Below are 51,666 nucleotides of genomic sequence, written 5' to 3' on the forward strand. Positions count from 1 at the left end.
GCGAATTGTGACACGTGACGCCCAGTCAGCAAAGGGGGCGAATTTGTTTTTGGGGTGTAATGGTGTAGAGGCTACAAGTTTGGTCCACAATATCTTTTTTTAATATTTTCTTTTTATAATTAAATTAATCAAATAAAAACCAATTTATTTAAATAATTAAATAAAAGTGCATTAAAATTAAAAATAAATACAAAAAAATAACTAAAAAAATACATAACTAAAAATATAAAAAACATATAGCTCGGTTGGTGTACATGTTTAGGTTCGAGTCGGGAAATTGAAACAATTAGCTCGGTTGGTTTAGGTTCATCGGGTTCCATTGTAAGTTCACGTTCGGTTGGTTTTATGAACCATGGTGTTGACCGAAAGGAGGGAATGGGTGGTTCGGTTGGTTCGGGTTGTTTCTAGGATTCATTTTGCATATACATATATACACACACACACAACATATATACATATACATACACACACAACATATATACATATACATATACATATACATATACATATACATATATATACACACACACAACATATATACATATACATATACATATACATATATATACACACACATACATATATGCACACACACAATCCATACATGTTGGCCCCATCAAGAAGAACAATTCGCCGGACAAGTTAATGTCGCCCCCCCGCCCCACATTTCTCCCCACAATTCGCCTAGGAGGGCGGTGTTCGCGCCCCAAATCCCCCACTTTTCGTCCCTTCTCTCGCCCACTACACATGACCTTATCTCTTACAACCATCACCACTCCACTGCCCACCGCCATCATCTCGTCGGAAAAGTTGTCAGGAAATTTCAACGAAATTTTTCTCCACAAAAAATGTTGTAAAATTTCCCCAAAAATTTTTGGAGGAAAAGTTATCAGAATTTTTGCTGGAAAAATAGTCGGAATTTTTTAACTGGAAAATTCACCGTGAAATTTTGCGAAAATTTCGCCTGAAAATAATCGTCGAAAAAGTTGCCGGAAAAACACAATTATATACCACAGTTTTATAAAACACAATTTTGTAACACACAATTATTATAAAACATAATTTGTAAAAACCCATTTTTTTATTTTTACATAATAATACGGTACTCATATAAAATATTAGAAATAAACACACGTTATTATGGTGATTTTATTTTTTATAAGCATATTGTATAAAAAAGTTATTGACGTTTTAATATGATGATGAAATTAACATGTGCGTTGCATGTGAGGTGAAAAGTCAACAAATGTGTTATCTCTATAATGTTTTTTCCTCTTATGTAACATTTGATTTCACCAGTATAATCTCAACTATCGATGTCCAAAATCAATGGGCTTGATTATTTCTAATTATTCCTAAAAATACCGTAATTATTATATCCTTTGATTACTTTAGTATCTTAAAATAACATTTTGGTATATTGAATACTAGCTTTAGAAACCCGTGTATTACACGGGATAAATTAATTTATAAATAACAATGAATAATTTAATACAAATAAAAAAAAGATAATTAAGTCTATTTATATTATGTAAAAAAATGTGTTACAAATATAGTTGTTTTATATCATTAAATATATTTGAATTTTAAATCGAAAATGGGTTGTTCTATCATCGGTATACAGTAATTAAGCAATGTCACTGGAAGCAACATATAAAATAATGAGGCATTTCGATGTGAAAGATGTAGCTAAAGTTTTTCACAAAAATGTTATATATTCCATCTCCGGCCATAGACAAAAAAAGACAACAGATATTTTTGAACAACTTTCATATTGTTATTATAAACACACTATTGTTCAACTATCACAATAGTCTTATAATAAATATAAATAATGGCAAATTTGTCTATGATTTTTAAGACTAAATATTTATAAAAAAATTTAAAAAATTTGTTATAGTTTACTTTAATATGAAGATGTCTAAAAAAATTGAATGTTAATGTACTCTTTAGACAAAAACTCTTTTATATATACATTTAAATTTTAAAGGAAATATATTTAGACACGTAATTATTATATTAATAATTTTTTATATTAAATATGTTTAGAATATAATTTATAGCATTAATAAATCAATCAATAGAGATTGACCAGTTAATACGGTATGTTGAATTTATAATCAATATTATATTTAGAACAAAGACATATTTTTTTCCATCAATAGAAGAGAAGTGAGTTTGAAAGGAATTTGATAGTGAGAGTTAATATCAGAATATCATGCGTCAGAATTAATTATATTTATTAGTATAGGTAGATTTTAAATTTAAATAAACATGTCTCCATAGTTATTTAAAGAGAAAGAGTAAATTACAATTTTTGTTTGTTGTTATTTATTACTTAAATTATGGAATTTACCCTTTAGTTTGAAAAACTATTAATCAGTTTGGAAGGTTGTTCAAAAAGTCAATTTGGAAAGCTATCACGTTTTATATCTTTCATCTAACAAAAGTAGGGTTGTAAGCAAACCGAATATTGATTTGGAAAGCTATCCCATTTCGTATTATCCTTTCGATAAAAATCTTAGAACATAGTTTGAAATTCAGAAAAAACTTACCAGTTCGGTCAGGTAGTTTTGGGTTCACTGGGGAACAATAAAACAGCTAATTCGGGTTTGCCATTACGTCAATAGCGAACCCATAAATTTTTCTCACATGAGTAATAAATTTGTTGAGTTAGTACTATATATATAAATTCGTTCCAGGTCAAGCGTTAGGGTCGGGTCAGATCAAATCGGTATATAATTATTTATATGGGTCTGGTTCAGCTGTTCTGATTAGGCGGATCATATAAAGAATATATAAACATAATTCCTACTTGCCTAAATGTATATAAATATAATTTTTTTTGGTCGATATACAACCACTTGACTAATTTTAAGTTACTAACTTTAAGCTAGACATTTATACAAATCAATATTCACATGAAAGGTTTTTGTATGGAAGTAAGTTATAAAAATTACATACTATCTATCAAATAGAAAGACTGTAAGTGAAATTAAATAAAATGCAAACAATAAAGAAAACAAGAGAGTTTATATCTTTTAATACTAAATTACATAATAATATAAACTTTAGTTAGAGATTTCTTACTTTATTTCTTTTGATAGATACAAATAAGATGGATGTTGATTTCTCGAATAATACCATTATGGAACACTTTCAAGCACAACGAACACTTTGAATAAATTCAAGTATTTTCTATTAGCTTTTTAACTAGGCCATCAATAAATTCAAGTATTTTCTATAGTTTTTTAACTAGGCCATAAAGTAAATTTAAGATGCTTACTATTAATCAAACTAGTTTTATCTCACCGTGTCACGTGGGTTATTATGAATATATAATTTGTCATCTATGGTAGTTTTAAGATCCGTATCAAAAGGGTTTATTTACGTTTTTGTTTTTAATCGTTTTAATATTTTATATTGTGTGGTGAGTTGTTGAAGAAACACTAAGTGACCCCGGGCAGATTATAGGTAATCTGGGGGCTAAGTAATGTTTCCCACGAAGGTGAGGTCCAGCAGAGTAAGTTGTACTTCAGGGAACCTGCAAAACAGACACCGTAAGCTCGTCACTGAGAAGGGGGGGGTTCCTCCTTGTGACCACCCTCCGGCGTGAGAATCAGTCTATATTGCTCTTTGAATATAAAAGTATGTGAATACTATTAGAGCAGTTATCAAGTAAGTTATACGAGATAGTAGATGATGAAATGATAATACCATTTGCTGTCTTTTATAGCCGAAGGTGGGTTTCCAAGGGGTTTAGCCGGCCCAACACGCTACCAACTGTAACCTATGCACGTGCCCTACCTGTGAGTGGTGGATAGGTAGCGGCTGACACAGAGCAGGCGTGCCGTGCACTCTTCGTCTTCTACCAACTGCAGGCTAGGCACGTGGTCTGGCAGGAGTTGGTGGGTAGGCGGCGGCTATTGGTCACAGTGCTGTGGCGTGCTGTCTGCCACGCTGCTGTCAGTGAGCTGTCGCATTCTTGGTCAGATCTTTTGTCTTTACCTCGTCAGGTATCACGCAAAAGATCCTCCATCATACGGACTGGCCCATTTTGGCGGGAGTTTTCCCCCTCCCGCCTTTGCTCATTCTTTCAGGTGACACTGAATATTTGTAAGTGTTAAGCCTTATGCGTGTAGCTATGCTGTGCGGGTAGCCTTCCCTGATGGCTTGTATCCGCAACTGCGGGAACAGGCGGGTTACTTTACCATTGGGAGGCTTTTCCCTGCGTATGCAGCTTGCATACTGCGCGTAGGCTTCTCTGAGCATGGTGGGTCCTGCGGGAGTAGATGGTCTTTGCGCAGACATCCCTGTTCAAGGTGAGTCATGCGGGACCAACTGAGCCCTGCTGGGACCTACCTCTTCAAGTCCCCCCAGTCCAATGTTCTTCTCACGAATGTCTAATAAAGTGAGGTGAACTTTTGGACTTAAGCAAAGGGTTTTGAAAAGGGGTTTTTGTAAGGTTTTCCATGGGGGTTCTTCCCGCGGAAGTCCTTGTCACTTGCAGAAATTCCCGAGTTTCCTGCTTGGTCTTTGGGTATGATGCGGGTAGGTCTGTAACCTCCTCGCAAGTCAGGAGCATTGAGTCTTAGTTGTGCGGATTCTCCCTGTGGTTCTGGTAGTTTTTGAACATAGTGATCAATTATGTTTAAACCACCAATTCCATCTTGGAGCCTCAAACAACGTAGTACTCGATGTTCCCGCAATGCGGGGATATTACTTCCGTTTTCACAAGCATTGCCCAGAAGATCCTTCCTGGTTTCAATTCTCAGCGGGTGCTAGGTATGTGAAGGGTTTTGCCTTTACACTGTACCTGCGTCCGTCTTACGGTTACTTTACTTCCAAGGTATTCCTGGCGTCCATTCCCTGCGGGTGCTAGGTATGTGAAGGGTTTTGCCTTTACACTGTACCCGCACCCGTCTTATGGTTACTTGGTTGCCAAATATTTTAGCTTCAATTCCCTGCGGGTGTTAGGTATGTGAAGGGTTTTGCCTTTACACTGTACCCACACCCGGCTTATGGTTACTTGTTTGCCAAGGTAAGGGATATTTTCCCGCTTACTTTTTTGAACCTTGGTCTTCAAATTTTTAAATTTTGAAATTTGAAGAGTTGGATGGATAACAACCCAATACCTCAAACGTCGTGCGACGGTTTCTTCTGACTGTGTCAGGACGTGCCAGAAGTTATGGCGACATGACATTATGTGGTCATTCCAGTTGCTTTTTCAGGCGCGTGGGCACGGGATTTCGGGCGCGTAGCCGCGAAATCTCTGGCACACGTCCTTTTTGACAGCTGTTGCCAGTTTGCTTTTGCCACGCGTCATAGTTTCATTGCACCTTTGATTTCTCTCTCTTCCGTATTAAATTCATCGCATTAATTGCGATTGCTATATAAAGGGGGAGAAGGTTATTTGCAATTCACACTTTCCACTTTCATCTCTTCTTCTCCAGTAATTTCCGGCGAATTTCTCTTTTTCAGTAAAGCATTGCTCTGAAATCTCTTCTTTCTTCCACCATGTCTTCTCACGATGCTGATGATCAGAAGACTGCTGGCGAATGCCAGTGTTATCTTCCTGTCGAGCTGTACCAGTATATCGTCAGGAAGTTCATGCTCGAGTCTCTCGAGCCTGAGTTTCCTGAGCCCCACCATACTGTGTACGATGCCCCTAGTGGCAAAATCGGGGTTTATGCTGCATTCTTTGTCTACGGGAACCTTAGGTTTCCGTTGACAAAGTTTGTGTACCGTGTCCTAGAGAGGCACGGTGTGCACCTGACAGAGGTGCACCCCATGGCCATTGCCAAGGTCCGGCACTTTGAGTGGGTGTGCCGGATACTGGGCCTTGAGCCCCTTGTTGACCGCCTGATGACCTTCTATACTTGGAGGTGCATCCAAGGGTGGTACACTCTTACAACCCGTATCAAGGGTTTAAAGATTTGTACCACCGAGCGGAGTCTTCGCTCATGGAGAAGAGAGTTCTTCTTTATATCCGCTCGAGCCATCCCTATTGCCATGAAGTTCAAGAATGGCCAGCCGCTTCCGAACCTTCCCGCCATCAACTACGAGGAGGCGGAATGGTTCGCGAAGATATCCCGGGTCCAGTCCCCGGTTTTCCGTTTTCCGGAGTCGGCGATGGTGATGCTGGGGATGAGCCGGGTGTGGAAGGCGGCGAATGCGGATAAGGTTCCGATCGTCCTTGAATATGGTTCGAACTCTACCCCTTATGGTATGTCTTGTTTCTTTTTTGCTGACTACGATTTTTTCTAACTTTCTTGTTGATTTCAGAGGGTAACGATCTTCAGTCGCTCCTGAATCCGCGGGAGGAAGATGGTCCTGCGCGGATGGGTACTCGTGCTCTGGACGAGAACGAGTTGCCCATCTTAGAGCAGACTGCGGGTCGGTTCGTGGAGGTTTACCCGCCAGGCCAAGAGATCCTGAGCCACCGACGGCCAGGTAAGCCTATCTTCTACCCTGAACCTCTCAATGCTGTGCCTGCTGCTGGAGTTCATGACATTTCTTCTTCTGAGGAATCCGCAGAAGGTCCTCCACTGGTGCGGAAGAAAAAGGCTGCCGTCGGGAGAGGCAAGGAGAAAGTGGCCTCTACGGCCGACCCGGTAGTCCTATCTGACTCGGAGTCAGATAACGCAGAGGTGGCGGGGAAGCCCGGTGGTGAGGAGACCACCGCTCCGGAGGCTGCAGGTGTTACCTCCGGGGAGGCAGCGACGACGACGGTTACCGGTGTCAAGAGGCCGGCTCCATCGGGTTCGCCCCCGCTCGTCCGTGCGTTCAAGCTCAAGAAACCCCGTAAGTACCCCCATAATTCCTGTCTATATTTGTTGTTTCAAATAAATTTTTCTAACACTTTTGCTTGTGCAGGTGTGGATGTTGACGCATTCCAGGGTGGAGTTGGAGTAAGTATTCCCCCGCCAATGACGGTAGGCTCGGTCAGCCTTCCCGAGGCGTCGACCCAGGCGTCTACGCTTGCTTCCGCTGGTTCCAGCCTTCCTGAGGCTGTTCCAGCTGAGAAGGTGTCTCCGCCGGCCGTGAGTGCAATTTTTACAGCATCTTTCACGGAGCCGGCGGTTACTGTTGCTGAGGAGACGGCGCCAACAATGGCTACCACGGCGGCTGCCACTATACCTGCGCCACCGGCGCCGACGGCCGGACCATCAGGTACGCGCCGGGCTTCCCGCCGATCTACGCCACCTTCCCGTCTGCCTGACCTGTTGGATGGATTTCCTTTAGGTTCAGGTGATGGGTTTGGCGGCTATCGGCCTGTTATTGACCCTACAGGTACGTAGGGTTCTTTTTTCTTTGTATATTTTTGTCATCTTTTCCTAACTGCCTTTGTTTCTTTTGCAGTGTCGGATTCCAATGAAGTGTATGTTCCAAGATGGAACATACGCCGAGGAACAACCCTTCGCACCCCTGTGGAGTGCGTGGACTGGGCTCGCCACGCTGCTCCTCATGGTGCGTTGGGGGAAGCCATGGCTAGCTACCAAGAGGGTAGGCTAACCAATGAGCTTCGGGTTCTCCAGGCCCGAACGCAGCCCCGCGTCGAGCTGCTTTGTCGTGAAAACGACAAGTTAAAAGCAGCTCGCGCCAAAGATGTATCTGAAGCGCGGGCTCTTCGGGAGGAGAACCGGCAGTTGGCCGCTGCCGCAGCCGAGAAGGAGAAGGCATTCAAGGCCCTCGAGGTTGAAGTCCAGGCGCGACTCGAGGCCCGCTCCAAGGCTGCCCAAGCTGTGAATGAACAGCTTCGGCTGGCCAAGGAGACTGCGCGAAACTCAACTGAGAGGGCTGCCAAGGCTGAAGCTGTTGCTGAGCCACTTCGCGAAGAGAATGAGCAGCTTAAATGCAAATTAAAGGCTCTTCAACATGCTCATGACGCCTTGGCAATGGAAGATGCCAAGAAGCTGCAGGAGATCCTTGACCAGAGGGGGATGCTTGACCGTACTGAAAGGAAACTCAAAAGCGTCGAAGAAGCTGCCGCCAAGGAAGTTCAACTTGCCAACCTTGATAAAAGCGGAGCCGAACGTGCTTACAAAGAAAGTCAAGCTACCCTCCAATGGCTGCTTCGAGAAGCGTTGCCTGAGGTATCTTTATCTTTTTCTTTACGCTTTCCGCTCGTAATTAGAAAATGTTCTAACTTGTAATATTCTTTTGTAGGTTGTGCGTCGGGTCCTTTCAGAGACCTCTTACGACGATGCAATGAGCGCAGCCCTCAACGCTTCTCATGAGGATGGGCAGAAGACTGGCTTCCTGCTTGGTCTAGGGTTTGCTGAGAGAGGCTTTCCGCCCTCCAACTTCCCTTTATTCAATGTTAATACTGAAGCTGCTTATGACCAAGCTGTGAATCAGTACGCTGCCTTCCCGCATCCAGTGGTGGAGAAGGTGAATGAAGCTGCTGCTGCTGATGATGGGCTAAGCATCCTTAAGGCTTTCCTTGGGCAGCCGCGCTCTGACGGTGCTGGTCCAAGCGGAGGTGGCCCTGAAGCCTGATCTCGAAGATCCCTTCCCCCTGCTAGGATAGACAGCCTTGTATAGATTTCTTTTAGGCGGGTAGTTACCCAGCCATTCTTGTAATCGATTGTGAAATATTAATCTCTTTGCGTATAAGATTGTTATTTCCCTGGGTTCTTTGCTTTATAAACTTATGACTTGCATACTTAGTTTAAATTAGCAATTTCCCAAGTGTTTAGAATAAGAACCTTTGAACGTGGTTGATGATGGGTTAAAGTTTCGCCTCCTCCTTCGTGATTGTGCGGGTAAAACCGTCACTTGCACTTGGTAGGATGGCTATTCTTTACCCTCTATCTGACCTGCGTGTAGGTTTTCCTTTTCGAAATTTCTAAGGCATTAAGTTAAACCTTTGAACGTGGTTGATAATGGACTAAAGTTTTCGCTTCCTCTTTCGTGATTGTGCGGCTGTAACCGTCACTTGCACTTAGTAGGATGGCTTTAACTTTAGACCTATATCTGACCTGCGTGTAGGTTTTTCTTATCCTTTTAAGTGTTCATAAGTTAACCTTTTAACGTGGTAGACGGTAAGTTAAGTTTGGCTTCCTTGTTCGTGATTGTGCGGGTAAGACCGTCACTTGCACTTACAAGGATGGCTAAACTTTACCTACATCTGACCTGCGTGTAGGTTTTCCTTAGAACTTTTTAACATTTTGGCGTTGTGTTTATGCGGGTATTGCCGCCTTCCACACGCAACTACTTCTTCCCGTAAGGGAAGTTCATAGGTTACAAGCTATTAATACATCATGAAAGGAGAATCATTTCCATTAGAAGTGGCTCTAGGCCTTTTCTTTACAAGTTGGAATTGATCTACATATAACATTTGCGTAATTGAGCTCCATTCCATGTTCTAGGGATGGGAGTACCATCGAGCCTTTCGAGCCGGTACGCGCCCTTTCCCAGAACTTCTTTGATAATGTATGGCCCTTCCCAAATCGGGGCCAACTTTCCTGGGCGTTATTGGTTCGAAGCCTCGTTGTTACGCAGTATGTAGTCTCCTTCCTTGAAGTTGCAGAGTTTTACCCGCGTGTTGTAGTATTTTTGCATTTGTCGTTTGTAGTTTTCTTCACGCACGGCGGCTAAGTCTCTGCGCTCTTCGGTTAGCATAAGGTCTAACCGTCTTTCCGCATCATTGTCTTCTGGTTGGATTAAGACCCTTGGTGAGGGTAAACCGATTTCAACTGGGATCATGGCTTCAGTGCCATAGGTGAGACTGAACGGGGTTTCTCCCGTACTGGTCTTCTTCAGCGTTCTGTTTGCCCAAAGGACGTGTGGAAGCTCGTCTACCCAACCGGATCTATGTTCCAAGAGTCTTCTCTTTATGCCTTCGACGATGCTCTTATTTGCTCTTTCCACCTCACCGTTACCTTGTGGGTGTGCCACTGAGGTAAAGGTGTGGGTGATTTGAAGTTCTTTCAGCCACTGCTGTAGCTTCTTGTCAGCAAAGTTGGTGCCATTGTCGCTTACCAAATTCTGTGGAAATCCAAAACGACAAATAATAAATTCCCAAATAAATTTTTTGATATGCTTTGCGGTTGTTTGGGCTAAAGGTTTCGCTTCTATCCATTTGGTGAAGTAGTCAATGGCTACCACTAGGAACTGAACATTCCCAGCTGCTGTTGGAAATGGGTATATATTTGTTTGTAGTTTTGTTTTGATTTAATACGTATATATTTGTTTGTTACGTTCATTATATTTTTTATCATTTGAGCTCTTTCAATTAAGACGTGTATGTTTTTTAGATTTTTAACGAATGAACATAAACGAGCACGAACATGTTGATTTTAAACGAACATGAACACAAATATTTCTCTTATGAAATATGGGCGGTTAATGTAGGTGTCAATGGTGGATGATGCATAAGAGTGGAGGTTGATGATGGGGGTGGTAATTTGAAGTTAACCGATGATGGAGAAGATAGATCGATGACAAATAATATGTAAAGGTTAGAAATTAAATTAAGGTTTGATGATAAAAGAGTTTCATAAATAAATAAGATGTTATATCTCGTTTATGGCCTAATCGGGTTTTGGTGATACTCATGACCCTTTAAAATTATTGTTTGATGATTAAAAGATTATTTCAGAAATAAATGAGATGCTACAACCCGCTTAAGGGATATTTGGGTTTAGTAAGACCCATGACTAGCGCAAATGAAAATTATTGTTTGATGATTAAAAAATTTCACAAATAGATTAGATGTTATAACCTAATTAATGATTATCCAGGTTTGATGAGACTCATACTCGTGAAATTGATAAATAATATAAATTAGTATGATGGCTCCAGGGGAGTGTCACGTAGGATTATGATAAACAATTATATAGATTGATAGATAGGCACCTACCACTTGTCTTACATTAGTCCGGTCAGAGAAATTTTTTCTGGTCGTCTAAAATATTTTGAGAATACCATGTTTGGGATGCTTCTTAAAAATGTTTTTTGCTTTTTGTACATTTTGCCTCTCCAAAAAACAAAAACATTTTTAAGAAGCAATCCAAAACATCCCTTAATTTCGACTTTTGACCACACTTATTCTACAATGGTTGTCGCGACATTTTTTTTTCCTAAAACAGTGGTCGCTTCTAAAGAATCATAACATTTATCATACCCTATTATCTAAGTTTGAATGTACAATAATGATGTCCATATTTCAAAACGCAAACATAAATCAGAATTCAAACCTAAAAGCCTAGAAGGAAATCTCAAAAGAAAACCTTCTCACCACTCGTGAGAATGGTGAATGGTGTTGGTGTATTGTATGATTTGGGGGGGGGGGGGGTGCGTGATGGAGCTCCCATCACGCGTGGTGGGATTTTTCACACCGCCGCCGCTACCTTGTCACGCGAAATCTAGGAGGTTTGCGTGATGGCCATCACGCGTGAGATGGGGTGGAAACCAAGAAATCAATCCGTTGGGAGGGGGGTGGTTATGACCGTTGGGGGGAGTCATCGCTTGAAATGATGGATCGTCGGAGGTGATGGGTCACCGGAAAATAACAGGGAAGAAGGAGTGGGTCACCGGAAGTGATGGATCAAAGGAATCGATGTCGGAGGTGGGTGTGGGGCGTTTGTTGGTGGATTGAATTGGGGTTTTGGATCTGGGTTTGGTGGGAGTCGGGTCGGGTTGATCGGAAGGTGGTGGTGGAGGTGGTGGGTCGGATTCGGATCCGTCGGATGAGTGTTTGGCTTCGTCGCCGGATGATGAATTGGCGGCCATTTGTGGTGGTGGTGGTGAGATTAGGGTTTGTGAGAATTTGGGGGAATTGGTAGAAGATGGGGATGGTGAGTGTATGTATATGTATATATATATATGTGGGTGTATATATGTATATGTGTGTGTGAGTGTTGAAGGCTAAAAGTAAACACGATAAACACAAGACATCGGACAAAAACAAAGCAAAAAAAAACAAAAAAATTCCATCACACACCATCACACCACACCACCACCCCTAGTAAAAAACCATCACATGTGATGGATTTGAAGTTGGTGATGTGACAACATTTGATTGGGTAGGGTGTGTGATGAGTGATGCCACCGCATCCACCACCCCTCCCCCTTAAAAAGAAAGAAAGAAAAGGCAGGTGGAAGGAGAAGGCCACGTGTGGAAAATCTTTGGGGAAAAGTGTAAAGACTGACACCACAGTCCTTGTCTTCGTTTTAAACTCAAATTAAAATAATAGTCATGCATTCCGACATTTCTCAACTTAATTACACTTTTGACCTATATCTTTCGTCTTTTTCCAACCTTTTTCTATTTAAGGAAAATAACAAATCACATTATTTCCTTCTTTTACATTTAGTTTTTCGTATTTTATTTCATTTTAAAATTTTTATATGACAACCAATTTTGTTTGGTTTACCCGTTTATGTTTATTATTCCCACTCTAGTGAGGTGTTAAGATATTTTTAAAGTGTAAAATTAAATTCAATCCTGTATATAGCATACTGTCTAGCTGTTAAAAAACACTATTCATGTTTTCTATCGGTTTCTTATTATTATTACTATTACCACCTCACCATAGTATGAATGATAATTAATTATTATTATTATTATTATTATTATTATTAATTATGCATTCGAAAATGTCGGTTTATCAGTGCTTATTTGATTAGCTCATAACGAAACAAACAGTACCAATGTTTCTAATTTAACTGTTTAACATGCCATCTGATTTCGAAACAATGTTGACATATTATGCTATTATACAAATCAAATTCCCTTTTCCCTAATTCTAATCCCTTGCACTGTATACTTACATAATTCAAACATTATTAAGTTCTCATATTCCAATATCTTGGATCCCAATTGGGTTTTGTATTTGCATGCTTGTTTTTACTTTTGTTTTTTCACTCGTATATGATATTATTTATAATACCCAGATTATTATATTAACCACATAATTTACACTTATTACAATTTTGATTGATTTTATGTAACCAATAAAGAATAACAAACAATAATAAAAACTAAGATCAAAGTAATGTTACAAAACCAAGGAAAACATCTTATCTTTTGAAACAAATCGGATCACTTTTTAAACAATCCTGATAGCATCATCAACATGGATTTTTACTACAATTTATATTTGATTTATACTCGATATGTTTCCCTAATTCGTTCAATCGTTCATAGTCATTTGGAGATAAATCGAGTAAAAATCAAGTATAATTCTTTTATGATTATGCTATTAGGATCAATTTGACAACAAAAGTGAAACTTATGATTATAATCGGTGAAAGTGTTAGTATGAATTATTATTAACCAAACATAGTCATTTATTGGTTTACTAGTTTGAGACCGTGTATTACACGGGCAATTAATGAAAATTTTAATATTTAAACATTAAGCAAAAAAAAGTCAATAACACAGTTATCATATATTGTTAATACAATTACAAATTACACTAAAAAAAACATTACACAAGTATTTTATAAATAAGAAAAATTTTCTTGTACACAACATTTGTTGTTGTATTGGTCATATTACCTTGTTTATCAAGAATCAGAATCTTTAGCCCACACCTGCTTGTAACTCTTGACAATGCGACGTAAAGTTGTCCATGTGAGAACACGGGTTCTTTTAAGTACAAACCTACCCTTGATAACGATTGACCTTGGCTTTTGTTTATCGTCATCACGAAACATACTACAAGGGGATATTGTCGTCTTTGAAACTTGTAGGCTATTTTGTTGTCTGGTGGAGTCAGTGGCGATCTATGAATCAAAACTCTATGACCAATGTTAGTTCAAGAAATAATTTTGGCTTCAACTACACGAGTACCTAAAGATATAATCTGTAGTCGAGTACCGTTACATAAGCCTTCTTTCTAGTTAAGATTTCTAAGGAGCATAAAACACCAACTTTTAACTCCAGTTTGTGGTTTGGTAGTCCGGATATTCTTAGACCATTAAGCAGTTCAGGAGAGTATAAAGCTGTATCAACAGTGTCATTGATATATTCTGAACTGCATATGGTATCTGAACTTAAGTACTCGACTTCATCACCTGGAAAAAACTTGAGCAAACTATCATTAATCTCATCAACAATTTCGTTTGTTGGTGCAAGTATTGATCTATCCTGAAAGTAATGTTGGTTCTCGTAATTCTGTAGAATATCAGGATAAACAAAGTCAAAAAGTTTTAATATAGGGTCAACTGAATCTTTTATAAGTAGATCGTCAGGTATATCTATCGTTACAACACCATCATTAGGACCGCCAATATTACCTTCACTTATATCTAAAATCCATTTAGCAAATAATCTAGTGTCCTCAACATCAGATGACGACTTACCCATAGTTAACCTTAGGTTTTTTGTTAAAATTTTGGTTAAAATGAGTTTCTAATTTGTTTGACTATGCATAATGAAAAATTATAATAAAAACAACATTTTAAACGTAACCTAATAATTTAACAAAATATAATTTGTTGTTGTATTTGTTTGAGACTACATAATGTCTATATAACACATAATATAACGAATTATATTGAAATTTAAAGATATTGAAACCCAAATTAGTGGGAGTTGTTAAGTTTTATATTTTGTCTAATACAATGACTTTTTTAAACTAATTTGATATTCTTTCCTAAAAAACATCGTCTAAAAAGTTATTTGAAATTTTTCTAAAATATATCTTTATTTTTGTTTTAATTATTATTTAAAAGTTAACATTATAAATCGGAATTACCCAACAAATAAAAAAAACAACTTACTTGATAAAACTTTAGTGAATGTTAGCTGCTTCTTTATGGCATTACATAGCATTTACCAATTCATATTTTCAGAGTCCGAACTATTTTTCATCATCCAGTTGGACACAGTAACCGAGATCCACCGCTCGATGAGCTTCTTCTGTACACTGCGATAAATATAAAATGAAAAACTCTATAGTTTATGAAGCAAGAACATAGATTAACATTATAATACGCACATTCCAACAAAATGAGCAATGACACGTCACCTCATAGCTTCCACTTCGAAGTTCAAACTCAATTGCATGGTCACAGCCCGGAGCAGGACACCATTTTGTCTATAAAAAAAATAAATATATGAAAAAAATCCTAAATTGCAGGAGCCAGGAAGAAAGGACACAAGCTACTTACAATTTAAAGTAAATGTATACCTTTTTGCTGTCCTCAATAAAAGATCTAAGAAGGTAACGTCGATATTTATTTTTATCTTCGTCTGAAGTCAACATGTTGACCATGTCCACACCGACAGCAGCACCATGATGGAGTGGGACATCTTAATGTCAAGCATCCAGGACCATCACTGATAGATGTGTTGATGTAAGCTATAACAAAATGATATAAAGATAAAACCTTTATTAAAAAAGCAAGCTTTTCACTAAAAATCAGCTAATACATGGATTTTTTTTTAAATAAACCTTTCCAGGATGTATTGCAAAAAGGATGGCCACAAGCAACAGAGCTAATCTTATCAAGTGAATATAATTCAAAGCAGATCCCACAAAGCAGCTTCAAAAGATATAAACAGAAGATCACATATTACAACATTGAAAAACATCTAATTGAATATTGCACAATAATATTCAACATATTTAACCTTACATTTGCATACCTATCCAGCTTTTGGTGGCTTAACTGTCTTGTCCAACAGACCAATAGCCTTTCTAATTTTATCCTCATTAGCAAACCATGCTTCATGAACATTACTAACATTCCTGCACGATATCAGCTCAACTTAATACAAAACAAAAATACCAAACTTCTTGATAAGATGATTTATTCACATAACTTAACACAATACCAGTTATAAGTGCGTAAAAGCATGCACGCGGAATCCCTTGAAATCGAAAGAACCGAGCAAATTGTAGTGATATCTTCCTCTTGCGCTGGCAGATATTGTCTTCCTTCAATATAGTATAATTTTTCTAGAACATAAAAGAAAGTATCAAGAACAAAGGTTAAATTATCCAACTTTACCCACCCCTCTTGAATTCTCAACAATCAGTTTGAAAGCAGCTAAAAAATCAACTTTACTAATATTGATGAATAAACAATCAGAAAAAAGATAATGTCTTCGAATAATCACATCATTAGCTATATATGGGTAAAATTGAGTGTGTTTATCGAGCTTAGGGCAGGCTATATTTTGAAACACAACCATAAAATAAGAAACACAGACTTAGGGCAGGCTATATTCTAAAACATAAAGGAGGGAATTGTGATTTACCTGATAATAAGCAACAAAGGAGCAGGTTCGTGAGATCTGAGAATGCGACTGATGAGTGATGGTTATTGTGATGGGGGTTCGTGAGATTTCGGTGCGGGTAGTGGTGGTAGTGGCGGTCGTGGAGCGGCAATAATAGTATTCAATACTCAATATCTATAGAGGATCTTCCTTTCCATCATTCAAGGCTTGACTGATGGTTATTGCTTAGGGTGGTTCATGAGATTTCGGTGCCGGCAGCGGCCATGAAGAGGGGGATGGATGATGGAGTTGGGAGAGTTTTGTGGTTTAGGGTTTAGAAAGGAATAAAAGATACAGATCCGAATAACATTAAACGGGGTGGGTAATGACCCATAGGATTCATATTTAAAAAATGGGTTAAAAAGTCTAAGTATGAATGAGAGTTTGACAAGTGACACAAAATGGTAGTCATTTATTAGAGGAGTAAGATTACGTATCCCAAACATAGCCATTTTTCATTGTTCCTCTTGTAAAACTAATGAAAATTGCACTACGTAATAAACCAATAAACCATATCTAGAAATATATGTACACGTAATCGTGAATGTTTTGGGCAACCTAACTACTAATAAAACTTATAACCTAAGTCAGAGTAATTAATTATTATTATTATTATTATTTTGAGAGTTCACATAAAACATATGTCCTAAATTAGAGATAATTTTAATTCACAGATTTCGCTAGAATACATCCTTCGAGTTGCATAAAGATGTGATGAACACCACGAACATGTTGAACGAACAAAACAACTTATGTCGTCATAACCTAGATTATTTATTTTAGTAACAGTTAAAATCTCATGTATTACACAGGCTGAATAAATATAATATAATATAGTTAGTAATAAAAAATTAAAAAAAAAAATCTATGTATTACACGAGTTGAATAAAAACATAATGTAATTTGTTAACACATACAGTCATCAAGATATGTCTTAAAAAGAATAAGCTTTGAAGTGACAATCAGTGGTGGAGGCATTATTTTTTTTTCTACTAGGTTCGCTATTTTTATTTTCAAGATTTCTATCAAGTTGACGGTTAATACTTTTAGCTTGGATCGGGTTTGACAACTAATTTCAATCAAGTTTCATGTTTCAAAGAAGTATTAGGTTTGACATCTAATTTCAATATTATTGAAGTATAAAAGTTGAAAACGTAAAAAAGACATTAACATAAAAGGTTTGAGCAGTAGAGGAATAGAGCAAACTAAAGAAAGAGAATGAGATTTAAGTCGGTTTCGAATAGATTAAATCAAATAAATTTGTCTGGGTAAACACATCAAATTAGTGACTAGGCTACTATTTCAATTCAAAACGGGTTTTCTTAAAAACCGGGTTTTGGGTATGGACGGGTTTTCTTACTAATTTGGCCAGGTTAATATTGGGTTTTGACCCGGTAGAGATGAAACTAGTTCCGAAGGGCCTGATTTGGTTTTACGTCCATGTACAGGTTGTCTTGGGAACCAGAACTTAGAGGTGCACAAACCGAGTCGAAGTAGTCAAAACCGGCTTTTTATCAAACCGGTTGCAAACGAAACCGGGTTGAAGCTTTGGAAACTCATAACTGATGAAACCGGTTCAAACCTCTTACAGCTAAAAAAAGCTCCAGGCAGTTTCTTACCCGACAGTTTATAGCGATTCAAAACCGGTTTTGGTAAAATTACTAAATTAGTTTCAAACTGGTTCAGTATGGTTCAGTTTACCTTTTTTGCCCAACTCAACTAGAGTTTGATTTTTACCTTCGAGTTGGGTCTGAAACCGGGTTTTATGCCCAAGATACTGTTATCCTCTCAAAAACATACTGGGTCAAACACCGCTACAAATGAATTTTAAAATTGGGCCAGGCCCACGTAGTTAGTTGGTACAACACTGCAACATAAATCAGTAAGGGGCTATTTGTTTACATCTGAATGGAACCATTCAGATGTAAACATCTGATTCATTCAGACTTCAGACTGTTTGGTTCCAAACAGAAAAACATCTGAATGGTTAAAATCAGGTCTGAATGGTTAAAATCAGGTCTGAATCATTAAGACTTATTGTTGTTGCTGAATAGGACAGATGCTCATTCAGATTTGACTCATTCAGATATGAATAAACCAAACAGTCCCTAAATCACACCAGTTAAACAAAAAACCCGGAGAAGAATAACAAGATTTTACCACAGCGACGTGTAATAATTAAATATTTTCACAAATTAGATTTACGGGTTCACTCTACCGGGTCAATCTAAATTTCAGAATTATACGCTTTGTATAAATTTTAAAATTCGTTGGTGTTGCTTTAACCCGTACCAATATATATGGCTCCACCGATGGTGACATTTATAAATTCTTAAGTTAATTTTAAAACGTTATTTTCAACTGCATATTAACAATTAATTAAGTGTAGTTAGTCTTTTAATTCTTTTAAGAACATTAACTTAAATTCCATTTCTAAATATATTAATGCATATAAATTATTGATAAATTTTAGAAAACACTCATAAAAACAATTGTTATTATTTTTCTTCTTTTTCATAAGATAAAATTAACGAAGATAACTATGAACTTTGTGATATTTGGAGACTTAAATAGAATCTGTTGAGTGAAAAAGATATTCATAAAACTCATAGATGATTTCATATTAAACTTATTTGGTTAATGGGATACTAAATGCACATAATTACATTTATATTTATATTAAATATCTAAAATTAAATTATTTTATTTTCCTTATTACGGAGTATTTGATATCGTTAATTAATAAGAAAGAGAAGCGAAAAAACAAAAAAAAATCATTAGTTTAGAACGATGACATGTGTTTCTAAATATTTCTATTTATTATTTACATGGATAGAAACAGAGATTAAGTAATTTAATAATATATTTAGAATTTGATGATTGAAATGATTTCTCAAACAAATGAGATGCTATGATCTGTTTAAAAGCAATTTTGGGTTGGTGAGACCCATGAGGCCATGACTTCCTTTTTTTTTGCTATAAAGTTGTTTTTTAATTATACGTAATATTTTTTTAATCAAATATTAATTTTTAATATATATTTATTTTACATGGTTTTCATATAAAACATTTGGTAAGATTATTTTTTAATTTAGAGAGATGTTATAACCTGTTTAAGGGCTATCTGAATTTGGTGAGACCAGTACCTGTGAATTCTATTCAAATACATGAGAAGTCCCAATTTACAAAAAAAGCAACCATGAAGCTTTTAAATGTTTCGTTTATATATATATATTTAGAATTTAAGATAAGATTAATTTGTAAAACCACTACATATTTAATTTTCAAATAATAATTAATCTGTACAAAATATATTATAAGTTTGACATAAATACCATCATAATCATAACGAGGCTAACATTGATATATGATATAATTGTAGTTGCTTGCTATGCATATTTTTTTTATATATAAAAAATTAATGCTTCCATAATGCCTTAATAATATATTTTAAATAATGATCAGATTGTCCAAAGTCCTTTTATTTTTTATTTTTTGAAAAAACATTTTCAATTTATCCGTCAAATTTTAGTACTATATAATATATTTATCCTATATTATAAAACAATTGACAAGGACATGTTAAGATTTTTATTGTTTTTTTTTTAATTTAAGAGTTTAATCATACCGTACAACACATAATGCCTTCACTTTAAGTAAATACAGGTATACAACTTTTAGAAAGAGTGAAATGCTCTCTTAGAGCATTTTCAACCCATTCTCTAAAGTTGTCAAACTCATATAATATAGGGTAAATTTTAAGAAAACTATCAAAATCACCTCTCCAATCCATTCTCTATTATATGGATGAGTTATATGACAACTAAAGTAAATCCCTAAATATAGGGACTCATTTTTTATCCATACCATATAATATATCACATATCTCTCAATCATCATTTACCATATAGTAAGACAAAAGAGAAAAAAATAATAAAGAATTAATTTATGGATGTGAATAGGGAATAGAATGTGAAAGAATTTTAAAAAATGATAGATTAATTTATAGAATGATGTTTTTTAGCTAAATTATAGAGAAAATATATGGAATGAGATGTGAATGCTCTTAGCCACTAACACTACATTTAGTTCTCTATATTCAGTTCATATTTAATAACATGCGTTTTATTTATTTATGAGCATTTAATAACATAACTTTTATTTATTTTCTTTTATCTTGTATATAAAAAGTAATAATATATATATATAGACAATATATATTTGAATAAAAATAGAGTATGATTGTTTCGATTAAAACTTCTATGGTCTATATTTAACCTATCGACATACAAGCTAGCAAATACATCCATCCTAGAAACCACTTACAACCCTCTGCGAGGCATGGGCTCCGATATTAGTATATATATATATATATATATATATATATATATATATATATATATATATATATATATATATGCTTTCTCTGTGTGGGATAGTTTGTTACAAATGTATTTTGACTAATATATATGAATTGCTTTTTGACTAATGCATGTTACAAGATTTGACAATATAAGAAGCCCAAAAGTCAACACGGTGGTTGAAGTTGAAAATGAACACGGTCAGATCAACCAAATCAGCTTTCATTTTTGGATTCATGTTTTATATACTTTTTAGAGTGTTTTGACAATATTACTTCTATGGTTAATTATTTTGTTATTACATCATATGATTTATCGTGGTTGCGTATCAATCTTTTCTTGCGTATGATTTTGACAAATAATGGTACAAAAACATATCTTACACCAAATAAGTTGTCGTACAAATTAACTCTTGTATAGTTGTAAATATGTTTTATCATGTTCATATCTACCGCTATTGTGGCAAACATGCTAGAGGAATTGCAGTACCTAATTTGTAACCCTTCAGTGATGTCATTGAGCTAAATGTTATGTGTGCAATAGAAACAACATGTTGCATAGTTAGTTGGTTTAAAAAAACTGATTTTTTTTCTTTAAATGTTCTACTATACACTACAATAATATTTAGTTTTTTACAATCTCACAAATTTTCATAACAAAAAATTCAATTGCTTTTTCAGAATAATAGTTACATGCCGATTATGTGAATGGTTCATATCAATAGTATTCTTCTTGGCATGGATTACGGATCAACCCCTCAACCGATGAATGAAACTCATGAACATAAAATCATTATTTTGCTAAATAAGCATCTTATTGATAGGAATCTCCTCGAACAAGCCCTCAATTGATGAATAGATATCCTCAATGGTAGATTCCCTGATATGAATCTTACTGATATTAGTCTCTACTTGTATCAACCCTCTGACTAGTAAGGGGAGGTTCTAAAAAAATAATCCATGTCAACAAGACGTAACCCGTATCTTTTCAGCTCCTAGTGATAAAAAGTTAACTTATTTGTTATCCTAAGAACTAGTATTAAATAGCATATTTCATAACATTAAATTATTAACTATGGGGTGATATTAATTCATTGGTGCAAATAAGTTGATGCATGCCTTGCAATTGTAACATTCGGATTTCCAAAAAAATGTATGCTTGATGTCGATCCTCCTGAGGCTCCTAGACGTTAATTATATTGTCAACATTGAAATTGATATTAATTTAAACATTACGTGACTCTTGTGGCTGGCAATATAAATATTTTCGTATACTTTTAAATTATTAAAGACGTATTAATGCTAATTTTGTATGATAAAATTAGTATAATTCCTGCATCACGTAAAGAATATTTGATATTATGTGAATTGGGTTAAAAGTTTTTATATTTAGTTCATTATCTCACAAGACTACAAGAGGTTATATGCATTGAAAGACATTTAACTATTTAGAACATATTACATATCGAATTTCAAACTTAACTAACTTTTATTGCCTTTTCACAACACATTCGACTTTAACACGCTTTTATGCATTTTAGTACATTCAAAGCATTAAAGAGCACTAAGACTATTAGGGGCACAACAAAAAAACCCAAATAATCCAAATTTTCCGACAAGGCGACAAATCACATGGAGATGACTCAAAACTACACAAATAAACCCAAATTGGTAGGTATGGTGTTTCGTTTATACCCAACCTACCCGAATGTGTTTCAGCCAATCACATGGTGTTTCTTCACACACATAATCAATAAACCATTCGTGTAGTAGAAGCCAAAATTGGATATATACCAAATCGGTAGGGGTGATGTTGATGAACCCTAAGTGAAATTGAATTGATACCAAAAGTGCCATGAGTACCCTTAAACAATTACAAGGTTAACAACTTTGCTTTAATTTTACTTCTAACCAAGTCACATGTTTTACGTAAACTATATATAATTATATATTTTTGAGCACTAAGAATGCTAGGGCACAACAATAATAACCCAAATTTTCCAACAAGACGACAAATTACATGGAGATAACTCAAAACTACACAAATAAACCCAAGTTGGTAGGTGTAATGTTCCGTCTATACCCAAACTACCTATATGTGTTTAAACCAATCACATGATGTTTCATCACACTTATAATCAATCACCCATACAAGTAGTAGAAGCCAACATTGGAAACCAAATCGGTAACGGTGATGTTGTCGAACCCAAAGTTGAATTGAATTGATACCAAAAATGCCCTGGGTACCCATAAACAATTTCAAACAATTACAAGGTTAGCAACTTTGTTTTAATTTTATTTCTAACTCAAGTCACATGTTTTATGTAAATTATATATAATTATATCTTTTTGATTAATCCGGTATTGAGGGGTAGTTTGTGTTTATTATGATGTAACTTTAATAGTTTGTTTGTTTTGCTTTTTTTTTTCATTAAAGTTTGATACATTTACCATTAGTTGTTACCTGTTGGTCTCAGAGTTTCATAATTACACCGACGTTTAATTTATTTTAAATTTAGTTTTCCTACTCTTGCCACATAAGTTTCATTTATATTCAAGGTATATTAGTTTTATTAATTTCAACTATTATTATTTGGTTGTTAACGGTTCTAACTTTTAACGTATTTATTTCCAATGGTCCGCGACTAACAGAATCTTAACGCCGTTAGTTGCAGGTCGCTAGAAAAACGTTTTTTGCTGGAAAATTCACATTTTTCTTGAAAAGTCAACATTCTCGTCCAAATATCTTTGTAATTTTTTATCAGACGCTTAGGGACATTTTTCTAGTAAAAGCTCCAATTATTGAGTTCGCGAGACCCCGGAACTGTCGTCAGAATCGGTTGGGGGTGCTCAAGTGGTAGTGGTTGATTGATGGTGAGTCAACTTGTGGTGGCAGCAGTGTTCAAGTCGTGTTTCTGGCAAAAAATGTGAGTTTTCGGCCAAAAACGTTTTTCCGGCGACATGCGAGTAACAACGTTAGAATTCTGTTAGTCGCGGATCGTTGGGAACAAATACGTTGAAAGATGGGACCGTCGGCAGCCAATTCGTTAGTTAAGACCGACAGCGACCAAAGGTTTATAGTTGAGATTAATAAAATCTAATATACCTGTATCAAAAACCAAGTTGAAAACTTTTGTTTTTAATATTTTTTGTCTTTTATATTTTAGCCACCAAACTTATGAAAACCATACTCAAAACTTTTGCCTTTTATGCTTTGGTCACAAATTTTCAACTTTTTATACAATTTTTTATAGCACCGTAAGGAAACAAAGCGATACCAACTAAATTCCATGATTCCTTTCGGGTTTCCAGCTACATAACCGACGCCCGGCAGAGACATTAGGGTTCCTTCACAAATGAAGTTCGAGCCTCCTTAAATAGATATGAGGGATATCCAATTTGTTGTTACATGATAAACTTAAGTTCTTTTTACTATTCCAATCAACCAACTTATAATAGTTTAGATGACTATTTTAATATCTTTTGCATTCTTAACACTTAATCACTGTATGCTCACTTCTACGTTATACTTATTAGAGCACCCTAACCCATGAGCATACATGGTGAAGAAAGCATGCATGGGTATTTTGATTTTTCTTTGAGATGTCAGGTGGAGATGATTAGATAAAGGTTACAGAGAAGAAAGACGCCCGTCCTAATTTATTTTATCTTTCTCATTTTTTTTATCAATTTCTATTTTATATTTATATTTGTATCATTATATTATTAGTTTTATTTTTAACAAATTTTAATAAATAACTAAAGTGATCATGAACTACATATATAACTATCTATAAAATGGATGGTGTCATATACCAATGAGATGGTGATCTATTGGTAAAGACGAAACCATTAAACATCTAAGTTTAAGAAGAGAAAGACTTGAATTCAGTTTTTACAAATCACAAAAATATTAAAAGAGACTCACCATAAAAAAATAAAAAAAAGATTGGTGTGGGTGTGTAAATGTAAGAATATTTGATAAGGATGATAATTAACTGAGAGAAAAACGGATATATGTTTTTGAAGTATAAATACATTAGTGATGTGACTGTTAACCAAGTGTCTTAAAGATGTTACTTTGTGTTGAATGACTTATTACTTTATTCAATTAAAAAAAAATAGAGTAGAGTTTTTGGTTTTGAATTTCTTTACCAAAATATTTTTAACTAAAACTTATCAACAATATGTTGGAACAGTAAGATTTATACATTATTTTAAAATGTCATTTTAGAATATTAAAGCAATATCAATCATTTGTATTATACGTTAATAACCTTTTATAAGATTGTAATAATTTATTTGTTTTTTCCCCTTAACAAGAAAAAACTGTGTTTTGCATATAATCCTCCCTTGCGTGTGTGTTTATAAACCGGCCATATCTAATTTTGTCATATTCATATCTTGTTATTCACTGAAACAACAATTATATATAGTTGTAAGTTACTTGTTAGTGTTATATTATTACCTTAATAAAATCCGAGGTTTATATACAAAATTACAAATCATGCCTCATTTTGTCATGTTCATATCTTATCTACGGTGTCATGTTCATATCTTATCTACGGTATTTATAAACATACAATATCTGATTTTGCCATATTCATATCTTATTGTTCACTAAAACTATCGAATTTAATTTAAGTATAAAGTATAGTTGTAAGTTGTTAGTGTTATATTATTACGTAAGTAAAATCCAAGGTCTCAATTTGTTAAATTTATGTCTTATCTACATAGAAAACAACAAATCAAATTATGTATTTTTTTTTTAAATTTTTAAAATTCAAGAATACAGTTAAAATGCAATTTTTATTCATCTTCTTTAACTTTTAATCTATAATATAAATAAATAAATAAATAAATAAAGCTCATTTATATATAAAACCTACATATGTAAAAGTTATGTGAATTATATGTAGGTATATTTCCTACACATATCTACATTATATAGTTATATGTTTAATAGTGAAATAAAACATATAATCAAATTCATGTAATGGGTTTTTATACATATAACATACAAATTTGTATGTAAAATGTAAGTTTCAAAACGATGATGCAATGATAAAAAAGTTGAAATGATTTAGTTTTATTCTCACAATAATTTAGTTTTATATCATAATCCTGGCTATATGGAAAAACCATACCTCATTTGTCATATTCGTATATTATTCTTAACTAAAAGTCTAAAACTAAGAAATTAAGTCTAAATTATAACCGTATGTCGTTAGTGTCATATTATTACTTTATTGCGTTACACATTAATAAAACCATATTTCATTTGCAATATTCGTATATTATTCTTATTTATTCACTAGATTCAAGTATAAAATTTAACTGTTAATTGTATGTGTTATGTTATTATACTATTAAGTGTTAAATTAGTAAAATCCAAGTTTTATACATTTTATTAATAAACCATATCTTATTTTGACTAGTGACTAACTAATTCTATGGGCCACTCCACCCGTGACATGTCATGTGACCACTTCTGGGCCCCACATCCATCCTATATAAACACATCTACTTCTCTCAATTTCTCATCACCTCAAAAGTACTTAACAAACAAAATGGCAACTGATGATGCTGGGAAAAGTTTACCTGTTTGCGAGAAAACTGCGTCAGCGATTCAGTTCATCGAGGATGTAACGACTATCACCGATGCAGTTCAGGAGAAGGTATTGGCGGAAATACTCAGCAAGAACGCTGATACTGAGTATCTCCGCCTTTACAATCTCGCTGGAGCTACCGACCGAGAAACTTTCAAATCGAAAGTTCCGGTCGTTAGCTACGAGGATCTCGAGCCGATCATTCAACGCATCGCTAATGGCGATCGGTCTCCGATTCTTTCAGCTTACCCGATCACTGAATTTCTCACAAGGTTATTATTTATCATTCGTTTATCACTAGTTTTTAATTTTTAATTTTTATATATTCAACCCATCATTACATTACACGTAGTATTTTACATGTAAATAGACAATTTGTTGTAATTTTTTTTATAAATATATGGTTCATTTAAATACTTAACAAATGATTCAATTACAACATAGAAGTGAGTAATCCGACAACAAGCTGCACCGCCATTCCTTTTTTATGGACAATTTATTACGATGTTTTACGCTATTTTTTGCTTTTTTCGGTGCAGTTCGGGTACTTCAGCCGGTGAAAGGAAGCTCATGCCCGCGATTGAAGAAGATTTGGATCGACGTCAATTCATTTACAGTTTACTCATGCCGGTAATGGACATGTACATGCCGGGTTTGGATAAGGGGAAGGGGTTATACTTTCTGTTCGTGAAATCCGAAACCAAAACTCCGGGCGGGCTTATGGCCCGGCCGGTTCTCACAAGCTACTACAAAAGTGACATCTTCAAGGCGCGGCCTTACGACCCATTTAACGACTACACTAGCCCGAATGAGGCTGTTCTCTGCCCGGACTGGTTCCAGAGCATGTACGCTCAGATGCTCTGTGGCCTGTATGACCGGAAGCAAGTGCTCCGTATTGGAGCTATTTTTGCTTCCGGTCTACTGCGGGCCATTCGGTTCCTTCAGCTTAACTGGAAGGAACTTTGTCATGATATCCGGACAGGTATGCTTAATGAAAAGGTATCTGATCCGGATATCCAGAAATGCATGGTCCGGGTACTTAAACCGGACCATGATCTTGGTGACAAAATCGAGTCTGAATGCTCGAAGAAGAATTGGGAAAGAATTATCCTTCGAATCTGGCCGAATGCGAAGTATCTAGAAGTAATTGTGACCGGTGCAATGGCTCAATACATTCCGACTCTAGATTATTATAGCGGCGGGCTACCAAAAGTATGCACCATGTACGCGTCCTCCGAATGTTACTTCGGCATCAACTTGAACCCGTTGTGTGACCCGTCTGAAGTCTCCTACACCATAATGCCAAACATGGGGTACTTCGAGTTCCTTCCCTGTGATCCATATTCTGGGTCGACCAGTGACAGCACTTCTCTGGTCGACCTGGTGAATGTGGAACTAGGGAAGGAATACGAACTGGTGATCACCACCTACGCGTTATACAGATACCGCGTAGGTGATGTTCTCCGTGTGGCAGGGTTCCACAACTCTGCTCCGAAGTTCCAGTTCGTGAGACGGAAAGACGTGTTACTAAGCATAGATTCGGATAAAACTACCGAACCCGAGCTACAACACGCCATCAACAACGCGTCCAAGTTGTTGAACCCTTTCGACACGAATGTGGTTGAGTACACAAGCTATGCGGATACCCGAACCATACCCGGTCATTATGTAATATTCTGGGAGTTGCTAGTGAAGAATCCAAACAATTATCCAACAAATGAAGTGCTTGAACAATGTTGTTTGGTTATGGAGGATTCTTTGAACTCGGTGTACCGACAAGGCCGGGTCGAGTGCAACTCAATCGGGCCATTGGAGCTTCGGTTGGTGAAAAACGGTACGTTTGAAGAAGTTATGGACTTTGCGCTCGAAAAAGGCGCGTCGATTAATCAGTATAAGGTGCCAAGGTGTGTAAGCTCAACTCCGATAATGGAGTTGCTGGACTCTCGGGTGGTGGCGTCGTATTTCAGTCAGGGTATGCCGCAGTGGGGCCGTAAGCACGCAGGTGATGAGGTGACGGTTTGAACATCAAAGTCAAACGTGAAACAAGTGTCGTCATTTGATGGAAATTATTAGTGTGAATGATAAACTAGAATATGCTGAAAGAGTTAAAAGTTTAACAATCAATAATGTGTTTTAATTTAACATGTTATATGAAAATAAAACTAGTTTTTATAGAATGTTTGGTAGTATTAAGACTTAAGAGATTGCGTATGAATGATCAATGGACCATATATGTTGTTTTTAGTACTTACTGCATGATATTTAATGTTTACTATTACTACAAAAGATCAAAGTTTTAATATAATAAAGTTAATAACGAAATCTAGTTGTTTTAGAAAGTTGAATAGTATTACAAAAGATGTAGATGGACGATCAATTATAAATATTAATGGTTATTGACCATATATGCTGTTATTAACTACTTACAAAACATAATATTAAATTAAACATTCTCTCTTATTACAAAAGAATTTATTTTTAATCAGTATAATTTAATATAATAAATTAGTTTATAAGTACACGTTAGTTATTCAAATGACCTTTAAAATAATAAAAAATAAAAAATACACGTGTGTAGTAAATATTTCTGTATATAAAAAATGCACGTGCGTATTAAATATTTCCCTGCTTATACGTGTGTATTAAACGGACATCTTAAGGAACGTTTCGACCTTGATAAGATAAGAGGGATTAGTGGAATGTGATATCCTCATATATGCGTGCTCTATTATCTTTGTGATTGGCATGCACTTTTTAACTTGGATCATCCTCAAACTTTGGCTACTCTCCACCTCCAATTGTAGCTTTGTAATCTCACTTCTTACCATCGTTTTTAGCTCATATACATATAGTTTTGAAGTCATCCTTAGATCCCCAAACTCCAATCCTAACATTTTCAATTTATGAATAAAAATCTTCGATTTATGTCCCTAGCGCAGTTATAAACAGCATTAGACCTTAACCCCTTTTTATCCTCCAAATCTTTAAACATTTCTCAATGTTACTTAGCTCCTTGATGGTTTGACTACGATTCATTCCCCGTACTTCGTACCTACATTTTTGCTTAACTTACTAGTCCTCCGATGAATCCATGTGCAACACTTAAAAGCCTACAAGAATGCAAGATCATGTAAACAAAGAATGCTTTTGCATTGCTTTGATAACTTTTTACCAGAGAGCTTATAAAGTAACCTCTGTGTTTATTATTGTAATTTGGTAGCCTATGGACCAAATGAACTAGAATAGAAAAGGCCACACAAAATGAGCCCTTTAGAGCCAACCCAAGGACTCCTATAACCCAAGAAGCCCACACACGCCCCAACTAGATAATTATGAAATCGAAAAAAAAAAACGAACCGAGATTTTTTTATACTCGGGTTTTTACTACCCAAGCTCATACCAAACCTGTAGAGTACGGTGTAGAGTGCGGATAAGGTACGCATTTCAGTACCAAAACCCGCATCCGGAACTTGACCCTATTTGTACCCGGTAATACCCGAAATCAGAATGGGTTCCATACACGGAACCAGGTTTTTCTAAACCTGATTTGTGCACCTCTACATATTAACGAACATTTCTAACCATGCCTATTGACAATTATGTGAAGAACTTTAATCTATATTCCTTTTCCCATCCTCAACTTCATCACTCTATGCTCAACTATCGATACGAAAAGATCATAACATAAATGATTTACATTAACCAACATACAACCTTCTTAAAAGCATACATACATGCATACATACATACACGAATTATTAACTAATTGTACATACAAAACATGCCATTCACATACTTACGGTATATGATTTAATCCTACAGCATATTTACACGATTTGGTTTCACGCTCCTCCCAAACTGTGTGCTGAGGGGGAATGGTCATCACTCAAGGATTCTTTATCAGCATCCTTGGATGTCAACATGTTGACCTGCGGTTATCCAAGTCAAAACTCTTATACATCATACATGTGTCAACAGATAATACAATAAGTTTAGAAAAAAGGTCAACCTTCACAATTTCAGGGCTTGAGCTATGAGATAAATAGGCTGCTAATACACTCAAGTTGAAATCCTGATAACAGAAGACATAAATTTCCAACTCAAGAAAATTAACATTATTTCTGTATACACTTTCCTAACATTTTAACATCAAAATCAAGAAAAGAAAAACTCACTCTAAACGGGTCTCCCCTTAAAGACTGCACAAACATTGAGGACCCAGAACTTTTTCCCTGCGAAAATGCAACCAAGCAAACATTAAAACTAATAACAAACCACAAAACATGTTTGCTTTTTCATGAATATGAGAAAACCCTATATGCTTTCACTGAAAGTAAGTTTATCTACTAAGCTAATTCCTTGATTCATTAAGTAGTCAAAGTTTAATTCATTAAAAAATTATACAGCACATGTTTTGTGTGTGTATTCAAGTCATCAAACTTATTTTATTTACCTATAAAGTCCCTAAAGTTTATTTGAACAACGCACACAATAGATATCGTATTTCAAGTTATCACCGATTCTAGCAACCAACCTCATTTTATGTGCTTTTTACCTAAGGTATCAATTCCTAACACAAACCCAACACTAAAACAATCAGGTTTTGGGTAGTGATGTCAAACCCGTTTTATTCGGGTTTACTTGTTTAACCCAATTACTTAAACCACTTGTGCTCAGGTTCACCTGTTTAACCCGTTTGATTAAACGGGTCGTGTTCAGGTTGATCTTTATAATTTGTTTAATTGAATAGGTCATGTTTGGGTTACGTATTAAACCATTTAAACTTATAATGAAATATATATTAAGGTTGTAATAAATTCAACCCATTTACGATCCCTTTACAACTTGATTACAACCCATTTTAAACCCATCAACCTATTTGACTTGTTTTAATAATAGGTATCACTGGTTATGTTCAGGTTAGGGTTAAGTTTTTGACACGAATAAATATACGGGTCATGTTCAGGTTCATTAAATCAACCCACCTACATGATACGATATGCCGAAATGTAAAAAACAACTATTTACAAATTTGGAAAAGTGATCTTTTAAAAATTTATATTAAAAAATAAGTATGAAATACCACATGGCATGTGCATATAAACTACTAAAATTATAAATAAGATGTCAAGCTATCAACTTCAAATAAATCAATGAGATTATAACATGAACAATTTGCAGTAGATAAAAATATCCGCGTCAGCATTTTTACCTCTAGTGATATATCTCTAAGCCGTTTTCCCGTTTGAGCAGAACAAATCCGCACCACATGTTCATCACAACTTCCACTGAGAATATAATCTCTCCCGTTCATGTAATAAGAACGAGTGTAGTTTTGAGAGCTGCCCGTTGCAGGTATACCAAAGTCCAGATGAAGCCTTCCATCAACAGCCAACAGTTGTTTAACCTTTAACAATTACCAAACAAATTAATCTTTATAGGCATATTAAACAATATGTAGTTTATAAATGCTGAATAAATTTACCTCATTGTCAACAGCTGATGCAAGCAGATAATGATCATCTGGAGAAAAACAAACCATTACATTTCCTTGACCACTAACAAGGGTGAGTTGGTTTTTGTCTTAAATCCCACATTTTAACATCATGGTCAAATGATGATGTGGCAAACATAGATGGGGAATGGTTTGCAAATTTAACAACATTAATATGCTCCTGGTGCATGTTAGTGAACACCTGCAAGCGTTTTCCAGTGTTGATGTCATATAAAGCAACATGTTCTGAGTACCCGCTGGCAACAAACAAATCATCCGATGAGTTGACATGGACAGAAGTCAACAGGTCAAACTCATCAAAGGAAACAGAAGCGCCACTTGTGAAAATGCCATTATTTGTAAAAGGAATTGGTTGAATATCATATAATTTTAGTAAACCGTTGTCTGAACCTGAAATAAACTGGAAACAAAGATAACAGTTAACATCAAATGACAGAAAGATAAGCCTGTAAACAAACCGAACGCTCAGTGAACAGTGGGAAGTTCATTTATGTTCGTTTCTTTAACAAACGAACAAACATGAACAAATTTTGTTGTTGAACACATGGTTCATTATGTTTGTTCATCTTAGCTTGTGTACACACACTTATGTTCGTTAGTTTGAGTTCATTTATTTACATCGTCATCTATAGTTTTTAGGCTCATTACAATTTAGTCCAGTTTTAATAAATTTTTAGGCCCAACATATTTATGTTCATGTTTACTTTTAATTGGTATTCGCTTAATTATGTTCGTTCGTTTACGTCCATGAACCGTTCATTTATAGTTTTATACTATTAGCGAACGAACATAAACAAATACATACTTGATTTCTTAACGAACGAACACGAACAAGAAAACTTTGCTCGTTTAGTTATTTGTGTTCAAACATTTGTTCAGTTAAAGTTAAATGAACGAACACGAACAAGCTTCATTTGTGTTTGTTTGGTTTGTTTACAGGCTTACAGAAAGAACATAAATTGAATGGATGTACATGTAATGCATACACAAATATAGAAAAGGCCTTTGTTATATTTGAAAGAGTTGAAGTATTTAATCATGTAGAAAAGAATTTTTGTTGTAATGATAAATCCAAGTACTGTATCTTTTAAGTTTTAGAGGGACTTATGTGCAAACTTCAATTTTGACAAAAGTTATAATTGTTTTCGCAATTGCCCCTGAAACTATTGAAGCATAATATGTCAAAGACTTACCTTAGTGGGATACTTTTAAAGCCAACATAAACCAAGAACACTATTCATGGCGCCATGTGACGGAATATACCGTACTATTTTTTCACTCTCGTGATTAACAATGACAACTTCACCATCCAAAGTCCCAATAGCCATAAGATTTGCATCAGCAGGATGATACTCAAATTGTCGGGGACGAAACTTTCTAACACTATTACTCGATACTGAGCTGGCAGTAATAGAAATTGGATGCAAAGAAGGCAATATTGCACAACCAACTTTTGAAGCACTAAGTGATCTTGTATAATAATTATTTGACTTTTTCCCTTTAATCTCACGGTTTTGCAGGATCGTAGCAACACTCTGTTTATTTGTTCTTCCGTACGGTAGATATTCAAAGTTATCAGAATAGATAACTGCAGCCCGATCTTTGTCAGGTTTTTGTGATTGGTCGGTTATCCAGAGTTTTAAGATTGGGAAATGAAGCTATTAAATAGTCTCTATAATGTTTTTCAAAGCATATTGGTGAAGGGTGATGAGAATTATGTTTTATTTTGGAAATATGTGAAGTAGGTCTTGATATGGTTGAACTTGACCATGATTCTTCTGTATCTTCTGATCCCCAAGGGAAAATCTGATATTTCATAAAACAATTTTACCATTGTTTATAAAATAAATAAATTTGCTACTAATAAAATCCACTCTGGGGACCAAACTTGCAGTATGGTCAAACCACAAGGACTATTCGTGCAATTTCTCTATAGATTATTAGAAAAAAATACAAACTTACCTCATTAGGAAGATCAAGCAACCCATTCCAAGCACTAGATCCATAAGCGAATTCTTCCAACAAGGTGACACACCGACGAGTATTTGAAAAGTCAACTTCACTATCCGTTGACTCATCAGATTCACTCACCATATCATGAGCCGGATTATTATAACTACCGAAAGGAAACACATTCAAAAGTTCATCTTCCGCATTGGAAAATAAATCCATGCTTTCTCTTACAGTTTCATGAACTAGATTATAACTCGTGCTTTCATCTGACTTTGCCCCCGAAGATCTAGGACACGCTTTAGTGTCATCGCAACATAAACAGCTTTGAAATCGAAGTTCGGTTAAATTAGGGATTTTTGCAAGTGAGGCACTTGTAGTCCATAAATTGGATATTTTCGTATCGCATAAAGATAAACACTTAAGATTTGGCATGCATGTAAAGCAATCTTTACCAAACGTGGATAACGATGAACTGAAATCAAGATTGAGAGTGTGCATTTGCATAAACTTCCCAATCATATTCACCTTCCGGAAATGAGAAAACTTTAAGTTTAAAATTTGGCATGCCGAGCCTTCCATCGAGAGCCCCCTAACAAAAACAAGTCATAACCGAGACTTAAACTCATGTTCTTAATTTTTTATTTTGATGATAATAAAATAAGAATAAGACATACAATAAAAAGTCTTTGCCAAATGTTCTGTCTTGAAGATCAACAACCCGTAGCTTTTGCTTTACGGCCTGCAATAACAATAAAACCGAGTCTGCTTCTAACGAGCAAGTCGACTTCTGAAGGATGTCAACCGACTCTATCTCCGAACCGTCGATTAGAACAAGCACATTGTAAAGAGGATTAACGTCAACGCCTTTTAAGTCTTCCAGAAATATCACAAAGGCAGACTCTTCATTGTTTGATTTCTTTAACTCAGCCTGTGTAAACATAACAACACCAATTTAGGTTAAACTGTTAAAGTATATCACAATATAAAACAATTAACAAGTCAGCAAACCTTGAAAAAAGCTGATAAAACTGCTTTATTTGGTACAGTAGACACATCATTGCAAAAATCAATATACCTGCATACAATTCGTTAGGGTTTCGTATTCAATTCGTAATTGAAAACATGTAAATGATGAAACAATGGATTATTTAACACTAGATTGAAAGAGTACATGTACGGAGAATACATACCTGTCTTTTAGGGTTCGGATATCGATTGCCATGGAGATGATATCCTTCTTGGAAATTAAATTAATATTAATGGTTTGTGAGATTGATCAGATCATCAAGGCTCCAAATTATTAACCAATTATACTCGCTGATTTTAGCTGCTTCTTATACACCTCAAAAAAGTTATTATGTAGTGGATTGGCTTACAGTTACACAACTTGTTTAACGTAATATTTTCTAAAGTACTGCTAAACATATCCTCGACACCATTTTTACTAAATATACACTCTCTTTAAACTTATTTGATTAATTACTGTTACCTCTTAACATTATGTATATATATATGATATCCTTTTTTTAACTTTAATAGTATATATATTTATGATATCCTTATTTTACTCTTTTTATCTTTTACAAAATAAACCCGAAACCCGAAAACCTAAACCCGAAACCCAAAAACTTAAACCCTAAACCCGAAATCATAAAAAATACGTAACTTTGTAAAAAAAATAATATGAAATCCTTAACTTTGTTCTAATTTGGTAATTATATGGTATCAATGGGTATTATGAAAGTTGGTTTTTCCTGGGGAGAGGGTATGACAAGCAACTAGTGGGGTACGTTTAGCCTGACTCAAAATAAAATGTGTTTAGTTTTATCAACTTGTATCAAAATGATGAAATTTTGTAAACGTTATAAGACAAGGAAGTTTTGAAGTTGCATGTCCTGAAGAAATTAATAGACAAAATGGTGACGGGATAGAACAATTTAGCCTGGTTTTTGTACTTGACTCTCTTGTTTGATGACGACGAGGAAGAACATGATGGTGGGGCCATAGAAGGGGATGGTTTATAAGCTTTGGTCAGGATATCTATATGTGAAAGTTTATGTTTCTTGTTTTGTGCTATTACTAAATTCGATGTTGTACGAGGGACCTTGTCGATTATCGAATAAACTAAGTTGTTGGACGAATAACGTTCTCGATTTCATGTACGATTAGTTTAATCTGCAACGTCTCTGACTTTGAGAAAAAGTAAAAAAACAAAACAAATCATGAGTATGTGAGGAAAAGTAATAACAATTATTGTTTAAAAATGCATTTTTTTTAAATCCAAAGCACGTACTTCATCTTTCAAAAATCAATGTCCAAACGATTTTTAAAAAAATACTCAATAAAAATAAAAACTATACATAGAAATCTAAACACTCTTTATTTAGAACCCCAAACCTCCCTTTTAATTAAGAGGCAAGAGCCTCTATACCAAGTGAGTTAGTCCACATTAGCTATTTAAATAAATCAAATAGAGTACACATCGAAAGTAAATGATACTAAATTGACACATAAAATAGCTAGCGTAGAATCAGAATTTTTGTAAGGCAATTTCACACATATATATATATATATTTCTAACAATAACCAAAATGTTCAAAACAAATGTCAAAGTTTTAATCCATTATAGTACCAAACAATCATGCCCAAAAAATTCTTCAACAATCAATGTAACATACATACATACTAAGCATCAACTAAAAGTAACAATCTCCAAGTCTCCAACAATCAATGTAACAAACTTCGTACATACACAAATGCATGATTAACTCTTTTTCCGGCTTATACATAGTAACTTAGTAAGCATCAAGTGAAACTTGCTATGAAAATCAAGCTTAATAAAGTCTGCTCCACGGCATGCTAGTCAATGAAGCATATTTTGAAAACGAGATCTCTATTTGCTAGATAATAATTTAAAACTTCTTCAGTTAAATTATAAAAGTGGTTAATGTGTGAGAGTAGATACATCTTTGATAACGAAAACAATATTGTTTCCTTGATGAGTTCTTTGATAGCCCGAAATGACCTAAATATTTTAACTTAATTTTGTACTTGAATATTACTCGAAAACCCACATCATCACCACCACCATCATCATCCATCTTGAAGAAAAAAACCTGTGACAACATGGACAACCGGTGAGCGTATCATGTGGACAACCGATTATGAAATCTTTTTCTTATGTATTGTTAAAAATACCTTGAAATGCATAAATCTTAATAACTTCTTACATTTTAGTATATACTTCAAATTTTTATATCGCCATTCTATATTCTTAATAACAAGTCAAGTTGTGGATACTCACATGATATAATTCTTGATAATGTTCATATTCCAAATTAGTGATTTTTTTTATTGTGAAAGTACAAGTCATGAATGCATTAAAAAGTAGCTTGGTAATAGTTAGTAACCAACTTTTGCACTAAAGTAAATACCATGTGTGACAGGGGAAAAGATATTGAAAGTATGAAGATTGCAATGCAAGGTTTCACTCATGCTTCAATGATGACATGCCAAAGATGATTTCAATGTTTTCCAAGCCTACTACCCTAACCATGTCGAGTGTTCGGCAACATTCACCACCGTGATTGAAAAGATCGTGCCTCTTGATTTCCAGGTAGTTTCTGTCAAGCCTCCGACCCCTTGACGTGTGGGTGCATATTGGATACGAGTTAAAAAAAACAAAAAAAAATTGATTGTCACCTGAAGTCATTCTGGATATCTATATGTGAAGTCTATGTTTCTTGTTATGCTTTTATAATTGATTCGATGATTGTACAAAGACCTTTGTCAATTATCGAATAAACTAAGTTGTTGGACAAATAGTGTACTCTTTTTCATGTATGATTAGTTAAATTCGACAGCATCTCTCACCATGGGTAAGAACGAAAAATGAGTATGTGGGGAGTGTGAGATAAAAACAGTAACGTTTCGTTTCAACTGTGCGTTATTTCCCTTAATTGTTGGAGTTTGTTATTTATGTTCCTTGTTGTACGTACGTCAAGGGATACAAACCAAAAGAAAACAATAATTGTTCATATTTGTCATCTGCACATTCAAGATATCATCTGTTCACATCTGAACCTGGCCCGTTTGCGGATCCAGATCGATCAGTCCCACGCCTTCCAACATATTCACCACTTGATGCATACTAGGCCGCGCATCAGACGCCTCCGCCACACAATCCATAGCAAAATTGAACATATGTTACATCTCATCTTGATTTGCCTAATACCTCATCAGCTCTGCATCAAACACCTCAGCCAGCCTCCTCCTTTGTTGTGTCATCGACCGCACCCATTCCGGTAAGTTCTCCACCATGTCCACGTCCGCGTTCATTTGACCTTGCATTGTTAGTTTACCTGTCATCATTTCCAGCAGAAGGACACCAAAGCTACATACATCTAATCTTTGGGTGTGTGTTCGGTTTTGTGGGACTTATAAGGCTTGGTAGCCCGCGGGGCAGCAGGAACCGGAGTCGGGGTCTAGGAAGTTTAACATTGGGGTTGTGCTTGTGTTGGCAATGCAGGCTTCTCCAGGTTGGGTGATGAGTGTAACATCCGGCCCCTCGCACCACCAATATTGTCCGCTCTGCCCATGAAGAGCTCACAGATTTGTTTTTGGTTGCCTAGATGGAGACTTCCCAGGAGGTTACCCATCCTAGTACTACTTCCACCTAAGCACGCTTAATCGTGGAGTTTTCATGTGCTCCACAACCAACTAAGCCCAAAACGCGTTGTTGATTGAAGAGGCAGGACATTTACTTATGAACCAATGATCTCTCTTATCCATGGCCGATGTGGGATTTGTCTAAGAATGGGACGATTTTGTGTTTGCCAAGGGTGTTATAATGAGGATGTTTTTTGATTTAATGTTTACGTGAATGAGTCCGTTGTTACCAGCAGCGTGGATGAAGGCTATTCCACGGACGGCTCCAATGGCGAGTTTGATTATGGTATTCCAGCTTACTGGGTTTCTACCGCGATTTCCTCGATTTCCTGTGACATCATTTGAGTTATTAAGATTGTGACAAATAATTAAACACAACCCGTTTATTAAACATGTTTAACGGGTCAACTTGTTTAATTACACATGCTAACATGTCATTTATTAAACATGCTAGATTATAACAAATCCAAAACTTGTATAATTAAACAAGGCCCATTTATTAAACATGTTTAATGGGTCAACAACAGGTCGACCCGACAAGTTAACTAAAACACAGCCTGTTTATTAGACTAGACAGGTTAACTTAACACGAACCGTTTCAAATTATCTAGTTAAAAGTAAAATGGGTTAAACAATCGTCTAAAATCTGTTTTAAAAACATTTTACTTCAAAATATTAGATGATCATTAGCAAAAAGACATTGTTTTATTATAAATTGTTATTTATTAACTACTTATTAAAATAGTATTATGAAAAGAACATACCTTGCACGAGGTACAACAGGTGTCACACTCCAAAAACCTTTACTTAACAGCAGAAGACTTATCTGGGCGGTGACATACGTCGTTTAGCCATCAGTATTTAAGAACAACATATTCACATACAAGTTGGACTTTTATTTATTATAAAATATCATAATTCGCACGTGTTAGAGTACGCGATTTATTTAAAATACAAGTTCAACATTTAGGTATTACACCTATTTTCGCACATCATCTCCACGAAGCATACGCTTTTCATTTACCTGAAAAACACGTTTAAAATATACGTCAACACAATGGTTGGTGAGTTCTCAATGTTAAAAACTAATATTTTGAAACAAAGCGTTTTTTAGTTTCATAAATACCACTCCACCCATACGGCCCAAAGTCAACGATTGTTTAAATAGCAAAAATAGCATTAACGACTTACAGTCGTAGCAATATTTAAAAGCAAAATTCATTTGTGAAAATATTGTTAAAATATTTATTCGTTCTTATTGATATGAAACCAAAAGTCACATTGAAACCAATCTTTGTCCCACGAAATTCATTAGACCCATTTCGCTTAACGAAAGTGTCGTTTTAACACAATTTTTCTTTATCAAAACAAAGCCAATAATTTCACAATGTCCCACTTTATTATCTCAAAACTTCTTTGTCCATACTGAATCAAAGTTAATGTTTTACCTTGACCCCACTGGACCAAGGCCAACTTACAAGAAAGTTGTTTTAAAAATCATATAGTCGCCTCAACGACTAACCAAATTGACACCTTTCGTCTCACAACGATAGATCTCAAAATATAACATCTTATTTTTCAACAATTTGTGATAGTTATAGACTAGAAGGGGATATAACAAATGGAATACTACTAAACCTATAATCAAAGCATACAATAATTCAAAATATTTACCCCCAACATTTAACCAGCGCGACTGGTCGGCAGGCAGGGCGTCACCCGATGATGCAAGATCTTAATAACAGTCATCCAATGATAAATGGATTCCTATGTTTAATACAAAATATATTAACACATAAACACATCTACAAATACGTATCCTAACTTAACTCGTTTATCCTCATGTGTTTCATTTATAATAATTGAAATGATTAAATTATGAACTTTTATTGTTTTAGAAAATTGTAACCAAATCGAATGTTTCAAAATGTTATATAATTATAAACAACTTAGTTCAAACAGTCGTTGTAGAACTAAATTCTTGAAACTAAACATGGACGTTATTTAATAAAAATATATATATTTATTGTAAAATATAATAATCTTTTATCAACCGATTATCTAGATAAAATATATTTTGTCCACATATCGTATATATATATTTTTATATCATAAATTTACACGAAATCGTCCAAGTCTCGATCGTACCGTTTTTAACACTTGATATTAACTAATGGTTTTCTAATAATTATTAACAAGACTTTCATTGCCCAAGTTATTTCCGATATCATTTCCGATAACAATTTTTATATTAATCTCTCGTTAGCTATCTTTCCCAACACTTAAATATATAAAAGATATACCTCCTCGTGTACGGTTCGAGTCAAGAAAACTACTCAAAACCACATGCAATGCGATCCGGATATGTCAACGCGTTCGTTTTTGCGTCACAAACGTTTCTCCGGTCTCGGATTGTTCGTATGACACCTCAAAACCTACATGCAACTTGTTTTAAGAAGCTATTTTCGTTATATAATCTGACCAGTAACTTACGAAGCTTATAACTCACCATCTGAGCATCTGATCATCGATCCCTTCGATGGAATCAAAGATCTATATGTTAGGAATGTTCAAAGAAAATTTCAGCTCGATCCGATGGTCAGATCTCCGGGAATCTACATTTCTTCAGAGCTGTGTTTTCAAAATCCGCCCAGTAAGCTGAACACTAAAACGAGTTTATAAACCCAGCTTAAGAAACTCCGATCCTCATCTCCACCGTTCAAAATGATTATCTATGGATTATAAACCCTCTATAAAAATATCAAGTTAATCGGACCGTTAGATCTTTAGTTATAGACCGATCTTTGAGGACATGCAAAACTATTACAATTTGTCCAGATTTTAAAACGAGTTTTTAACGAACTTAAGCTCAGATTTAGGACAAACAGAGCTTACCATCGCGTTCGGGACGTTGAAAAATGGTTCCGGTTAGAGGACGGGCTTCGGCCACCATTGGACCACCGCGCCGGACCACCACTGGCCACCGTGAACCACCGACGGCCGCCGGCCACCTTGCCGGAATCCTTTAGCCTCTCTCTACTCTTTCTCTCTCTAAAAATGCAAAGTTTTGTAGAATAATGAATAATATGTGGGGTTGCCCACTTATATAGGCGCGTTTTAAACGCGTTTTGCGATCGTGTTTCGGTCTCTCGCTTTAACGAACCCGCTACTACAAGAGACGTTGTATTTTTCAAATACATTTCGTCAAAATACTTATTCTTATTCCGTTCTCGACTTAAATTTGTCTCGTTAACTTATTATTTCCGTTAATAAGTTATTGACGATTGTTACCCAATGTCGGTTCCGTGTTATTCCGAACTTAATAAAACTAGTGTTGTTTTTCCCAAAAACACTCATCCAAACTTATGGTGTCTATTTGATTTATTTTATTTAAATGCTACAACCTCAAATACGGAGATAATATCAACTTTTATATCGGTACATGTGCTTTAACGACCATGTTTGAAAATACTAATTTGCATTTTCCCGCTTCGTTATAACTCAGAATTGAGCCACATTTTCGCCTGCATTATCGGTTTTCGATCCTCTAAAATATTCAGATGGATTCACCCCTGTACACTTTCTCGAACGTCGGGTTGAATTCTCACACGTTTAACCGAAAACGTTCGTTTCTCCGTCATTTATCACCGGAATTTCTTTATTCCGTCTCACTTCTCACATGTTTTACAATGTATATATTCCATTCATTCTTAGCTTAAAATACTATATTTTAACTTATGGGTCTTAGTCTTCACTTAATCCAGTCTAAACATGTCTTAATCTCGTTTATGGAATATAATAATACTTTTTATTTTTCTGGGTATCACAGCAGGCTACCACTTGACATATAATCATAAATCAGTAGCTTCCATTCATTCGAGTAATAATAACCCCGAAGTGGTACCACATTCAAATGCAGGTCAATCCGCCCAATAACCTCCATTTGCTCTTCAAAGTCTCTCATAGCCACCGTCATTGCACCCATCAATCGTTTCATAACAAACGTAACAGACCGCGACAAATACACTCTATACGATGATCCAAAATCACCTCCCCCAAGCTCCTCAGCTAGAGTCCCTAAACATTCCGCAATATCAAAACAATATCCCCAACCTTCAAAAAACACTATGTTGTTATTTTCATCAGTTACTATGTTTCTATCTTCACCAGTTGTTACCACTTCACTACCATAGTCCGCCATACCACTCCTCTGACTTTGAATTTGACTTCCATTTCTTCTTGTCCCTAAGTAAACGAAGTATAACATAATGCCAAAGAGTATGGTCACAACAGTACCGCCTCCAACTGCCACGACAATGATAGCCCATAATGGAATCTTCGTTGAGCTAGTAACAGCAGTAGGCGGGAGAGAGACGGCGGTAGGTGGAGGTGCAGGGTTAATTGTTGAACAATGTAACATTCGTCAATTTTCGGACCAGAAAAACCGACTCGTTTAAAATTTTCGATGTGATTCAGTTAATTATGCATATACCCGTATGTTACATATTTCATACGTAATAGTTTTTCTTTCCTAAATTTATTTAATAATATTAATCATTACTAATATGTATATAAATAAAATTATAACACTCATGATTTTTTTCTTTATTCAAATATCACATAAATAACATTATTGATGCATAACCAAAGTACATCATTTTAATATAGTTCTGTCACATTTATTTTTGTCACCTTTATTTTTACCTAAATTTATTTATTTTTAAAAGATGAAAAATATCTTCCTACACCATTCAAATTTTGGTCAAACTTCCTCCTCCCAAATCACTCTCCCAATCAATTTTATCATTAAAAAATTCTAAAGAATAACCTCCTTATTTTAGTATATATAAGAACTCACTCCCACCCTTTTCATTCTTGCACCACTCTTTAACAAGTTCAAGAGATTATTTTTTTTTTCATTTCAAAGGTAGGGTTTTAATTATTCAAGTCTTCTTCATCTTATTTCTATTTATTTTAAATTCTTGTTCATACTATTTAATCAAATGTTCATATGACCATAACACAATGATGTCTAGGAATCCACATAATCCATACACCATGGTGTATAGGGTGGATGAGACAAAGAACACAAGGAGATGATCGATTACACGAATGTCACACTTGAAACGTTCTTACATATTTATTTTTCTGTTTTAAATCATTATTTTTTTATTCAAAGGACCCAATGATTTTTGATGATATATTCTAATAAATGTTATATAATCATATCCAAAAAAGTCCATAATTTTATTTCATCAAAATCCTTTTCGAAATCGTTAGAATATTGCTTTTAGCAATATTTCAGTTTTGACATTAGATATAGCCGTCAAAGAAAGAGGCATATCTTGTTTATAACAAGCTGAAAAAGTACAACACCAAATTCTATGATATACTTCAATTAAATACGGTTCTAAAAACTATTTTTACACATTTTAATTCATTCCTATTAATTCGCAATAAATATTTTAAAAACAATGCGCAGATTCGTACCCTCTGATTTACATGACTGTTTTGGCCTATTTAGGTTACGAATTTGCAAAACCTTTCTAAATGAACATTGTTTAAAACATTCTAATTTAGTAGACCGGAAAGTCTTGATTTATAATAAAACTGTTTGATATTTTAAATACCTTAATCAAAGCAGAACAGTTTGATGTCCAAAAACTAATTCTGTATTTCATCTTCCTTTTTGATCTTTTCCTTGTTTTCATCTTAATATTTATAAATTAGATTTAGTATTCTTTAAACTTTCCAATCCCATTAGTTAGTCTTTAATTATTATGTTTTGTTTATTTATAGTTCATGAGGTTCGATCGTTCATTTTTTTAACATGCTTTCGGTTGTCATTTCAAGTTTGGCTTTAATCTCAAAGGTGAGTTTACATATCCCCCTTTTTCATCTTTTAAATTTTGGGTGTGGCATGCATACCCTATTTAAATTACTCATTTTTATTTACTTATCTATCCATAACACAATTCAATATATGTTTATGTGTGATTATTGCATGCTCTATGATAATGCTCTATGTGCTTAATTGTTTATTTTATGTTTGGTGGTTGGTATCTCGTCCTCATCTATCTTCATCTAGTATGATCATAAATTTACCCAAGTACTTTGATTCCGTATTAATAAGAACGAGTCCACATCTATTTAGTTGTTTACATTTTCATAGGAATTGTAATACTCATCATTTACATATAAATTGTGATTTACCTATATATATATATTACTAAAACTTATGCATTCTCACCAACATTCGTGTTGACAAACTCTATTTTCATACATGTTAAAGGTAGAAGTAGTTGATATTATTCAAGTTGGAAGACAATAGTTTGACCTTAGGATATTATTCAGTATACAAGAATATGATGTAATTGTTATAATTATTGAATTTGTGTACGTGTTTAATGTTAATGAAATTAAATATTCATTGTCGCTTTAATTAGTGTCTTTTGAGCTACTATCCAATCAATACGTTACGTCTCTGCATGTTCTGCCGCCTTTGGTCGGGGTGTGACAAACAAGGGTTTAAAGGTTGTCCACATAAGAAACTGTTTCCCATAAATGATGAATTTGGGAAATTTTGAAAAGAAGATGGAATAGAGGCACTAAGATAATTGTTACCAATGCTCAAATGTTTAAGGGGGTGTTTGGCCTAGCTTTTATTTTTTAACTTATGCTTATATTTTAAAGTAGCTTATAGCTTACTTTTTATTATTTGATAAGCTCTTTTTAAGTGTTTGGATTAGTTTATATTCTACAAGTTGATTATACGTCTTAATAAGTTATTAAATCCACCATTCTTTGATTTATTACCTTAATAAGTTGCTTCAATATTATTATTCACCATCATTTGAGGGCAAATGAGTAACTTACCCCCTTAAACAAATAAGCTTTTTCAAATAAGCTAAGAAAACCATTTTCAAGTAAGCTTTTTCAAATGAGCTTATATACCATTTTCAAGTAAGCTTTTTCAAATGAGCTTATATAAGCTTATAAGCATAAGCTTAAAAAGCTAAACCAAACACCAAATTAAGCTTATTTTGTAAAAAAAAAGCTAAAAGAGCTATAAGCTTTGCTAAAAAGCTAGGCCAAACATCCTAAGTCTTGAGAATTTGATATTTGGAATACGACCCGAAAGCGAGTTGTTTTGGAGGTTTAAACTGGTCAACCGAGTGAAATTTTTAAAGATTTCGGGATTTGACCAGTAAAGGAGTTAAACGAGAGATCTAATACGTTCATTTGAGAAGGAAACAAGTTGGGAATGCTACCAGAAAAGTCATTATGTTGAAGAAACATAAGATGAAGATACCGAAGTAAAAGTATATCATTTGGTGTGAATCGGTTCAATCAAAGACTGAGAACTTGTAAGTCTTTAAGTTTTCCAATAGTGTTGGGTGGGACGGGGCCCATGAGACCAATGGTGGGAAGTCGAAGACCGGTCACGTTGGCCCCACTAGCGTCACATATGACGCCTAGCCAAGATGTGCAAATGTCTGTAGTATTAGTCCAGTCCAGCTTTGGGTTATGGGGTACAGCACTGGAAAATGCAAGAAGAGCTTGTTTATCTGAGTCCAGGTCAGCAAATGTAGGGGTAAATTGGGAAAGTATAATTAGGATGGTATGAAGTAGTATAAGAGAGTAGAGCTTCATTAGGAGGTGGTACCGGCATGAAGTTGATGGATAATGATTCTCCTGGTTTAATATAAGAAAAGGAACAAAATTAGAAACGATAATAAGAAAATAAACGTAAATTATTATGTAACAATCAAAAGTTTTGAAATAATAAGCACCAAAGAGTTAATTAAGCACAATAGCTAGGTAAATATGAAAAGCTAGGTGTACACTTTAATTTGATTCAAATCTTGTGTTCACTAGTTAATTACAAACATAAGTATATAAATACCAAGTAACATTGTTACAACTCAAAGGAGTGTTTACTGCCTACAAACCTAATGTAAATGCAGAGACTGTTGGATGGATGACCATGGCCAAATGGCTATCAAAGTGAATATATATACAGAGCCGGTTATGGGGTATGGCGGGGTAGTCGACGGCCACAAGTCCGACACCCCGCTAAGCCCGAAATTTTTTTTTTAAAAATTATATTTACTTTTATGAAAAAATATATGTATATTCAATGTTTCAACACAGTTACATGACCCGTAGCTTGGTCTAGTGGTAATGTGTATGACATCTAATCAAAAGATTGTGAGTTCTAATCTTATTTGAGACATTTTTAGGCTTATTTTTATACAAATTTTTTTTACACAACTCAAATCATAATAAAGTAAGCCCATTTGGAATTAAATTGTTTAAACCCAAAAGAATATTCCTTTTATTAAAGGCCAAAAAAAAAAATTTTCGCCTTTGGCCCAAATTTTTTTTCGCATTCTCGGAGCCGGGATATATATATATATATATATATATATATATATATATACTAGCTAGTCAGACTCCATTCTAATAACATTACCATAGTTAGAAGATACAATAACTAATCCCATTGTACGTACTCCTATAAATTGTCGATCAATAATACATAAAAAATGTAGTTTGGACATGAGAGCAAGCTCGAAACACAAATAAGGTATTGAGATTATTAGAGCTATATTGCTATAATATCATATAATAACAATCCAGGATCCATTTGGATATTTATACTACTACATGAGTACATGTCATTTAATAACACAATCCAGGATCCATTTGGATATTTATCTACATGTCAAACATATCTACACTATTAATTAGAACTAATTACCAGTTACTATTAGTGTTTTAGTTGTCTAGTTTCCTATATGCTGAGTGTTCACGCTTTTGTAATCACACCAACCGAACCGAATTAACTGAGTTAGTTAACCGAACCGAACCGAACTCTTCTTGTTGTTCATATTTTCAAGTCTCTTTTACATATACAAAAGGATAAACTATACAGTATAGCATGACAAAGGTTTTTTGCAATATAACCACAGCATGTACGGACGTATACGTATGTATGGACAACATCAATTAAGCTACCAAATAACTATTAACACTCAAGAATAATAATATTAAATTCAAATATTTTGAATTTAATATTGAGCTCAAATCAAGCCATATCTTCAGATTCTATTATTGGAAGATGTTTACCAATTGTGTTTATTGTATTGAATTTCTTCCTTATTTTTAGGTTTTATATTTGATATATATTGTAACAACATTTATCAAAAGAATAACTTTGAATTTCCATTATCAATTCAATTCTTATTTTGGTATCAGAGCACACGATCTGATTACCATCGACCTATCACAATTTTTGTCTCCCTCATCATGTAAACAGAGGAAGAAATAAAGAAGAAGCGGAAGATATTGTTTTTGATCCCATCTCAAAAATCAGCAGCCATGTCAGCAATATATCAGCTGCCATGTCAGCACGTATAATCCCCAACACCCCCCCCCCCCCTCAAGTTGGAGGTATAGAGCCCCAACTTGGACAATAAAACATAATGTTGAGGACCTGGCAAGCTCTTGGTAAAGATGTTTGCAAGCTGAGTTTTAGTGGGAACATGAGAAATATTAATGAGACCGTCCTGTAACTTTTCTCTTACAAAGTGACAGTCCAACTCAATATGCTTGGTTCGCTCATGATATACTGGATTTTTGGCAATGTGAATAGCTGCTTGACTATCACATTTAAGTGGAATTGGAATAACCGATGGAAGAGATAACTCGTGAAGTAATCGTGTAAGCCAAGCTAATTCAGCAGTGACCCTGCGCATTGATCTATATTCAGCCTCAGCTGAACTAAGTGATACTGTAGGCTGTTTCTTGGATTTCCAAGATATTGGACTGCCTCCAAGGAGTATAAAATAGCCACTAACTGAACGTCTGGTATTGGGACAAGAAGCCCAATCTGAGTCACAAAAAGCCTCAACCTTGAGATCAGACGACTTGTTGAATATAAGACCATAAGATGTAGTACCTTTGACATATCTAAGAGTATGCAAGGCAGCTTGCCAATGATGTGAACGAGGGTCTTGCATGAATTGACTTAAAAACTGCACTGCAAAGGCTAAATCTAGGCGTGTGTGAGTTAGATAATTGAGTTTGCCCACAAGTCTTCTAAATTGAAGAGGATCAGAATGAGGATCACCTTCATGAGAAAGCAACTTCAAGTGAGCAGGCAAAGGACAATGAGAAGTAGAATCATTAGCATCATCAAATTCTTGTATAAGATCTTGAGCAAATTTTCGTTGAGTCATGATTAGACCTTGTGAAGTATGTAAAACTTCAATGCCCAAAAAATAGTTAAGAAAGCCTAGATCTTTAATCTGAAATGTAGAATGTAAGAAGGCTTTGATATCTTGAATTTCATCAAGATTATTACCAGTAAGTAAGATATCATCAACATAAATGGCAAGATGAACAATAGAAGATCCCATGGTTTTGGTAAACAAAGAGTAATCATTATGAGATCTGACATAACCTTTGGATTTGAGGACATCAGAAAGCTTGCCATACCATTGACGAGAAGCCTGTTTCAATCCATATAAAGACTTTTGTAGTTTCAAAACTTGATTAGGCTTGTCTAGAGTCATACCAGGAGGAGGAAACATATATATATCCTCATCAAGGTTTCCATGCAGAAATGCATTATTTACATCTAATTGATGTAAATCCCAATTCAACTTAGCAGCAGTAGCAATTAATGCTCGGATAGTGGTCATTTTCACCACCGGAGAGAAGGTTTCATTGTAGTCTATTCCAGCTTTCTGAGTGTCTCCTCGTACAACTAATCGTGCCTTATACCGTTCAATGCTACCATTGGCATTAAACTTGACCTTATAAACCCATTTACATTTAATTGGTTTCTTACCCGAAGGAAGATCAACAATAGACCAGGTATGATTAGCTTGTAAAGCATCAAATTCTTTTTGCATAGCAGTCTGCCAATTAGGATTAAGAGATGCTTCATGATATGAGGATGGTTCCTTTGTAGAGTCTAAGGAGTGAAGCAAAGCTTGATTGTGTGTTGATAAGGTATCAACCGATATGTTTTGAACAGCAGGACAAGCAGTTATTGTGTGATAACAAGGAGTAGAAGAAGCTGTATACATACATAATCAGCAAGATAGGAAAGAGAACGAGTAGTTCTGGAAGAAGTTCGAGCAGCAGGAATAGAGGGAATAGAAGAGGAATTATGAGAAGGAAAAGAATCAGGTGAAAAAGAAGAAGAAGGTGAAGATGATTCATAAGAATCAAAAAACTGAGTGATGTCATTAATAGTTGGAAAAATAGAAGAATGAGATTGAGAAATGGAAGGAAATAAGTGTCAAAAAACACTACATCCCTGGAATGAAAAATAGTATGTGTGTGCAGATTATAAAGTTTGTATGCCTTTTTACCAAAAGGGTAACCAATGAATATACAAGGGACAGCTCTTGCCTGAAATTTGTCACATCCTTGTTTAAGAGTGGAAGCATAACACAAGCATCCAAAACTTTTTAGATGATTATAAGAAGGAGGTTTACCAAACAAGCATTCATATGGTGTTTTACCATTAAGAAGATTTGTAGGAAACAGATTAATGAGATAAGTGGATGTAAGAATACATTCACCCCAGAAAGAAAGAGGTAATTTGGATTGAAAAAGTAAGGCTCCGGGCAGTTTCTAATAAATGTTTGTGTTTCCTTTCAACCACGCCATTTTGTTGAGGGGTTCCAACACAACAAGTTTGATGTATAATGCCTTTACCGAGTAGATATTCAGTTTGTTTAATACCTGAACCAAGTTCAAAAGCATTATCTGTTCTAATACATTTAATATGTGTATTGAACTGTACTTGGACCATTTCAATGAAGGTTTGAAGAATGGTAAAAGCATTGCTTTTAGTGGTAAGTAAATATGCCCAAGTAACTCTTGTGAAGTCATCAACAATAGTTAAGAAGTAATTATAACCATTGTGAGTAGATGTGTTATAAGGTCCCCATATATCAACATGAATCAGTTTAAAAGCATTAACGGTTTTAATATGACTATGGTTGAAAGGCAATCTATGTTGTCTAGCTCTAGGACAAATATCACAATTTTCAATAGCATCAATGTTTGTATGTGAAAAAACATTTAACGTTTTTAACTTGTAAAGAGGCAAATGTCCTAATCGTGTATGCCAAGTATGACCGTTGACAGCAACAAGATTACAGTTTTTGAAACAAGTGTTCACAACATTATTAGAAACAAAACGAGAATTTGAAACAAATTATTGCTTGAGCAAGTAAAGTCCATTCAACAAACTACCAAGAACCAGTGGCTTGCTCATGGAAGGGACCTGCAAGATACATGATTTGTTATTGAAAAATACTAAACCATTTGTATCATTGCAAAGTTTAGGGATAGAAAGTAAATTTCGGTGGAACTGAGGAACTAATAGAACATGAGATATTGAAAAAGTTTAAGTAAGATTGACTGTGCCAACCTTATTAGCAACCAGAAGATTTCCATTAGGGAGTGTGATATAAAAAGGTTTTGTGAGAGATTGAATACTTGTGAACAAATTTTCATCACAACACATATGATCAATTGCACCGGTGTCAATGATCCATATGGTATGATGATAATTAGAAGAGTTGAAAGAAAGATTGCAAGATATTATACCTGCAAAAAATTTTCAGAGTTTACTGTGGAACCATTTGAACCATTGTGATTAGTAGCAGATGAAGCAGATCCCATTTGAACATTATTCAACAATTGCAAGAGACCATTGTACTGTTCCTGAGTAAGATTACCCGTACTTAACAAAGTTTTATCATTAGAATCTTCAGTAGATGTATTGGCTGCGAAACGTTTAGGCTTTGTAACATTGGTGTTAGTGAATTTGAATTCCTTTGGAAAACCAATAAGCCTGTAACATGTCTCTACAGAATGCCCATTCTTTGTACAATTGCTGCAAGTGACCACTTTCTTTCCATTATTCTTAGTAACTGAAGATCCTCTGGACTGATTGTATACATTCATTGCAATAGCATCTTGGTTAAACTGAGTAATGGCATGAATTTCTCTTTGTTTCTCATCTTGAATGAGAAGAGAGTATGCTTGATTAATGGAAGGCATAGGCTGCATCATTAAAATGCTCCCTCTCATAGTGTCATGTGTCGAATTTAAGCCCATAAGAAATTGAATAAGCCTTTGATCTTCATCTCTTTTAGCTATTAATTGTGCATAACCACATGAACACATCTGAATAGAATTTAATGAACTAAGTTCATCCCAAACAGATTTCATCTTGGTAAAATATGTAGCTATATCAGTATTTCCTTGTGAAATCTCACACATACTCTTTGTA

General features: G+C 35.0%; 2 protein-coding genes and 1 pseudogene across 3 annotated transcripts; 1 reads left to right on the forward strand and 2 right to left on the reverse strand.

Moving 5' to 3' along the window:
- Positions 1-13,804: 13,804 nt before the first annotated feature.
- Positions 13,805-14,320, reverse strand: LOC143575385 (uncharacterized). Its single transcript, XM_077059784.1, has one exon. It carries the CDS (start codon positions 14,318-14,320, stop codon positions 13,805-13,807), a length of 516 nt encoding a protein of 171 aa, XP_076915899.1.
- An 11,839-nt stretch (positions 14,321-26,159) lies between these two features.
- LOC143575394 (putative indole-3-acetic acid-amido synthetase GH3.1) lies at positions 26,160-28,300 on the forward strand. Its single transcript, XM_077059791.1, has 2 exons — positions 26,160-26,478; positions 26,746-28,300. Exons 1-2 carry the CDS (start codon positions 26,168-26,170, stop codon positions 28,226-28,228), a joined length of 1,794 nt encoding a protein of 597 aa, XP_076915906.1. The 5' UTR covers positions 26,160-26,167; the 3' UTR covers positions 28,229-28,300.
- Positions 28,301-29,886: 1,586 nt separating this feature from the next.
- On the reverse strand, positions 29,887-35,052 carry LOC143575383 (protein DWD HYPERSENSITIVE TO UV-B 1-like; annotated as a pseudogene). The gene is made up of 10 exons (XR_013142745.1): positions 34,865-35,052; positions 34,683-34,749; positions 34,349-34,602; positions 33,684-34,263; positions 32,915-33,527; positions 31,692-32,121; positions 31,419-31,613; positions 30,382-30,438; positions 30,216-30,278; positions 29,887-30,135 (listed from the first exon to the last, which is right to left on the reverse strand). The product of XR_013142745.1 is annotated as a protein DWD HYPERSENSITIVE TO UV-B 1-like (transcript).
- Positions 35,053-51,666: the final 16,614 nt, after the last annotated feature.

Source organism: Bidens hawaiensis, unplaced genomic scaffold, assembly GCF_021521415.1.
Source record: "Bidens hawaiensis isolate Kalapana, Puna unplaced genomic scaffold, B.hawaiensis_p1.1 tig00027352_1, whole genome shotgun sequence".
Lineage (NCBI taxonomy): Eukaryota > Viridiplantae > Streptophyta > Magnoliopsida > Asterales > Asteraceae > Bidens > Bidens hawaiensis.

Coding starts and splice junctions, on each gene's coding strand:
- LOC143575385 (XM_077059784.1), bottom strand. CDS start 14,320: ATGGGTAAGTCGTCATCTGATGTTGAGGACACTAGATTATTTGCTAAA.
- LOC143575394 (XM_077059791.1), top strand. CDS start 26,168: ATGGCAACTGATGATGCTGGGAAAAGTTTACCTGTTTGCGAGAAAACT. Junction 26,479..26,745: donor ATCACTGAATTTCTCACAAG/GTTATTATTTAT, acceptor TTTTCGGTGCAG/TTCGGGTACTTCAGCCGGTG.